The sequence below is a fragment of the Saccoglossus kowalevskii genome, chromosome 3 (genome assembly GCF_978046115.1).
Source record: "Saccoglossus kowalevskii chromosome 3, keSacKowa6.1, whole genome shotgun sequence".
Lineage (NCBI taxonomy): Eukaryota > Metazoa > Hemichordata > Enteropneusta > Harrimaniidae > Saccoglossus > Saccoglossus kowalevskii.
This window is the reverse complement of record NC_140643.1, coordinates 29,180,670-29,235,455: the sequence shown is the minus strand read 5'-3', so window position 1 is coordinate 29,235,455 and position 54,786 is coordinate 29,180,670. Positions and strand designations below refer to the sequence as shown.

The following is a 54,786-nucleotide window of genomic DNA, read 5'->3' as shown; positions in this document are numbered from 1 at the left end:
CCCCCGTAGGAAGGTGAGCAGATCTTGCCCCTCCATGCACAATTTCGTGCCGCCATCTCTGAGTTGTCCAGTCAAAAGTACTGAAGTTCAGAAGTACCAGTCACTAAGTGGTATGCTGCCCCAAAACCAGTCAAACAATTGCCCATATCATATCACCAACAGCTTCATAACATTTGACCTCCCATATGTCAAGCGCATTGTGCTGTTATCAGCATCGCATTTAAACCCCAAGGCTGTTAGTGTATTGCCACGATTTTGTACCTTGTGTATGCGATGACATACTATATTTTAGCTGGCACGTTATTTTAGATATATTAGCTCATGTGTAATTTCGTTAATTCAAAATGTAGCTAATTCAAAAGAAAGTATATTCTTATAAGATTGTTAGCATTTTAGCTAAATTAAGATTCTGTTAATGTATGCATTGAGTCAAACTCGTTAAAATAGCATGTAGTTATTTAAAAGTAGAATACTTCTTATACTAGCGAGTGTACGATTGAATGGATTTTTTATTCTATTCACTGAACGAATTTTGCGGAACTAAATGGCTTAGCATAAATGTTCTTAACTCATAACTTAAATTACTGTAAAAAGGTTATTTATTCACTGGGCTTATTTAGCTGACTGGAAAATGCGCTAAAATTAGCATAGAACACATTATCTAAATGATGAAACCGTAAATTTAAAACCCACTGAATATACCTGAAACGGTAAATCAGCGAAATTCAAACCCAGTGAAAATTTGTCATTTTACAATATCTGTTTCGTACTTCATCAACATAGCTGCCACAAGGACATTTTGAATTAAACCACGCGACAAAATGGCATGCATTAGTAATCTACCATTAGTGATGTCAATGACAAGTTTGAATAAAACCAACCACTACCTTGGACAACCAGAATAAGATTTCACTTCCCAATCAAAAGCAATGCAATAAAACTTTTCCATACAATTGCCAGTATCGTTCTCACAAAAACAATAAAGTTTGTTGAAAAATTACTTTATTTTGTCCTTTTAAAATGTGAATTGCATCCACTACAATAACACATTTATAAATATACTGCAACCATCATCGCACCAAAACATTTTACATGGCAAATAATATTTCTTCATCAAAAGTTGTAAAGTCTTTATTTACAAATATACATGCTGAATAAATGAACTCTGCATGATTTCCTTTTGTAAAAGTAATTTAATGATTTTAATTTAGATTTCAAACTAAAAAAAGTGTACTTGTTTATATTTATACAAAACCAAAGAATCTGGATTTCTCGAAACTGTTAAAAAGACACACACTCTAATTCTTTGAGAAACATATTTTTTCACATCAACATTTTAGTGATCATTTTGCAAACTTGTGTATTTTTATATAATTTCTTTGTTACTTTTTGGCCCAATGAACATAAATTCTTCTTGACTTTCAAGCAAAAGGAAAAGATTATGCAGCTACGTTTTTATGCATTTAAAGAGTTAAGGCAACCACAAATTGGAAAGTCCTAATCACGTCATGTATAATTTAACAATAATTTTGACTTTATTTTATAAAAGATTATAAAACCAAAATACCCAAGATAAAATTTGTAATAAGACATCATACATAATTAAAATGAAAGACTACAAAATGTGTCAATATTGATGCCCTTACTGCATTCCCACTGCATACTTTTATTCAATATGCATGAATTAAAGATAAATAGTTTTAGGAGGTGACAGTCAACAAATAAAATTTGTTCAAGATTATTTACAAAAACGGGAAAATAATGGACATAAGACTTTTGAATATAAAAATTCAATAAATGTTTACATTCGCACAGAGAATCATTATAATTCCGGAATATAGTTTGAAAATATTCTTAACTGTTGCATAGAAGGTAAAATAGTACAAACGTTTATGTATATACATGTATTATACAAAAGTTAAAACCTGAGTGCAGTACAGTGAAGTGAAAATTGAAAAATAAACTGTGTAATAGGTCACATAATGGAGGCTCTGTTTATTTGCTGTGTGAATAAGTTTCAAAACATTTCTCAATTCGGGCGTCAAATCACTTTCCAAAACAATGGTTTGATGGAAAATATGTACATTGTATTCAATCAAATAATTTTGTAATTTAAAGTACATTATATTTAGCCTGGAATTTAGCCTTTCTGAGCACACTCAAGAATGGCCTGGTGAATTGCTTTGTAACTTTGTACTTCACACAGATTTATGTGTCGTCACTGATTAGCTGTTTCCATGACTACAGCACATTACTATTGGAACACGGATGCGCAGACTGGTATAATTTGTATAAAATCAGGTAAGTTAGTGTGGAATATCTAGTCTACTGGGAATAGGAAGACTTAGGTCTGTGAGATTTCTTTTGCAGAGATGGCCCATTTGACAGTTGCGGTTCAGACATTTTATCTTTGCTTCTTCTGTGTTTACCACGTCTGTTCCTAGGCAGCTGACAACTGGTATCTGGGTCGGTATCAACCCAATTATTGGCTTGCAGCGGTTCAATCTCTGATGTTGATGATGTTGACGGTTCTGATATAACTACCCTTACCGACTTGGGATTAGCTGAAATAATATGATCCAGGTTATATACGCAGAGCTAATTCACACAAACATGGTCACATGTGGCTGGCTCAAATGAACTTTAAATGAAGTTCAAATTCATTGAAACTTTCATTTATATGGAATTTTTATACAATCACAGTTTTACATTATTATGCCAAATATCAATCTAATTTTCAGTAAAAATCTGGTACATGAATCACCATGTCATAGTATTATAAGTGCTTTGATATATAAATTGGTTACGATTATACAAATTAGGTAATTAACCATAAACAAACTAGGTTATTAAATTAAAATCCAAAAAGCAGAGAAGAAATCAGAAAATTGGCTGAATATTATGCAACTAAGGTAATTAATATGCTCATTTCAAGCAACAAACTAATTAGATGTGCAGATTATCCCAAAGCACCCAGGTATTAAATTACATTAAATTCTGATGCACAGTTCATTGGAACACATGCTAGATAATAATTTTGATCATTAATATTACTACCGTAAATTTAAATTACAATTTAATTCCACTTCAATAAATTCCAAATCAAATTTTTCTAAGATTACATTTAATTAAATTTCATCTCAAATGGCAAAATAAAAATTTCTGAAAATGTAAAACAAAGAGAAGAAGTCACTTTATGATGTTGTCATCACTTGGCTGTGTGTTACATAAATTTAGTTTCCTAAATGTATGTACACACACACAGACAAGATGAACTCTGAGAAGACTCACTTTGTCAACAATAATAATAAGTGATAAGCTATTAAAGCCATTCATATAACAGAAATTTTAAATTGTGCCTAATTAATTAAATTGGTGATGAAGTTTTATACAATTGTGGGTGCTCATTACTGTGCCTATATCGGTGAAATTGAAATAAACAGCATGCACTCACTCGACCCCAGCTGCTGCATCAAACACAAACCAGATGAACTAAGACAGATAAACACGACATGGTACAATATCTGACAAAGTTACAAACATTATGAACATTAAAATAACGTAACAGTGATATTTGTCTTTGCTTAGAATTTGAACTCAAAACTTTAAACAGCACATCAAACTCTAAAATACATTTGCACATTGTTATGTTTTGCTTGCAGATGTTATGTTTCTTGTATGCCAGAAAATCATGTGACTTTATATGGCCTTGACAGAATCGATAATTTTTCTATTAGCAGTAATACCAAACTCTATTAGCAGTAAAGTTAGCTATATATTAACTGATGGAGAATGTGCATTACTGTGCCAGAAATAAATAGGTTCAAGTTCTAAGTTTCCACACATGCAGTAAATAATCATTTGTGTGAGTGAAATATTTCCAGTGTCTTCAAATGCTTGTGAAATCAGTGAGCATGACAAAACAGGTGATGATATACACTTAAATAACAACAAACATACCTGCAATGGGTTTTAGTTTGGGTTCTTCAGATATAGATTTCAGCTTACAGTGATCACATGTGACAGGGCACCTTGTCTCCATCACCTCACATAACATGTGATCAGTAAATGATTCAAAGTCGGGGTATTCATACGCTGCATATCGTCCTTGCCAAGCAATGTGACCTGAGCATGACAATAAATATATTGAGACCAGCAACAATGGAATCTTATCAGTTGACAATCAACAAAAGCGTACAATCATACAGTTTGGCTTTCACCCCACATTTTATGCATTCATTTTGTGTATTTATCACCTATGTCTCACACATTATGCTCTCACATAACATATTTGACTGCACTAAACTGGAAATTGCATAGACTGGTGCATCCATGGTATTTGTACTTTTTATTACTGGTAGACCAATTTTAATATATGTATATATTGGCCCATTCCTGGCTCCTCCAGTTCTGTGATATTTCCATTTCTCCCAACCTAATTTGGCAGTGTAGTTTGGAAATTAGTAAATGTGTTGTTACTAAGACCAAAAATATATTAACCCACAGATGCTTTATTTGAACCAATGATCTTCTATACATCTGAGAATATAAACTACCGTTCATGAGTCTTAGTCAGCAAACTTACCATCTGAATGAATAACTACCATTGTTGGAACACCTTGTATGCCGAACAACTCGGCAACACCTGTGACATTGAACGAATCACTGCTACTGTTACTGTCGTTACGTACAAGACCTGTAAAAAAAAAAAACAAGAAAGATAATTATAACTCAAGGGTAAACATTGAAGATGTTATTATTTATTAATGTCATAGCTACATGGTATATTTTTATTGTGAGCGAAGGGCTTGTAAATTCACAAAAGTAACTATATATGGAAACTAGCAGAATTTGACTAAAATTAAATAATTATATATTATAAAAAGGCATTTTTTGTGATGTGATGGAAGTCGCATGAAGGTTTTTATTTCTTCAATAATACACGTATACGAATTTTATCAATACATGTATCAGGGTATGCAAGAGTGTGAAATGCGATGAAGATCCCACATTGACGAATTCATACGATATGCATGATCACAAAATCTAGAAATCTTAATTAAAATTAGTGAGTCTGCAAAAGTACTAGTTCATGTTCATCTCAGATAATTTACTATAATAGGGCATGTCTACATCACGCGCTAAAATTTGCATATGACATTAACGAGTAACAAAGTTGTGATAAAGGAAAGCGTGGTATAAACAAGGATCAGTGATTACTTGAAATCGATACCAGGAAGGGGGGGGGGTAAAAGAAAAGTTATATAACATTTTATTATTTAATAATTTATTAAAATACATAAGTTTGTCCAACTCCCTGTGGGTATACAGTAACTATAAGGAGGTCTTCATTGCATATCATATATATATATTATGAAAGTTGCATATCCTTATCTTATGAATCCTTAATTGTAAAGCACCTCTGTCAAAGAAAGTATACATGATTGATCGTTTTTCAGTAATACAAATCAAAACTAATAATGTTACAATGTCATTTTGAAACAAGCATACACAATTCTTACCTTTTCCTGATTTATGCTTATTACTAGCAGTGCTTTTCTTGGCTGGGTTGAATCCAGGAGAAGTAGAATGACATTAACAGCAATGACGGATACACTTATCATCTCTCCAAGCATTCTCTACAATAACCTCTGCTAAAGAATGTCTATGGTTTGTGGTAGATTCATAACTGGCACAACAACACGTAATAAAGGAAATCTAAAGAATAAGACAGATGTACATAAGGAAATGGATGAAATTGATACAGACAAGGTTAACGCAACAATTTAGGTGTAACATTTTAGTTAGAAAATGAAAGACACACTTATAATTCAAAAAGTTTGAATCAGTAGCTCAAATGAGGAGTTAATTTACATAATTTATTTTACATTTACTGAGTTGCTTTAGTGAATAATTTGGTATTAACAGTCAATGTGTAATAGGTTCAAAGATGGAGCTTTCAGAAACATATTATATAAATACTATAATGATAAGATCATGAAGACAGTACAGCAGGACTATCGACCGGCTCGCAGTGGAGGACGATGTGGCGGCATACAGTGCATACTTTGAGGTATTCTCTTAATAAACTTATTACTATACATCTTTTCCTTCCAAGGATACATCATGGGAATGCGGAAATCCAAAAAGTTTAGAACAGAATCAGCGACCTTGGCAGCAAGGTTTGTTTTTATTATTAGAGAATGTTTACGCACGTGATCATTCTGTATTTGGAATTCGCATTTCCTTATATGGTAGGATGAAAAAAACCCATAGAATAACGCAAACTTACGGCATGCTGTAACATATGGCGTTACAGTGACAGATTTATAATAATCAGTCTTAGAATCTCTTTTGCATTCAATACTACAATGACACCATTCTAATTCTCATTTTGACAAATAAATAATTTTGAGCAACTTACTCTTTTTCCATGGCCTCTGGAATAACGTACAAATGACTTCATTGCTATTTTTGATGCAAGACACCTACAAAAAAAATTTAAGAGAAAAGTCAGATTTTTTAAAGTATCTAGTGGACTTGTTGATTTTATAGCTGTATCTAATAGACTCCATGTTCAATGATGTATACTCACCATTTTGTCCAAAACAAGATGATAGTTGGTTTTCTTAGTTTTGTTGGTATCAATAAGTGCCAAGCTCCTTCAAAGACATCTAATACTGTAACTGCAGCAGGTGGAACTCTGCGACGTAAAGTTCCTAAATTAACTGCAGCTATGTTGTCAGTACCAAGACTGTCTGAATTCAGTTCCTTTGACAAGCTATCAGAATACGCACAGCAGCCTTCCTCTGGGAATCTGAATTGAAAATATTTATAAACCTCATTATTTGGTATTACTGGTAGTATAGGGCAGAAATGTGCTTCCGCCATATTGGATTTCGCAAAGGATTGTGGGATGGAAACCATACAGGGTATTTGGAGCGGAAACTTGAATCTTTTCCATACAGCCCTGTGCTAACATCAACTGTAAACTTCTCATGTTTTCAAGCAACGTGTTGTATGTTTATATTGCTGGAATTTCAATTAATTTCATTTGAAAAATGTTTTTAGCAGCAGCCTGTAGAAAAACTTAGTGATAGGAAAGTGTATCCAAATTCACTCATTCATTCTTCTAAGTTATGTTTTTAGTATTTTGACATATTACATTGAAAAAAAAAGCATGCATCTATCTTGTCTACTGAAAAGTTTTGTTGTTGCGTATTAGTTGTATAGCTGCTGAAATCATAAGTGGACATAATTATGAGAAAGAATAGAACACTATTTGAGAGACAAAAACAAGTCTGCTGACCTGACATCTTTACTGTGTATGTTATGGAAACAGAACGTGGCAAATGGTAGGAATGGTTCTGTGAAGACAGCAATCTCATCTGATGGTTCATTGTTACCCACTGGATGGTTGGTAACAGTTACAATACTGATTCTGTGCACCAGATCATAGGCATTTAACTGAAAACACATACAGTGATAAATTTATAGTTAATTGTACAAAACAATAATACACTCTGGAATAGGGGATCCATTGGTTCTCGTGAATTGTATGAGATGAATTGATAATTTATACCATAGATTCAAATATTCACTGATGAGGGCAGTTCTATTAATGTCATTTTTTGAGACAGCTCCCTCAAATGATGCAAAAACACTATCAAAAACAATAAATGTAAAATATATTGTTCTTATTCAATCAGATGATAATATTTGATGAGATGTAAAAAGTGCTGAAGTCCACACAAATACTGTGAAATAACTTACTTTAAGTCTTGTATGATTTACATATGTATTAAGCAGAGATCCATATTGTTTGCCATTGACAAGGACTTGGTAACCATTGACAAGTGCATCTCCATCATCCTCAGCTGGCGTCCACTCAACATCTACATACATTGTACCTGTAACATAAGTGAGCAGTTAGTTTGCTTTCAAACATAATTTAGTTAATATTTTACCAACAGGAAGATTTAAATCATGCAAAAATATAGAGAAATTACGAAAATTGGGATCTCATACCTGACAGTTTCTCTAATTTCAACAAACAATGTTTTAAACTATTCTCTACATCAACCAGTGTGGAAGACAATCTAGCAGCCTGAGAATAAAATAGAACAGAACATGTATACTGCATTAAGCTGATAATTCAACATCAGCTGAGTGTCTTAAATAGAAATAATTGTTAGATATGATAGAAAGTAGCAACCAGAGCATGGGGTGAGAGTTTGTATACACAGTAGCAGTGAAGAGCCCAATAGATTGGTCTTTGCATGACATTCATCATTTTTTTTTTTATTGGATTTGATTTTGCGTCACCTACCTGAGCATCGGGAGGCTTGACTCCAGGTGAATCAACACTTGTGTACTGATATAGACTGAGATGTTGCAGTAATCTAAATAGAATAAGGTTAACATTAATGTGGAATGTGTAGAGCAAATTTAAAGTAGTGTTCTAATATTCCATGTCAACATGGCACTGTTTTTAAATTCTGAGACAAACAACATGGCTTTCACAGAATTTGTGAACATCCAGAATGGTATTAAAGTGTACACACCCAAGAAGTGAATCATACTGGAGTCCCTGATCTCCTTATAGGATTTAATCATAATGTGTCTTTCACTATTTACAATGCATTTTTTAATATTAGATTTGCTCAAGTTTAAATTAAATTTGGTATTAACACACTGCAGCTGGTGGTGCGTTAAACCATCTTCTGCAGGTTACTTTTATTAAGGTCTAATTTACCTGTCTCTTTCATTAATATATCTGCATGTTTCTATGTTTAAGTCACATCTTTCATCAACATGGGCTGCAGACACATTTATATCTGGTGGTCCAGGTATGCTGGCAACTTGGCCATATATCGGATCAGACTTGATGGCTGTGTCTAAACCGTGGATAAATAAATATAAATATAAGTATATTTCATTTTCAACATGTGGCATCAATTTAACAAACTCTGTGGTCCTTGCATCTGGATGTAAAGGTCCTGCTTCTTTTCTGACGACTTCATTCTTAGACCCTCTACGTTTATGATTCTCACTTGTCACTTCTACACATACACCCTGGGAAAAAAGATAATAAGAATTTAACATGATGTTGCAATTCTAAAATAAACTCAAATATCATGTGACATTTAAAGCGAAAAAAATGATATCAGGTAACAACCACATATGGTATTCTACAAAGTGAATTCCATCACATTTTGCTAGGGATTGTAAAAAAGCAGAGAAAATAATAATCATTCTTAATAGAAGTGGACTTTTGTTTGTGAATTGCATTTAAATCAGAGGAAATTAGCACAGATTGCATTTTAGAAGTGTGCTGTTTTTGTTTTATTTCTCTGTCTAACATTCCACAGTCACATGCCATCGTATTTAAGATTCAGGATGTATTTATCACAAATCCTAATCATTGTACGTACTATCCCATGACACACTCATACAAATGCTGACCTTAAAGCTAGCAATCTTTACACCACCAGTACTATACAAGTCATTCCAAGCTACTTTGAGTGAGTTGCGTTTGTTGGTTGGAACTCTTCTCAGTGTGGGTGGCAAAACACCAGGCCAAGTAACTCGCAATATTTCTGATAGACTGCTGTTTAGGTGAGCTTTACTACATAATGCCTGTAACATTTAAATACATGTATGTTAGAAAAGACTGAATCAATAACTATAAAAGTAAAAACACTATGTCACAGGTCTCACTGGCGGTGGGGGCCGGAACAGTGAATTGCGTATTTTGAGTGCAGTGTATACGCAATTTACGGAAAAACACACACACAAGAGTTCGAGTAATTGTGGTTGCTGATAATAATCCCGGATCTTTATTTTCATTTAGCCTAAGTAACAACAGATCATAGAGAGGTGAAAGGTCACACCTTTCAATAGGGATGCATAACTTTGTCATACATGAAAATTTCTAACAAAAGTTAGCAAAAATGACTCTATGCGCGTTTACCTATAACTCATATCAAATTTAAAATCTTGAGTAAATAATATTAAGAAACAATCAATCCTAACAAAACTATACAGGCATAATGCCAAGGTGCTCATGTTTCAAACAAGATATTAATTAAATAAGGATGGCAATATTAAATGATAGGATTACGATGGATATTTTGAGTCAATACAAAAATCTTACCTAAGTAACAACAGATCATAGAGAGGTGAAAGGTCACACAAGCAAGACAGTGCAATTGACCTGTGAGGGCGCTAATCCGAAATAGTTAGGCAAATGCCCTGTTAATGAATACACAAGGTTTCTGGATATAAACAAACTCAATTAGTGTTAACAAAGGGGGATATATTTGAGGTTCAAAGAACCTGGGTCACAACTATATAGCAATTTTGATTTCGACAGACCATATACAGAGCATAGAATTTAATCTGTTGGTGTGGTATAATTATTTTTCTATCATATATGGCACTCCATGCAAATGATTTTAATAAATAAGTGTGTAACTGACATGAAGAATTGCCACCTGAATTTTCAATTGCAAGATGCAGTCCTATAAACACATGATAAAGGCCATTAAAGGTGGTGGTCATCATGGCCATATAATTTAAATTTGTGTAAACACATTTAACCCACATGCATATCAATTATTATTATAGGTCTCATATTGAATGCACACAGTCGTGAATGCCCACCAAATTTTAACAGGCACCTGAGGATGTTAACTGTTGATATTGGTCAAAGTCTCATACATGTATCAACAATAATGCAGTTTGATTAAACTGAAATTTAAAATCAAAGAAAGCTTAGAAAGAACTCCTGTGTGCTAAGAGTATTGGAGACACATTAAAAATTAATTCAAAATTACTTGAACTTGAGATATTGATGGAAACGCAGAAAACTAATTATGCAAATAAGGTAAGTAATATGAACAGATTTATGTGTAAAACTAATAAGGTCTGCACAATGTACCAAGTTTCATTGAAATGTGATTAGAACCAAAAAATTATTAATTATGCTAATTAGAGAATTAATATGAACAGATTTAAACTCAAAATTTATCGGCCGTCTATTGTCCTAGAGCATTTATGTACCAAGTTTTATTCAAATGTGATGATCAATACTTGAGATATCAGTATTAATTAATTATGTTAATTAGGTGATTAAGAAGCATAAATATTTATCAAAAACTAATATCGAGCATAGTCTAGGTTCATTGAAATATGATGGGTACTCTTTAAAAGTATCATTAAAATCCAATGAGTGGTTTTTAGACATCAGTGCGTACAGCCATAGAACAGCAAAAAATTAACTAATTATGCAAATTAGGTAATTAATATGCACAATTATTTATCACAAAATTAATCAGGTCTCTGCATAGTCCTAGAAGATCTATGTAGCAAGTCTCATTGAAATGTGATGATTGTACTTGAGATATCAGGTAAAAAAGCTGAAAATTAACTAATTATGCTAATAAGGTGATTAATTTGCACAAATATTAACCCCAAAACTAATTAGGTCTCTGCACAGTCCTCAAGTAACTATGTACCAAGTTTAATTGAAACGTGATCATTACTACTCGAAATGTAAAAAGCTGAAAATTAATTACGCAAATTAGGTCATTGATATGTACCCTAAAAACTATCAGGTCTGTGCAGTGTCATATGACATCTATGTGCCAAGTTTTATTGAAATGTTATGATTAGTACTTGAGATATCAGTGGAAAAGCCGAAAATTGATTAATCACCTAATCCCAGAGCATCTATGTACCAAGTTTCACAAAAATTTGATCAGTGGTTCTTGAGATAAAGGTGGAACAAAAAAAGTGACATGCATACATAAATACATACATACATACATACAGACAGACAGGGCAGCTGCAAATAAAATAAAATGACCAATTCTTAGGTTTATCAACTTTGTTGTAATTATGAAGTCATTTAATACAGAAAGAACACAATACAATTTAATTTTTCTTACTTGAATGGTGAATCGATATTCCTTGCACATTTCACCCTTGGTGAATGTATAATTTGTGACATCAGATGGGAGCTGTGCTTCCTCTTTCTCATTTATCATTAACTTGTACCCAGTGAGTTCTGTATCACCGTAGGTACCAGGCTCTAGCCAGTCTATTATGGTATGTGTAAACGTACATGACCTAACAGAGTACAAACAATGTATATGTTATCAAGTAGTTCGGATTGATGACAATCAGAAAAAAAAAATAACTTTCTTCAGTTATCGGTTATCATCATCAGTTATCAGTTACAATTCTGCTTAATCTAATTTTTTATTACAACTATATTTTTTTTATTAGTAGAGCATGTGATTACAAATTACAGACTGAGGTGTTTCTATGGTCAAAATAAATATTATTTTAATGATTCATCAGTATACATTAAATGTTATTGTTGGTTTATATATATTTCTAATGGAGATGTGCTACTAATAGAGTAGTTTAATATATACAAAATCAAACCCCAGTTTTCAAATCAGGAAGTAAAACACAATCCTTAGTCATGATAGAGTAATTATTTTCTTCTGTACAGATATTTGCAATAACATGTGACTTTAGTCCAAATTTGTATTCGGCATATTTCACTTGTATTCTCCATCCTGCCAGCATATTGATGGAATATTACTTTTGGAAGTTCAAGTAACAACATAAATAGCATAGTTGTAATAGCATGCAATGTCTGGACAGCATAATGTTTGAATGTGTCGCTTACCTGAGTGAGAGTACTGGTGTGGCAATAGCATCAGATGTCTGGACGGTGTATTGTTTAGATTTATAACCATGTGTCCCTTACCTAAGTAAGAGTACTGGTGTGGCAATAGCATCAGATGTCTGAACGGTGTATTGTTTGGATTTACAAATGATTCTATCATTCTTTCCTATGACATATATTTTGATAAAGTGATTCGTTCCTGGTGTACATCGATAAATGGTATATTCAGTCTCATCAGCAGCCAGTTTTGTCTCAAGGGTCTATAGACAGATTATTATTATATTACTACATCTTAGATTGTTTTTAATGATGGAAAATGTGCTACATGGTACATATTTGTAAGCATAAATCTGAATCAAATCCCAGAGCAGCATTGTCAAGGCAATTGCATACTAAAACTAAATATGAGAGACATATATTACCTACCTTAGGGTTGGCTACACTGCTCCACTGTAACTTTATGTACTTCATGTCTTCATCTGGGAAAGATGAATACAGTTTAGACATCACATTACATACTGTAATGCTTTTATTGTGTGGGGAAAAATTACATATATATGCTACATTCTGTATTTCCTTAAATAAATGTCTTGATTTAATATCTGGGTCTCTTTATGAGAATGCTGAAATTGAAGAACTCGTATGCGATTCACAGGATGCTGTGTTTTTGAAGAGAGAATGCAATGTGGAGGCTAAATCACCATTATACCGGGTAGCAACTTGTAGAGGTTAATGTGATTACTGTGGATGAACAAGCAACCCAAAAAACAGTAATGCTATATAAGCTCACAACAAAGAAAATAGCAATATATTAATAGTTTAATAGTAACAGTTTGTGATGGTAAGGTATTATAAATATTGCTAATTTGTAGCAAACCAGTAAGCTACATGTGTATAATTTACTACTGCTGGTGGGGATGTATTTTCATCCATAGTAAGGATGGACATGGCTACCTGGTACAAAATGTGCAAATTTACACATTCAGTATTTTGCTGTGTGAAAGGTCACATTGAACAAGCAGCCTGTCGGCTGAGATAGCTCCACTGTCAGCAATGCACATTTCAATTAAAGAATTGAAGATATCATTAGAAAATGAACAATATATATATAGTATCAAAGCAATCAGAATTGCTGTTTTCAACAAAAATTCAAAAATATCACTTTTTACCAAAAATGACAAAAATATTCATTAAAATTAGAGAATTGAAGATATCTTCACAAAATGAACAAATCTGAGAGAGGTCTACCTGAGATACCTATATCTACAGTATCAAAGCAATCAGACTCGTGGTTTTTAAAAAGAAGTTGAAAATATCACTTTTTACCAAAAAAGACAAAAATAATCATTAAAATTAGAGAATTGAAGATATCATTATCAATTGAACAAATTTGATAGAGGTCTACATGTAGTACCTATATAAATAATAGCAAAGCAATCAGACATACAGTTATTAACAACAAGTCAAAAATATCACTTTTTACCAAAAATTACAAAAATATTCACCAAAATTAGAGAATTGAAGATATCATCATGAAATGAACAAATCTAAGAGAGGTCTACCCAAGGTACATATGCGCCAAGTATCAAAGCATTCAGGCTTGTAGTTTTCAAGAAGAAGTCGAAAAAGTAAAACATTGACACAAAGGATGACGAAGAACAATCACTCATATGATAAGCTCCGCTCGACAAAGTCGACAGCAGAGCTAATAAAAGACAAAGAACAAATCAAAATTGTGGCAAAAACAAATGAATTGAAAAATGCATACAATTGAGGTTCATAATGCAAAAAATTCTGCAGATTTTGAAACAGAATATTACAAAGAATAATTTAGCAAAATTTCCGAAAATTCCTGTCCCTATTGGTAGTGGCAACCATCTTTAATATACAATAAATACTCCATATAAAGTTACATCACAAATCTGCATCATAACAACTTGACTACGACTGACCTACACAAATGTACTCACCATCGACAGCCTGCACTGACCACTTGATTGTAATCATGGTATCTGTGACATCTCTAATACTGACATCAACATCCTGAATAAGACTATATGCAGTATCTACACTACATGTACTGGTAGTAATTCTCCAGCTATCACTGCCTGGGTAACAACTAGGTGTCACTACTACTACATCTTCTGATGGTAACGAGTCATCAAAATTTGTATCAGAACTCAGTGCAACCAAACTAATAATGTATTGTCTGTGAAATTATAATTCAGAGAAAATTATAGATGAATGAGTGAATAGCTAGTACAGTAAACAATTGTATTATTGTAGTTTATTCACCAGTGGTATGAGAGATTACTAGATGAAACCAGAGATTACTAGATGCAAGTATAATGCATGCATGGAGATACAGAGAAACTGTAATCCCAATGATTCAGTGGCAGCTTCTGGCCCTTTCCAATTCAGTAGTAGCCTCTGCCCCATTCTGATTCAGGGTCAGCCTCTGCCCCATTCCGATACATATGTTATACAAAATTGTGATGTTATACAAATTTATAACCTACTTATTAGGCCTACAAGGAACAATAGCTTTCCGATGTAATGGATTCAACACATTGCCAATCTTTTTGTCATTCATGTATGTCTGAAATATAAAAATACAGACAGTTAGCATTGGGTTATGTTTGCATCTTATTAGTTTAATTGTACTTTATTATAAAAAGCTTTAATACAGCATTTACCAAAACTGAAATGTCAGATTTCATTAAGGATGTAATAAAGAATTATTCTATTCTATTCTATTCTATTCTATTCTATTCTATTCTATTCTATTCTATTCTATTCTATTCTATTCTATTCTATTCTATTCTATTCTATTCTATTCTATTCTATTCTATTCTATTCTATTCTATTCATGTATGCCACACATAGACTGGTGAATATGAATGCTAGGTATAATGTATAACTGCCATAGAAAACATATTCCGTGTTCATGTCACTCTGTTGTAATGATATCTGACACCAAACATAATAAAAACAAGCAGACTGTCCGGCTGAGATAGCTCCACTGTTAGCAATGCACATTGCAATTAAAGAACAGGAGATATCATTAGAAAATGAACAATATGTATAGTATCAAAGCAATCAAAAATATCACTTTTCACCAAAAATATTCATCAAAATACAATAATTAAAGATATCATCATGAAATGAACAAATTTGAGAGAGGTCCACTTGTAGTACCTATATGTATAATATCAAAGCAATTGGACTTGTGGTTTTTAACAAGAAGTCGAAAATATCACTTTTTACCAAAAATTACAAAAATATTCATCAAAATGAGAAAATTAAAGATATCATCATGAAATGAACAAATCTGAGAGAGGTCCACATGTAGTACCTATATGTATAATATCAAAGCAATTGGACTTGTGGTTTTTAACAAGAAGTCGAAAAAATGATAAAAATATTCACCAAAATTGAAGATATCAACATGAAATGAACAAATCTAAGAGAGGTCTACCTAAGGTACATATACACCAAGTATCAAAACATTCAGGCTTGTAGTTTTCAAGAAGAAGTCGAAAGACTAAAACATTGACACGGAATCCAACTTGCCGATAAATAAAGTGCAGTGTGCAACGTCAGTTAAAACAATCCCCTTGTTGTGGTGATAGTATTCAAAGGAATATAACTTAAACAAAATAATTTTCTGAACGAGATATATTTTGAAATTTATAAATATTTATAAAGATGAAGAGAATGGGTTTCTGCTGATGAGAGTATCATACTAGTAAACCATGAAGAGATTACAATATACCTGATAACCTTCGATTTCCACACCACCATACAAAGTAGGTTCACCCCACTCTATGGTAAAATGATCACTGTGTATAGAAGTACAGCATAGCATTGGAGGATCTGGAGATCCAGGACATTGGTATGTCAGGTTTTGTGATGGCGAGAAATAGTAGTCGTCATCATCATAGATCGGCTGTACACTGATATCATATATCAACCTAGAATGGCAAAAACAATCTTATAATCACCAGAACACTTTAAACAGTGTATATACACTTGTGATGCAGTCCTATAAGCATTTAGTATTCCTTACACATATTTGTTGAAATGGTTAAATTGCCCGGACTCGTAATGGGAAGTGCGCCCTCACATCAGAGCAATAATTCCTGTATCTAGCCCGGCATTCATCAAACAAAATGCGTCATTCTAAATTACGTCGTGTGTTTGTGGTCATGCCGTGGTAAAATTGTAATTAAATCTATATGATAAAACCTTTATGGATTGAATATGGCTTTTGCTACCCTCGGTCGTACGGCTTAGACGTCCTTTCAAGCTCAGGTGTTCAGCCATATCCAGTCCATAAAGATTAATGTCAACTTGTCATTGATATCATCACAAGCATGCATACCCCAGACCATTCGTCCCGGTGTTATCGCTATCGCCACACGAGACTCCAGCTTGTCTCCTATACAATTTGACTGCGCACATCCAGAAAGTAGATGTAGCTGTGATTGGTGGAATACTAATGAGTTGAGTGTCAATAAAACGCCCACGCTATCTTTAGTAAACAAAGTCACGTGACACGCGCCATTTTAGTTTTGGCAGGCGATTTCAAGGCAGCACGCTTAACCCTTTCGTTCACAGGTTGGGAGATATTAGAATGACTGACAATTTCACGCCACTGTTTTACATTATTGGCGGATTTTTCTGCGCTATCAATCTTTCTCTTACAAACTAGACATAGATGAGACGACAGAGTCGCTCCTTTCACAACGTCGCACTGGATCAAATTGGAAAGACGATTTCCATAAGTTATCCCTCCTGCTTTTCCTGGCTTGAATAAATTCACACACGACTTTAACTGTCCACAAACTCGAAGACTACACGAACACAGTCTACAATAGTCGTCCGCAACAATATGTATGTATTTCTTCGGTGTACTGATGCACGAATGCACCGTGACACGGTGTTTCTCGGGTGTCGCCATCGCTGAGAATGCCGCCGGCGCAATTTTTCACCCAACTCGCGATTCTGTTTTGCAACATTTTATCAATATTCCCTTTGACAAAATCGCCGACAAAAGCACCGCTTTGCTGATCTTTTGTTCTATAATTCTTAATGCAAACACCGACCTTAGTAGTAATTAGTAACGTCGCCTAGTACATATGAACGGTCGTCATTGCAAATCGAACATCCTTTTGAAATTTGGACGTCGGGAAGGCGATTTCAAGGCACCGCACTTAAATATTAGCAACATATTTTTCTGAGCGGTTGTTTATTCTCTTTCAAACGAGACATAAATGTGACGACATAGTCGATTCCTTATCCACCGCTAAGAATGCCGCAATGTTTCGTTCGTTTTGCAACATGCCACAAATCGTCGAAAAAAACACCACTTCGACGGAAGCTTGCGTAATAAGGGGGTTAAAACAAGAAAACAAATGCCATGTTTAATACATATCGACCTGTTTTACTTGCGGAAGATAACGGAACATGAACTCGTTTCGTGCGACTTCGGAACCCGAAGGAACACACCAACAACGTTGAATTTACTCGCTATCTTCCAAATATGGTATATTAATTTATTCAGTTGTTTATTTAGAGTGACGTCCGCGGTCGAATGCGATTGGCTATTGATGTCAGTGAAAAGGTCATATGAATATTAAAATTAAGTGGGCGGAAGGAAAATTGTATAGGAGACAAGCTGGAGTCTCGTGTGGCGATAGCGATAACACCGGGACGAATGGTCTGGGGTAAAGCATGCAAGTCACAGATACTGAAAGTGTCCATTTTCATAAATCCTGATATTGGCACTATTATGGTTTGTGACATTATCTGAAGTGTACATTTAGCATCCATACATACTAGGCACATACTGTAAAATGACTAATTTTCACTGGGTTTAAATTTCACTGATTTACCATTTCAGGCATATTCAGTGGGTTTTAAATTCACGGTTTCGTCATTTAGATAATGTGTCCTATGCTAAATTTTACATATTCACTGTGTTTTAATTTAGCGCATTTTTCCAGTCAGCGAAATAAGCTAAATTAAAACCCAGTGAATAATTACCCCCTTTACAGTACATAGTTCTTACCTTTCTGTTTTGATTGGTAATTCATAACTAGTAACATCGGGAAGTAGTGATTTAGTATGCTCTTTGTCATTATGACTTAATACATAACTCACATCAAAGCCTTGAATACCACTAGTACTACTGGGTGTGTGGGAATCACTGGATTTCCGTATACACCACTCTGTTTATGAAACCATACCTGGAGAGAAATACATAATATGATTTATGACAAGATGCAATTGGTAGATAGACAAATGGTGTAATTATTTTAATCAATAGAAAACATTATCTCAAACAATATTTTTTATTTTAAATAATCTTGCAGTTGGATGGAAAATCATCAAATAAACTGCAGGTAAAAATAAATTGTACTCTTTGTGCTTGTCATATTAAAGCGGAGGGGTCGTGGCATATATAACAGATTGTTTATTTACATCAAAACATGTTTTCCTTGTAGTAGTAATAAGGCCAAAAATAAAAACAGCCGTTATTCGGCCATCTTTGACCTGATTATGAAACACACTGATATGTATGATGTATGTGCCAAATATGAATGAAAATGGTACATAAATTGTGGAAATATAGCAGTAAGGCCAAAAAGTCAGATGGCTGTCAATCGGCCATCCTTGACCAGATTTTGAAACAAAATGTCATGAACATGCATTCTAACATATATAAAGTACATGTATGTGCCAAATTCGAATGAAAACTGACAAAGCATGTCAAAAATACAACATTTTCAAAAAACAAGATGGCTGCCAGTCGGCCATTGTGAATTGAATCGCTAAACCACTGCATGTGCATATGCCCACATAAAGTACTAGGCACATGCAAAGAATGAACGGAATCGGCCCAAGGGATTCTGAGATATGACTCCGGACGGACGCACAGATGCACGGACGGACGGAGACCGAATTATAAGTCCCCGTTTTCGGACTTCGTGGAGACCTGAGCATGCGCAGTTCCAAACATGTATGCGCACACTTCATCGTCTCAAAATTTTAATATTGTATTGTTGTATGTTGTATCATTATATGCTGTATTTTTAAATTGAATTTTCCTGTAAAATAAAAATTTAGCTAATAGTTCGCAATATAAAAAAACATCTGCATCGTTTTTTGATGACGCAGTAGTGCGCAAGCTTGGGTCACTGCTTCAAATACCTGCGTAGATTGATTTGTCCTTTTTGCTCTGATGTTTCGATTTTCACAGGATTTAACCCGTTTTAGTTTGAATAAAGGTAATATAAGTCAATTGATAGTTTCCATCGATATCATTTCGAAAATTATGTTATTTTGGGGAAATTTCGAAGTCATGGTGTCAACGCTTTCCTACCTTGTGTTATTATATGAGTAATAGGGAAATGTACCAGCGACTGACTAACTATGCCGATCCCACTTTAGGTCATTTGTTTATTATCCAAGAAACGTTTCGAGTGCCTGTGATTTAACACACATATTTACACTCGACCAAAACCATTTTCTAGTCTTGGATGTTTTTTAGGGGCCCAAGCCTGTAGGGCGTGGCCCCTATTCTTATTGTTCGGTTTTTTAGGGGCCCAAGCCTGTAGGGCGTGGCCCCTATTCTTATTGTTCGGTTTTTAGGGGCCCAAGCCTGAAGGGCGAGGCCCCTATTCTTATTGTCCGGTTTTTTCTTTCTTCTTTCTTTCTTCCGTAACTTTTTTCGTCAAGCCGTTTGAGAAAACTGCTGAACTTAATAGTCTGAAAATGCTCTATACTTATAGTCCCTAATGTGAACTGGTGCAACATGCTTTCAGAATTTCGATTGGTCAATTAGTTTGGCAGCCATATTGGATTGAAATAAAACCGGAAGTGGCTGTTTGACCACTTTCTGAGGGTCTAGGCGTCTAGATTTTTTTATGGTATATAGTACAACTCATGTGTAATAAATATCAGCAATAAAAACTTTAGCGGTCATGTGACTTTTCCCGCCATTTTGTTTTTCCTAAAAACGGCAAAAAACACTTAAAAATCTTCTTCTTCAGAACTACCAAGCAGAATGCACTCATATGTAGTATTTAGCTTCTTTATATGAATCCCATTTATGTTTGAAAAAATGTTTACGATTGGTCACGTGGTTTGGCCACCATTTTGGATTTCTTCTAAACAGGAAGTAGTTTTTTACTCTGGCAACACTTGAGGGAGTATTTTCAATTTTGCTTCATGGCATCTGTGTATCAAGCCCTTTCAGAAACCTAAAAAAAATTTCAGATCAGTCACATGGTTTGGCCGCCATTTTGGATTTTAAGCAAAATTGACCAAAAGTTTGGGTATTTGTTTCTCAGAGACGATTCAACCAATCTACTAGACGTTTCTATATTTACCATGCCTGGCCTTAGCTGCATACGAGAAAAATAATATTACTTTGATCAGTCACGTGGTTTGGCCGCCATCTTGGATTTTGTGAAAATAGAAATTATGCAACTACATGTTTTGTATTAGTCTGATTTCTTTCAAATTTTGTATGTGCATTTGTGTCATCAGATGCATAATTTTGACCCAATAGCACACTGTTAGGCCTCGTGGCTGGGCACCCATGGGGTGGGGGCTTCTAACCTCATTAATATGCATAACTGTTATAACTCAAGCACTGTTGTAGTTAGGATGATGAATCCTGTGTTATTATGACAACCTTGAACAAGAGATTCGATTAAAATAACAAATGACCATATATGGTCATGTGAGCTCATTAATATGCATAACTGTCATATCTCAAACACTGTTGCAGTTAGGAAGTGGAATCCTGTGTTATTATGACAACATTGAACAAAAGATTTGATTAAAATAACAGATGACCATATATAGTCACGTGAGCTCATTAATATGCGTAATCGTTATATCTCAAACACTGTTGCAGTTAGGAAGATGAATCCTGTGTCATTATGACAACAGTGAACAAGAGATTTGATTAAAATAACAGATAACCATATATGGTCATGTGAACTCATTAATATGCATAACCATTATATCTAAAACACTGTTGCAGTTAGGAAGATAAATCCTGTGTCATTATGACAACAATGAACAAGAGATTTGATTAAATTAACAGATAACCATATATGGTCATGTGAACTCATTAATATGCATAGCAGTCATATCTAAAACACTGTCGCAGTTAGGAAGATGAATCCTGTGTTATTATGACAACAGTGAACAAGAGATTTGATTAAAATAACAGATGACCATATATGGTCATGTGAACTCATTAATATGCATAACCATTATATCTTAAACACTGTTGCAGTTAGGAAGATGAATCCTGTGTTATTATGACAACAGTGAACAAGAAATTTGATTAAAATAACAGATGACCATATATGGTCATGTGAACTCATTAATATGCAAAGCAGTCATATCTAAAACACAGTTGCAGAGCAGGACATGTAACTCGTGTCACTATGAAGACATTGAATGAAAGATGTAACTGACATTAGAAATGGCTATATATGATTATGTAATCTCATTATTGTGCATAAGAACATGGCTCATTATATATCCTGAAAACCATATTTCAATAACCAAACGAGGTAAATACATGGTACCAACTTCATTTCGACCTCATGTTACTGATAATACAATCTACCTGCAGCTGATTGTCTGACATGTGACCTCATTAATCATGAAACAGAATCTTATCAGCTTGGGCCCCGGTGACGCCGCTTGCGGCTTTAATTTCTTCTTCTTCTTTCTTCTTTCTTTCTTCCGTAACTTTTTTCGTCAAGCCGTTTGAGAAAACCGCTGAACGGAATGGTCTGATAATGCTCTATACTGATAGTCCCTAATGTGAACTGGTGCAACATGCTTTCAGAATTTTGATTGGCCAATTAGTTTGGCAGCCATATTGGATTGAAATAAAACCGGAAGTGGCTGTTTGACCACTTTCTGAGGGTCTAGGCGTCTAGATTTTTTTATGGTATATAGTACAACTCATGTGTAATAAATATCAGAAATAAAAACTTTAGCGGTCATGTGACTTTTCCCGCCATTTTGTTTTTCCTAAAAACGGCAAAAAACACTTTAAAATCTTCTTCTTCAGAACTGCCAAGTAAAATGTTCTCATATTCAGTACTTAGCTTCTACATATGGAGCAGATTTAGATTTGAGAAATTCATTATGATTGGTCACGTGGTTTGGCTGCCATTTTGGATTTGTTCTCAACAGGAAGTAGTTTTTTACTCATGCCACACTTGAGCGTTAATCTCAAATATTGCGTCATGGCATGTCCCTATCTAACCCTTTCAGAAACCTAAAAAAAATTTCAGATCAGTCACATGGTTTCGCCGCCATCTTGGATTTTAAACAAAATTGATCAAAAGTTTGGGCATTTGTTTCTCAGAGGTGATTCAACGAATCTACTAGATGTTTTTATATTTACCATGCCTGGCCTCAACTGCATATGAAAAAAATAATATATTTTCGATAAGTCACGTGGTTTGGCCGCCATCTTGCATTTTGTGAAAATTGAAATTATGCAACTACATGTTTTGTATTAGTCCGATTGGAATAAAATTTTGTATGTGTATTCTACTCTTTAGATACATTCTTTCCCCTGAATGGCATATGGCTAGGTCATGTGGCTACACGCCCATGGGGTGGGGGCTTCTAACCTCATTAATATGCATAGCTGCTATATCTCAAGCACTGTTGCAGTTAGGAAGATGATTCCTGTGTTATCATGACAACAGTGAACAAGCAATTTCATTAAAATAACAGATTACCATATATGGTCATGTGAACTCATTAATATGCATAACTGTTATATCTCAAGCACTGTTGCAGGTAGGAAGATGATTCCTGTGTTATCATGACAACAGTGAACCTTAGATTTGATTAAAATAACATATGACCATATATGGTCATGTGAACTCATTAATATGCATAACTGTTATATCTCAAGCACTGTTGCAGGTAGGAAGATGAAACCTGTGTTATTATGATGATGTTAAACAAGAGATTTGAATAAAATAACAGATGACCATATATGGTCATGTGAGCTCATTAATATGCATAATCGTTGTATCTCAAACACTGTTGCAGTTAGGAAGATGAATCCTGTGTTATCATGACTATGTTGAACAAGAGATTTGATTAAAATAACAGATGATGACCATATATTAATAACCTTTATATCTCAAATAAATATATGGAACCAACTGCATTTCGACCTCATGGTACTAATCATTCAAACTTATTGTGTATCATGTGTATCATTTGACATTATTTATGGCATGTATACTTGGGCCCCTGTGATGCTGCTTGCAGCTTTAATTCTTCTTTCTTTCTTTAGGGGCCCAAGCCCGAAGGGCGAGGCCCCTATTCTTATTGTCCGGTTTTTTCTTTCTTTCTTCTTTCCGCCGTAACTTTTTTCGTCAAGCCGTTTGAGAAAACCGCTGAACGGAATGGTCTGATAATGCTCTATTCTGATAGTCCCTAATGTGAACTGGTGCAACATGCTTTCAGAATTTAGATTGGTCAATTAGTTTGGCAGCCATATTGGATTGAAATAAAACCGGAAGTGGCTGTTTGACCACTTTCTGAGGGTCTAGGCGTCTAGATTTTTTTTATGGTATATAGTGCAACTCATGTGTAATAGATATCAGCAATAAAAACTTTAGCGGTCACGTGACTTTTCCCGCCATTTTGTTTTTCCTAAAAACGGCAAAAAACACTTGAAAATCTTCTTCTTCAGAACCACCTAGCAGAATGCTCTCATATGTTGTATTTAGCTTCTATATATGAATCCCATTTACGTTTGAAAAAATTATTACGATTGGTCACGTGGTTTGGCCACCATTTTGGATTTCTTCTAAACAGGAAGTAGTTTTTTACTCTGGCAACACTTGAGGGATTATTTTCAATTTTGCTTCATGGCATCTGTATATCAAACCCTTTCAGAAACCTAAAAAAGATTTCAGATCAGTCACATGGTTTGGCCGCCATCTTGGATTTTAAGCAAAATTGACCAAAAGTTTGGGCATTTGTTTCTCAGAGGTGATTCAACCAATGTAATAGATGTTTTCATATTTACCATGCCTGGCCTTAGCTCCATATGAGAAAAATAATATTATTTTGATCAGTCACATGGTTTGGCCGCCATCTTGGATTTTATGAAAACAAACCTTGTGCATTTACATGTGTTGTATTTGTCCGATTTGGCTAAAATTGTACATGTGCATTCTACTCATGAGATGCATTCTTTCAACCGAATGGCACGTGGCTGGGTTTTGTCGCCAAGCGCCTAAGGGGTGGGGGCTTCTAACCTCATTAATATGCATAACTGATATATCTCAAGCACTGTTGGAGTTAGGAAGATGAAACCTGTGTTATTGTGACAACATTAAACAATTGATTTCATTAAAATAACAGATTACCATATATGGTCATGTGAACTCATTAATATGCATAACCATTATATCTCAAACACTGTTGTAGTAAGGAAGATGATTCCTGTGTTATCATGACAACAGTGAACAAGAGATTTGATTAAAATAACAGATGACCATATATGGTCATGTGAACTCATTAATATGCATAACCATTATATCTTAAACACTGTTGCAGTTAGGAAGATGAATTCTGTGTTATTATGACAACAGTGAACAAGAGATTTGATTAAAATAACCGATGACCATATATGGTCATGTGAACTCATTAATATGCAAAGCAGTCATATCTAAAACACTGTCGCAGAGCAGGATGTGTAACAAGTGTCATTATGAAGACATTGAATGAAAGATGTAACTGACATTAGAAATGGCTATATATGATTATGTAATCTCATTATTAAGAACATGGCTCATTATATATCCTGAAAACCATATTTCGATAACCAAACCAGGTAAATACATGGTACCAACTTCATTTCGACCTCATGTTACTGATAATACAATCTACCTGCAGCTGATTGTCTAACATGTGACCTCATTAATTATGAAACAGAATCTTATCAGCTTGGGCCCCGGTGACGCCGCTTGCGGCTTTAATTAGGGGCCCAAGCCCAAAGGGCGAGGCCCCTATTCTTATTGTTCGGTTTTTTCTTCTTTCTTCTTCTTTCTTCCACAACTTCTTTCGTCAAGCCGTTTGAGAAAACTGCTGAACTGAATAGTCTGAAAATGCTCTCTACTGATAGTCCCTAATGTGAACTGGTGCAACATGCTTTCAGAATTTCGATTGGTCAATTAGTTTGGCAGCCATGTTGTAATGAAATAAAACCGGAAGTGGCTGTTTGACCACTTTCTGAGGGTCTAGGCGTCTAGATTTTTTTATGGTATATAGTACAACTCATGTGTAATAGATATCAGCAATAAAAACTTTAGCGGTCATGTGACTTTTCCCGCCATTTTGTTTTTCCTAAAAACGGCAAAAAACACTAAAAAATCTTCTTCTTCAGAACCACCAAGCAGAATGCTATCATATGTAGTATTAAGCTTCTATATATGAAGCCCATTTACGTTTGAAAAAATTGTTATGATTGGTCACATGGTTTGGCCGCCATTTTGGGTTTCTTCTAAACAGGAAGTAGTTTTTTACTCATGCCACACTTGAGGGATTACGTTCAATATTGCTGCATGGCATCAGTATATCAAACTCTTTCAGAAATCTAAAAAAGATTTCAGATCAGTCACATGGTTTGCCCGCCATCTTGGATTTTTGGCAAAATTGACCAAAAGTTTGGGCATTTGTTTCTCAGATGTGATTAAACCAATTAACTGCTGGTTTTGAATATAACATGCCTGAACATTGCTACATGTGAGAAAAATAATATATTTTCGATAAGTCACGTGGTTTGGCCGCCATCTTGGATTTTGTGAAAATGAAACTTGTGCAATTACATGTGTTGTATTGGTCAGATTTGGCTAAAATTGTGTATGTCAATTCTACTCAAAAGTCGCATTCTTTTCCCTGAATGTCACATGGCTAGGTCGTGTGGCTACGCGCCCATGGGGTGGGGGCTTCTAACCTCATTAATATGCATAACCATTATATCTTAAACACTGTTGCAGTTAGGAAGATGAATCCTGTGTTATTATGACAACAGTGAACAAGAGATTTGATTAAAATAACAGATGACCATATATGGTCATGTGAACTCATTAATATGCATAACCATTATATCTTAAACACTGTTGCAGTTAGGAAGATGAATCCTGTGTTATTATGACAACACTGAACAAGAGATTTGATTAAAATAACAGATGACCATATATGGTCATGTGAACTCATTAATATGAATAGCAGTCATATCTGAAACACTGTCGCAGAGCTGGACATGTAACTAGTGTCATTATGAAGACATTGAATGAAAGATGTAACTGACATTAGAAATGGCTATATATGATTATGTAATCTCATTATTGTGCATAAGAACATGGCTCATTATATATCCTGAAAACCCTATTTCGATAACCAAACCACGTAAATACATGGTACCAATTTCATTTCGACCTCTTGTTACTGATAATACAAGCTACCTGATTGTCTAACATGTGACCACATTAATTATGAAACAGAATCTTGTCAGCTTGGGCCCCGGTGACGCCGCTTGCGGCTTTAATTCTTTCTTTCTTCTTTCTTCTTTCTTCCGTAACTTTTTTCGTCAAGCCGTTTGAGAAAACCGCTGAACGGAATAGTCTGATAATGCTCTATACTGATAGTCCCTAATGTGAACTGGTGCAACATGCTTTCAGAATTTTGATTGGCCAATTAGTTTGGCAGCCATATTGGATTGAAATAAAACCGGAAGTGGCTGTTTGACCACTTTCTGAGGGTCTAGGCGTCTAGATTTTTTTATGGTATATAGTACAACTCATGTGTAATAAATATCAGAAATAAAAACTTTAGCGGTCATGTGACTTTTCCCGCCATTTTGTTTTTCCTAAAAACGGCAAAAAACACTTTAAAATCTTCTTCTTCAGAACCACCAAGTAAAATGTTCTCATATTCAGTACTTAGCTTCTACACATGGAGCAGATTTAGATTTGAGAAATTCATTATGATTGGTCACGTGGTTTGGCCGCCATTTTGGGTTTGTTCTCAACAGGAAGTAGTTTTTTACTCATGCCGCACTTGAGCGATTATCTCAAATATTGCGTCATGGCATGTCTCTAACTAACCCTTTCAGAAACCTAAAAAAAATTTCAGATCAGTCACATGGTTTGGCCGCCATCTTGGATTTTAAGCAAAATTGATTAAAAGTTTGGGCATTTGTTTCTCAGAGGTGAGTCAACGAATCTACTAGATGTTTTTATATTTGCCATGCCTGGCCTCAACTGCATATGAAAAAAATAATATATTTTCGATAAGTCACGGTGTTTGGCCGCCATCTTGCATTTTGTGAAAATTGAAATTATGCAACTACATGTTTTGTATTAGTCCGATTGGAATAAAATTTTGTATGTGTATTCTACTCTTTAGATACATTCTTTCCCCTGAATGGCATATGGCTAGGTCATGTGGCTACACGCCCATGGGGTGGGGGCTTCTAACCTCATTAATATGCATAGCTGCTATATCTCAAGCACTGTTGCAGTTAGGAAGATGATTCCTGTGTTATCATGACAACAGTGAACAAGCAATTTCATTAAAATAACAGATTACCATATATGGTCATGTGAACTCATTAATATGCATAACTGTTATATCTCAAGCACTGTTGCAGGTAGGAAGATGATTCCTGTGTTATCATGACAACAGTGAACCTTAGATTTGATTAAAATAACATATGACCATATATGGTCATGTGAACTCATTAATATGCATAACTGTTATATCTCAAGCACTGTTGCAGGTAGGAAGATGAAACCTGTGTTATTATGATGATGTTAAACAAGAGATTTGAATAAAATAACAGATGACCATATATGGTCATGTGAGCTCATTAATATGCATAATCGTTGTATCTCAAACACTGTTGCAGTTAGGAAGATGAATCCTGTGTTATCATGACTATGTTGAACAAGAGATTTGATTAAAATAACAGATGATGACCATATATTAATAACCTTTATATCTCAAATAAATATATGGAACCAACTGCATTTCGACCTCATGGTACTAATCATTCAAACTTATTGTGTATCATGTGTATCATTTGACATTATTTATGGCATGTATACTTGGGCCCCTGTGATGCTGCTTGCAGCTTTAATTCTTCTTTCTTTCTTTAGGGGCCCAAGCCCGAAGGGCGAGGCCCCTATTCTTATTGTCCGGTTTTTTTAGGGGCCCAAGCCTGAAGGGCGAGGCCCCTATTCTTATTGTCCGGTTTTTTCTTCTTTCTTCTTTCTTTCTTTCTTCCGTAACTTTTTTCGTCAAGCCGTTTGAGAAAACCGCTGAACAGAATGGTCTGGTAATGTTCTATACTGATAGTCCCTAATGTGAACTGGTGCAACATGCTTTCAGAATTTTGATTGGTCAATTAGTTTGGCAGCCATATTGGATTGAAATAAAACCGGAAGTGGCTGTTTGACCACTTTCTGAGGGTCTCGGCGTCTAGATTTTTTTATGGTATATAGTACAACTCATGTGTAATAAATATCAGCAATAAAAACTTTAGCGGTCATGTGACTTTTCCCGCCATTTTGTTTTTCCTAAAAACAGCAAAAAACACTTAAAAATCTTCTTCTTCAGAACCACCAAGTAGAATGCTCTCATATGTAGTATTTAGCTTCTATATATGAATCCCATTTAGGTTTGAACATTTTTTTACGATTGGTCACGTGGTTTGGCCACCATTTTGGATTTCTTCTAAACAGGAAGTAGTTTTTTACTCTGGCAACACTTGAGGGATTATTTTCAATTTTGCTTCATGGCATCAGTGTATCAAACCCTTTCAAAAATCTAAAAAAAAATTCAGATCAGTCACATGGTTTGGCCGCCATTTTGGATTTTGAGGAAAATTGACCAAAAGTTTGGGTATTTGTTTCTCAGAGACGATTCAACCAATCTACTAGATGTTTTTATATTTACCATACCTGCCGTTAGCTCCATATGAGAAAAATAATATTATTTTGATCAGTCACGTGGTTTGGCCGCCATCTTGGATTTTGTGAAAATAGACATTATGCAACTACATGTTTTGTATTAGTCTGATTTCTTTCAAATTTTGTATATGCATTTGTGTCATCAGATGCATCATTTTGCCCCAATAGCACACTGCTAGGCCACGTGGCTGGGCACCCATGGGGTGGGGGCTTCTAACCTCATTAATATGCATAACTGTTATAACTCAAGCACTGTCGCAGTTAGGGTGATGAATCCTGTGTTATTATGACAACGTTGAACAAGAGATTTGATTAAAATAACAGATGACCATATATGGTCATGTGAACTCATTAATATGCATAACCATTATATCTTAAACACTGTTGCAGTTAGGAAGATGAATCCTGTGTTATTATGACAACAGTGAACAAGAGATTTGATTAAAATAACAGATGACCATATATGGTCATGTGAACTCATTAATATGCATAACCATTATATCTCAAACACTGTTGCAGTTAGGAAGATGAATCCTGTGTTATTATGACAACAGTGAACAAGAGATTTGATTAAAATAACAGATGACCATATATGGTCATGTAAACTCATTAATATGCATAGCAGTCATATCTGAAACACTGTCGCAGAGCAGGACATGTAACTAGTGTCATTATGAAGACATTGAATGAAAGATGTAACTGACATTAGAAATGGCTATATATGATTATGTAATCTCATTATTGTGCATAAGAACATGGCTCATTATATATCCTGAAAACCATATTTCGATAACCAAACCAGGTAAATACATGGTACCAACTTCATTTCGACCTCATGTTACTGATAATTCAAGCTACCTGATTGTGTAACATGTGACCTCATTAATTATGAAACAGAATCTTATCAGCTTGGGCCCCGGTGACGCCGCTTGCGGCTTTAATCTTTCTTTCTTCTTTCCGCCGTAACTTTTTTCGTCAAGCCGTTTGAGAAAACCGCTGAACGGAATGGTCTGATAATGCTCTATTCTGATAGTCCCTAATGTGAACTGGTGCAACATGCTTTCAGAATTTAGATTGGTCAATTAGTTTGGCAGCCATATTGGATTGAAATAAAACCGGAAGTGGCTGTTTGACCACTTTCTGAGGGTCTAGGCGTCTAGATTTTTTTTATGGTATATAGTGCAACTCATGTGTAATAGATATCAGCAATAAAAACTTTAGCGGTCACGTGACTTTTCCCGCCATTTTGTTTTTCCTAAAAACGGCAAAAAACACTTGAAAATCTTCTTCTTCAGAACCACCTAGCAGAATGCTCTCATATGTTGTATTTAGCTTCTATATATGAATCCCATTTACGTTTGAAAAAATTATTACGATTGGTCACGTGGTTTGGCCACCATTTTGGATTTCTTCTAAACAGGAAGTAGTTTTTTACTCTGGCAACACTTGAGGGATTATTTTCAATTTTGCTTCATGGCATCTGTATATCAAACCCTTTCAGAAACCTAAAAAAGATTTCAGATCAGTCACATGGTTTGGCCGCCATCTTGGATTTTAAGCAAAATTGACCAAAAGTTTGGGCATTTGTTTCTCAGAGGTGATTCAACCAATGTAATAGATGTTTTCATATTTACCATGCCTGGCCTTAGCTCCATATGAGAAAAATAATATTATTTTGATCAGTCACATGGTTTGGCCGCCATCTTGGATTTTATGAAAACAAACCTTGTGCATTTACATGTGTTGTATTTGTCCGATTTGGCTAAAATTGTACATGTGCATTCTACTCATGAGATGCATTCTTTCAACCGAATGGCACGTGGCTGGGTTTTGTCGCCAAGCGCCTAAGGGGTGGGGGCTTCTAACCTCATTAATATGCATAACTGATATATCTCAAGCACTGTTGGAGTTAGGAAGATGAAACCTGTGTTATTGTGACAACATTAAACAATTGATTTCATTAAAATAACAGATTACCATATATGGTCATGTGAACTCATTAATATGCATAACCATTATATCTCAAACACTGTTGTAGTAAGGAAGATGATTCCTGTGTTATCATGACAACAGTGAACAAGAGATTTGATTAAAATAACAGATGACCATATATGGTCATGTGAACTCATTAATATGCATAACCATTATATCTTAAACACTGTTGCAGTTAGGAAGATGAATTCTGTGTTATTATGACAACAGTGAACAAGAGATTTGATTAAAATAACCGATGACCATATATGGTCATGTGAACTCATTAATATGCAAAGCAGTCATATCTAAAACACTGTCGCAGAGCAGGATGTGTAACAAGTGTCATTATGAAGACATTGAATGAAAGATGTAACTGACATTAGAAATGGCTATATATGATTATGTAATCTCATTATTAAGAACATGGCTCATTATATATCCTGAAAACCATATTTCGATAACCAAACCAGGTAAATACATGGTACCAACTTCATTTCGACCTCATGTTACTGATAATACAATCTACCTGCAGCTGATTGTCTAACATGTGACCTCATTAATTATGAAACAGAATCTTATCAGCTTGGGCCCCGGTGACGCCGCTTGCGGCTTTAATTAGGGGCCCAAGCCCAAAGGGCGAGGCCCCTATTCTTATTGTCCGGTTTTTTCTTCTTCTTTCTTCTTCTTCTTCTTCTTCTTTCTTCCACAACTTCTTTCGTCAAGCCGTTTGAGAAAACTGCTAAACTGAATAGTCTGAAAAAGCTCTATACTTATAGTCCCTAATGTGACCTAGTGCAACATGCTTTCAGAATTTTGATTGCCCAATTAGTTTGGCAGCCATATTGGATTGAAATAAAACCGGAAGTGGCTGTTTGACCACTTTCTGAGGGTCTAGGCTTCTAGATTTTTTTATGGTATATAGTACAACTCATGTGTAATAAATATCAGCAATAAAAACTTTAGCGGTCATGTGACTTTTCCCGCCATTTTGTTTTTCCTAAAAACGGCAAAAAACACTTTAAAATCTTCTTCTTCAGAACCACCAAGCAGAATGCTCTCATATGTAGTATTTAGCTTCTATATATGAATACCATTTATGTTTGAAAAAATGTTTACGATTGGTCACGTGGTTTGGCCACCATTTTGGATTTCTTCTAAACAGGAAGTAGTTTTTTACTCTGGCAACACTTGGGGGAATATTTTCAGTTTTGCTTCATGGCATCTATGTATCAAGCCCTTTCAGAAACCTAAAAAAAAATTCAGATCAGTCACATGGTTTGGCCGCCATTTTGGATTTTAAGCAAAATTGACCAAAAGTTTGGGTATTTGTTTCTCAGAGACGATTCAACCAATCTACTAGATGTTTTTATATTTACCATGTCTGGCCTTAGCTGCATACGAGAAAAATAATATTATTTTGATCAGTCACGTGGTTTGGCCGCCATCTTGGATTTTGTGAAAATAGAAATTATGCAACTACATGTTTTGTATTAGTCTGATTTCTTTCAAATTTTGTATGTGCATTTGTGTCATCAGATGGATCATTTTACCCCAATAGCACACTGTTAGGCCACGTGGCTGGGCACCCATGGGGTGGGGGCTTCTAACCTTATTAATATGCATAACTGTTATAACTCAAGCACTGTTGTAGTTAGGATGATGAATCCTGTGTTATTATGACAACGTTGAACAAGAGATTCGATTAAAATAACAAATGACCATATATGGTCATGTGAGCTCATTAATATGCATAACTGTCATATCTCAAACACTGTTGCAGTTTGGAAGTGGAATCCTGTGTTATTATGACAACATTGAACAAAAGATTTAATTAAAATAACAGATGACCATATATAGTCATGTGAGCTCATTAATATGCGTAATCGTTATATCTCAAACACTGTTGCAGTTAGGAAGATGAATCCTGTGTCATTATGACAACAAGTGAACAAGAGATCTGATTAAAATAACAGATAACCATATATGGTCATGTGAACTCATTAATATGCATAGCAGTCATATCTAAAACACTGTCGCAGTTAGGAAGATGAATCCTGTGTTATTATTACAACAGTGAACAAGAGATTTGTTTAAAAATAACAGATGACCATATATGGTCATGTGAACTCATTAATATACATAGCAGTCATATCTGAAACACTATCGCAGAGCAGGACATGTAAGTAGTGTCATTATGAAGACATTGAATGAAAGATGTAACTGACATTAGAAATGGCTATATATGATTATGTAATCTCATTATTGTGCATAAGAACATGGCTCATTATATATCCTGAAAACCATATTTCGATAACCAAACCAGGTAAATACATGGTACCAACTTCATTTCGACCTCATGTTACTGATAATACAATCTCCCTGCAGCTGATTGTCTAACATGTGACCTCATTAATTATGAAACAGAATCTTATCAGCTTGGGCCCCGGTGACGCCGCTTGCGGCTTTATTAGGGGCCCAAGCCCAAAGGGCGAGGCCCCTATTCTTATTGTTCGGTTTTTTAGGGGCCCAAGCCCAAAGGGCGAGGCCCCTATTCTTATTGTCCGGTTTTTTCTTCTTCTTTCTTCTTTAGGGGCCCAAGCCCAAAGGGCGAGGCCCCTATTCTTATTGTCCGGTTTTTTAGGGGCCCAAGCCTGAAGGGCGAGGCCCCTATTCTTATTGTCCGGTTTTTTCTTCTTTCTTCTTTCTTTCTTTCTTCCGTAACTTTTTTCGTCAAGTTGTTTGAGAAAACCGCTGAACAGAATGGTCTGATAATGCTCTATGCTGATAGTCCATAATGTGAACTGGTGCAACATGCTTTCAGAATTTCGATTGGACAATTAGTTTGGCAGCCATATTGGATTGAAATAAAACCGGAAGTGGCTGTTTGACCACTTTCTGAGGGTCTAGGCGTCTAGATTTTTTTATGGTATATAGTACAACTCATGTGTAATAAATATCAGCAATAAAAACTTTAGCGGTCATGTGACTTTTCCCGCCATTTTGTTTTTCCTAAAAATGACAAAAAACACTTGAAAATCTTCTTCTTCAGAACCACCAAGCAGAATGCTCTCATATGTAGTATTTAGCTTCTATATATGAATCCCATTTACGTTTGAAAAAATGTTTACGATTGGTCACGTGGTTTGGCCACCATTTTGGATTTCTTCTAAACAGGAAGTAGTTTTTTACTCTGGCAACACTTGAGGGAATATTTTCAATTTTGCTTCATGGCATCTGTTTATCAAGCCCTTTCAGAAACCTAAAAAAAATTTCAGATCAGTCACATGGTTTGGCCGCCATTTTGGATTTTAAGCAAAATTGACCAAAAGTTTGGGTATTTGTTTCTCAGAGACGATTCAACCAATCTACTAGATGTTTTTATATTTACCATGCCTGGCCTTAGCTGCATACGAGAAAAATAATATTATTTTGATCAGTCACGTGGTTTGGCCGCCATCTTGGATTTTGTGAAAATAGAAATTATGCAACTACATGTTTTGTATTAGTCTGATTTCTTTCAAATTTTGTATGTGCATTTGTGTCATCAGATGCATCATTTTGCCCCAATAGCACACTGTTAGGCCACGTGGCTGGGCACCCATGGGGTGGGGGCTTCTAACCTCATTAATATGCATAACTGTTATAACTCAAGCTCTTCTGTAGTTAGGATGATGAATCCTGTGTTATTATGACAACCTTGAACAAGAGATTCGATTAAAATAACAAATGACCATATATGGTCATGTGAACTCATTAATATGCATAGCAGTCATATATAAAACACTGTCGCAGTTAGGAAGATGAATCCTGTGTTATTATGACAATAGTGAACAAGAGATTTGATTAAAATAACAGATGACCATATATGGTCATGTGAACTCATTAATATGCATAACCATTATATCTTAAACACTGTTGCAGTTAGGAAGATGAATCCTGTGTTATTATGACAACAGTGAACAAGACATTTGATTAAAAATAACAGATGACCATATATGGTCATGTGAACTCATTAATATGCAAAGCAGTCATATCTAAAACACTGTCGCAGAGCAGGACATGTAACAAGTGTCATTATGAAAACATTGAATGAAAGATGTAACTGACATTAGAAATGGCTATATATGATTATGTAATCTCATTATTAAGAACATGGCTCATTATATATCCTGAAAACCATATTTCGATAACCAAACCAGGTAAATACATGGTACCAACTTCATTTTGAGCTCATGTTACTGATAATTCAAGCTACCTGATTGTCTAACATGTGACCATGTTAATTATGAAACAGAATCTTGTCAGCTTGGGCCCCGGTGACGCCGCTTGCGGCTTTAATTCTTTCTTTCTTCTTTCTTCTTTCTTCCGTAACTTTTTTCGTCAAGCCGTTTGAGAAAACCGCTGAACGGAATAGTCTGATAATGCTCTATACTGATAGTCCCTAATGTGAACTGGTGCAACATGCTTTCAGAATTTTGATTGGCCAATTAGTTTGGCAGCCATATTGGATTGAAATAAAACCGGAAGTGGCTGTTTGACCACTTTCTGAGGGTCTAGGCGTCTAGATTTTTTTATGGTATATAGTACAACTCATGTGTAATAAATATCAGAAATAAAAACTTTAGCGGTCATGTGACTTTTCCCGCCATTTTGTTTTTCCTAAAAACGGCAAAAAACACTTTAAAATCTTCTTCTTCAGAACCACCAAGTAAAATGTTCTCATATTCAGTACTTAGCTTCTACATATGGAGCAGATTTAGATTTGAGAAATTCATTATGATTGGTCACGTGGTTTGGCCGCCATTTTGGGTTTGTTCTCAACAGGAAGTAGTTTTTTACTCATGCCGCACTTGAGCGATTATCTCAAATATTGCGTCATGGCATGTCTCTAACTAACCCTTTCAGAAACCTAAAAAAAATTTCAGATCAGTCACATGGTTTGGCCGCCATCTTGGATTTTAAGCAAAATTGATTAAAAGTTTGGGCATTTGTTTCTCAGAGGTGAGTCAACGAATCTACTAGATGTTTTTATATTTGCCATGCCTGGCCTCAACTGCATATGAAAAAAATAATATATTTTCGATAAGTCACGGTGTTTGGCCGCCATCTTGCATTTTGTGAAAATTGAAATTATGCAACTACATGTTTTGTATTAGTCCGATTGGAATAAAATTTTGTATGTGTATTCTACTCTTTAGATACATTCTTTCCCCTGAATGGCATATGGCTAGGTCATGTGGCTACACGCCCATGGGGTGGGGGCTTCTAACCTCATTAATATGCATAGCTGCTATATCTCAAGCACTGTTGCAGTTAGGAAGATGATTCCTGTGTTATCATGACAACAGTGAACAAGCAATTTCATTAAAATAACAGATTACCATATATGGTCATGTGAACTCATTAATATGCATAACTGTTATATCTCAAGCACTGTTGCAGGTAGGAAGATGATTCCTGTGTTATCATGACAACAGTGAACCTTAGATTTGATTAAAATAACATATGACCATATATGGTCATGTGAACTCATTAATATGCATAACTGTTATATCTCAAGCACTGTTGCAGGTAGGAAGATGAAACCTGTGTTATTATGATGATGTTAAACAAGAGGTTTGAATAAAATAACAGATGACCATATATGGTCATGTGAGCTCATTAATATGCATAATCGTTGTATCTCAAACACTGTTGCAGTTAGGAAGATGAATCCTGTGTTATCATGACTATGTTGAACAAGAGATTTGATTAAAATAACAGATGATGACCATATATTAATAACCTTTATATCTCAAATAAATATATGGAACCAACTGCATTTCGACCTCATGGTACTAATCATTCAAACTAATTGTGTATCATGTGTATCATTTGACATTATTTATGGCATGTATACTTGGGCCCCTGTGATGCTGCTTGCAGCTTTAATTTTATTTTCTGTTATTTTTGTCCATGATTGGATAGAAAAAAACCAAACTACAAAACTCCAAGATTTTTTTTAAATTCATTAAAAAATGAAATCGTTTTTGTAGGATGGAAACTTTTTGAAGTCAAAACCCCACCCCCAAACTAAAGCAAATAAGTTTTTTTTATCCGACATCGATCTTTTGACGTCGTCCGTTATTCTAAAATACCGAAATTCTGGTTCAATGCTTCCTAACCACTCCTCCCAAGCTTTGCCAGTTGTGATCATCAGCATGTGTGAACGGTTGGCATTCGAGGTTTTTGTTTTCTGTGACAACTGTTTACTGCCATTGGTGCGTCGGCCATGCTGTTTCGTCGCTGTTTTCTCAGTCAGTTTCTGGACATTTTTTTTGCTTAAATTTATCAGACAGTCACTTTAGGTACTAACCAGGTATTTTCTTTCAGGTCGTTCATCCTCGTCGTCAATGTAATGTCTGTCTCTATCAATGAATCGTCGACACATTGCTTTCGGTCACGCTACTCAGCCATGTTGGATTCTATATTTTTAGTACAATGCAATGCGCGTCTCAATGACGTCATGCATAGCAAAAGTATAACAAGCGCCAAACGGCAACAATCCTAAAACTATCGTTTAACGTCTGGATATTACATTCAGAACAGCGTGTGACATTTCGTTGTCATGGGGGAATCCATGGAAAATCCTACCCGGGTGATTTTCCAAATTTTTCACGAAAATGAATGCTTCTAAAATAACTGTTCTACGTTTTTGTGCATAATGTCATTTAACTTTTTAACAATCTGAACCCTTCGAATTTTATTGGGCTAGAAAGGGGCGCCAGGGGTCTTGCAAAACCGTTTAACAACCAGACTTCCCCACGATCATCTGTGATCAACTTGTTTAAGGCTGTTAGGTAATAGGTCAAGAATATTAAGTAAAGACTGGTAGAGCAGTTAGATGTTAGGTAAGAATATTAAGTTAAGACTGGTAAGGCAGTTAGGTATTAGGTTAAGAATATTAAGTTAAGACTGGTAAGGCAGTTAGATGTTAGGTAAGATTAAGTAAAGACTGGTAAGGCAGTTAGATATTAGGTAAGAATATTAAGTTAAGACTGGTAAGGCAGTTAGATGTTAGGTTAAGAATATTAAGTTAAGACTGGTAAGGCAGTTATATGTTAGGTTAAGAATATTAAGTTAAGACTGGTAAGACAGTTAGATATTAGGTAAGAATATTAAGTTAAGACTGGTAAGGCAGTTAGATATTAGGTTAAGAATATTAAGTTACGACTGGTAAGGCAGTTAGATATTAGGTAAGAATATTAAGTTAAGACTAGTAAGGCAGTTAGATATTAGGTCAGAATATTAAGTAAAGACTGGTAAGGCAGTTAGATATTAGGTAAGAATATTAAGTTAAGACTGGTAAGACAGTTAGATATTAGGTAAGAATAATAAGTTAAGACTGGTAAGGCAGTTAGATGTTAGGTAAGAATATTAAGTTAAGACTGGTAAGGCAGTTAGATATTAGGTTAAGAATATTAAGTTAAGACTGGTAAGGCAGTTAGATATTAGGTTAGGATTATTAAGTTAAGACTGGTAAGGCAATTAGATGTTAGGTTAAGAATATTAAGTAAAGACTGGTAAGGCAGTTATATGTTAGGTTAAGAATATTAAGTTGAGACTGGTAAGGCAGTTAGATGTTAGGTAAGAATATTAAGTTAAGACTGGTAAGGCAGTTAGATATTAGGTTAAGAATATTAAGTTAAGACTGGTAAGGCAGTTAGATATTAGGTTAGGATTATTAAGTTAAGACTGGTAAGGCAGTTAGATGTTAGGTTAAGAATATTAAGTAAAAACTGGTAAGGCAGTTAGATATTAGGTTAAGAATATTAAGTTAAGACTGGTAAGGCAGTTAGATATTAGGTTAAGAATATTAAGTTAAGACTGGTAAGGCAGTTAGATATTAGGTAAGAATATTAAGTTAAGACTGGTAAGGCAGTTAGATATTAGGTAAGAATATTAAGTTAAGACTGGTAAGGCAGTTAGATATTAGGTAAGCATATTAAGTTAAGACTGGTAAGGCAGTTAGATATTAGGTAAGAATATTAAGTTAAGACTGGTAAGGCAGTTAGATATTAGGTAAGAATATTAAGTTAAGACTGGTAAGGCAGTTAGATATTAGGTAAGAATATTAAGTTAAGACTGGTAAGGCAGTTAGATATTAGGTAAGAATATTAAGTTAAGACTGGTAAGGCTGTTAGATATTAGGTTAAGATTATTAAGTTAAGACTGGTAAGGCAGTTAGATGTTAGGTTAAGATTATTAAGTTAAGACTGGTAAGGCAGTTAGATATTAGGTAAGAATATTAAGTTAAGACTGGTAAGGCAGTTAGATATTAGGTAAGAATATTAAGTTAAGACTGGTAAGGCAGTTAGATATTAGGTAAGAATATTAAGTTAAGACTGGTAAGGCAGTTAGATATTAGGTAAGAATATTAAGTTAAGACTGGTAAGGCTGTTAGATATTAGGTTAAGAATATTAAGTTAAGACTGGTAAGGCAGTTAGATGTTAGGTAAGAATATTAAGTTAAGACTGGTAAGGCAGTTAGATATTAGGTTAAGAATATTAAGTTAAGACTGGTAAGGCAGTTAGATATTAGGTAAGAATATTAAGTTAAGACTGGTAAGGCAGTTAGATATTAGGTCAGAATATTAAGTAAAGACTGGTAAGGCAGTTAGATATTAGGTAAGAATATTAAGTTAAGACTGGTAAGACAGTTAGATATTAGGTACGAATAATAAGTTAAGACTGGTAAGGCAGTTAGATATTAGGTTAAGAATATTAAGTTAAGACTGGTAAGGCAGTTAGATATTAGGTTAAGAATATTAAGTTAAGACTGGTAAGGCAGTTAGATATTAGGTTAAGATTATTAAGTTAAGACTGGTAAGGCTGTTAGCTGTTACGTTAAGATTATTAAGTTAAGACTGGTAAGGCAGTTAGATATTAGGTTAAGAATATTAAGTTAAGACTGGTAAGACAGTTAGATATTAGGTAAGAATATTAAGTTAAGACTGGTAAGGCAGTTAGATATTAGGTTAAGAATATTAAGTTACGACTGGTAAGGCAGTTAGATATTAGGTAAGAATATTAAGTTAAGACTGGTAAGGCAGTTAGATATTAGGTCAGAATATTAAGTAAAGACTGATAAGGCAGTTAGATATTAGGTAAGAATATTAAGTTAAGACTGGTAAGACAGTTAGATATTAGGTAAGAATAATAAGTTAAGACTGGTAAGGCAGTTAGATATTAGGTTAAGAATATTAAGTTAAGACTGGTAAGGCAGTTAGATGTTAGGTTAATAATATTAAGTAAAGACTGGTAAGGCAGTTAGATATTAGGTTAAGAATATTAAGTTAAGACTGGTAAGGCAGTTATATGTTAGTTAAGAATATTAAGTAAAGACTGGTAAGGCAGTTAGATATTAGGTTAAGAATATTAAGTTAAGACTGGTAAGGCAGTTAGATATTAGGTAAGAATATTAAGTTAAGACTGGTAAGGCAGTTAGATGTTAGGTTAAGAATATTAAGTTAAGACTGGTAAGGCAGTTATATGTTAGGTTAAGAATATTAAGTTAAGACTGGTAAGACAGTTAGATATTAGGTAAGAATATTAAGTTAAGACTGGTAAGGCAGTTAGATATTAGGTTAAGAATATTAAGTTACGACTGGTAAGGCAGTTAGATATTAGGTAAGAATATTAAGTTAAGACTAGTAAGGCAGTTAGATATTAGGTCAGAATATTAAGTAAAGACTGGTAAGGCAGTTAGATATTAGGTAAGAATATTAAGTTAAGACTGGTAAGACAGTTAGATATTAGGTAAGAATAATAAGTTAAGACTGGTAAGGCAGTTAGATGTTAGGTAAGAATATTAAGTTAAGACTGGTAAGGTAGTTAGATATTAGGTTAAGAATATTAAGTTAAGACTGGTAAGGCAGTTATATATTAGGTTAGGATTATTAAGTTAAGACTGGTAAGGCAATTAGATGTTAGGTTAAGAATATTAAGTAAAGACTGGTAAGGCAGTTATATGTTAGGTTAAGAATATTAAGTTGAGACTGGTAAGGCAGTTAGATGTTAGGTAAGAATATTAAGTTAAGACTGGTAAGGCAGTTAGATATTAGGTTAAGAATATTAAGTTAAGACTGGTAAGGCAGTTAGATATTAGGTTAGGATTATTAAGTTAAGACTGGTAAGGCAGTTAGATGTTAGGTTAAGAATATTAAGTAAAAACTGGTAAGGCAGTTAGATATTAGGTTAAGAATATTAAGTTAAGACTGGTAAGGCAGTTAGATATTAGGTTAAGAATATTAAGTTAAGACTGGTAAGGCAGTTAGATATTAGGTAAGAATATTAAGTTAAGACTGGTAAGGCAGTTAGATATTAGGTAAGAATATTAAGTTAAGACTGGTAAGGCAGTTAGATATTAGGTAAGAATATTAAGTTAAGACTGGTAAGGCAGTTAGATATTAGGTAAGAATATTAAGTTAAGACTGGTAAGGCAGTTAGATATTAGGTAAGAATATTAAGTTAAGACTGGTAAGGCAGTTAGATATTAGGTAAGAATATTAAGTTAAGACTGGTAAGGCAGTTAGATATTAGGTAAGAATATTAAGTTAAGACTGGTAAGGCTGTTAGATATTAGGTTAAGATTATTAAGTTAAGACTGGTAAGGCAGTTAGATGTTAGGTTAAGATTATTAAGTTAAGACTGGTAAGGCAGTTAGATATTAGGTAAGAATATTAAGTTAAGACTGGTAAGGCAGTTAGATATTAGGTAAGAATATTAAGTTAAGACTGGTAAGGCAGTTAGATATTAGGTAAGAATATTAAGTTAAGACTGGTAAGGCAGTTAGATATTAGGTAAGAATATTAAGTTAAGACTGGTAAGGCTGTTAGATATTAGGTTAAGAATATTAAGTTAAGACTGGTAAGGCAGTTAGATGTTAGGTAAGAATATTAAGTTAAGACTGGTAAGGCAGTTAGATATTAGGTTAAGAATATTAAGTTAAGACTGGTAAGGCAGTTAGATATTAGGTAAGAATATTAAGTTAAGACTGGTAAGGCAGTTAGATATTAGGTCAGAATATTAAGTAAAGACTGGTAAGGCAGTTAGATATTAGGTAAGAATATTAAGTTAAGACTGGTAAGACAGTTAGATATTAGGTAAGAATAATAAGTTAAGACTGGTAAGGCAGTTAGATATTAGGTTAAGAATATTAAGTTAAGACTGGTAAGGCAGTTAGATATTAGGTTAAGAATATTAAGTTAAGACTGGTAAGGCAGTTAGATATTAGGTTAAGATTATTAAGTTAAGACTGGTAAGGCAGTTAGCTGTTAGGTTAAGATTATTAAGTTAAGACTGGTAAGGCAGTTAGATATTAGGTTAAGAATATTAAGTTAAGACTGGTAAGACAGTTAGATATTAGGTAAGAATATTAAGTTAAGACTGGTAAGGCAGTTAGATATTAGGTTAAGAATATTAAGTTACGACTGGTAAGGCAGTTAGATATTAGGTAAGAATATTAAGTTAAGACTGGTAAGGCAGTTAGATATTAGGTCAGAATATTAAGTAAAGACTGATAAGGCAGTTAGATATTAGGTAAGAATATTAAGTTAAGACTGGTAAGACAGTTAGATATTAGGTAAGAATAATAAGTTAAGACTGGTAAGGCAGTTAGATATTAGGTTAAGAATATTAACTTAAGACTGGTAAGGCAGTTAGATGTTAGGTTAATAATATTAAGTAAAGACTGGTAAGGCAGTTAGATATTAGGTTAAGAATATTAAGTTAAGACTGGTAAGGCAGTTATATGTTAGGTTAAGAATATTAAGTAAAGACTGGTAAGGCAGTTAGATATTAGGTTAAGAATATTAAGTTAAGACTGGTAAGGCAGTTAGATATTAGGTAAGAATATTAAGTCAAGACTGGTAAGGCAGTTACATATTAGGTTAAGAATATTAAGTTAAGACTGGTAAGGCAGTTAGATATTAGGTAAGAATATTAAGTTAAGGCTGGTAAGGCAGTTAGATATTAGGTTATGAATATTAAGTTACGACTGGTAAGGCAGTTAGGTATTAGGTTAAGAATATTAAGTTAAGACTGGTAAGGTAGTTAGATGTTAGATTAAGAATATTAAGTTCAGACTGTTAAGGCAGTCACGTATTAGGTTAAGAATATTAAGTTAAGAATGGTAAGACGGTTAGATGTTAGGTTAAGAATATTAAGTTAAGACTGGTAAGGCAGTTAGATATTAGGTTAAGAATATTATGTTAAGACTGGTAAGGTAGTTAGAGATTAGGTTAAGAATATGAAGTTAAGACTGGTAAGGTAGTTAGATATTAGGTTAAGAATATTAAGTAAAGACTGGTAAGGCAGTTAGATATTAGGTTAAGAATATTAAGTTAAGACTGGTAAGGCAGTTAGATGTTAGGTTAAGAATATTAAGTAAAGGCTGGTAAGGCAGTTAGATATTAGGTTAAGAATATTAAGTTAAGACTGGTAAGGCAGTTAGATATTAGGTAAGAATATTAAGTTAAGACTGGTAAGGCAGTTACATATTAGGTTAAGAATATTAAGTTAAGACTGGTAAGGCAGTTAGATATTAGGTAAGAATATTAAGTTAAGGCTGGTAATGCAGTTAGATATTAGGTTATGAATATTAAGTTACGACTGGTAAGGCAGTTAGGTATTAGGTTAAGAATATTAAGTTAAGACTGGTAAGGTAGTTAGATGTTAGATTAAGAATATTAAGTTCAGACTGTTAAGGCAGTCACGTATTAGGTTAAGAATATTAAGTTAAGAATGGTAAGACAGTTAGATGTTAGGTTAAGAATATTAAGTTAAGACTGGTAAGGCAGTTAGATATTAGGTTAAGAATATTATGTTAAGACTGGTAAGGTAGTTAGAGATTAGGTTAAGAATATGTAGTTAAGACTGGTAAGGTAGTTAGATATTAGGTTAAGAATATTAAGTTAAGACTGGTAAGGCAGTTAGATGTTAGGTTAAGAATATTAAGTTCAGACTGGTAAGGCAGATAGATGTTAGGTTAATAATATTAAGTTAAGACTGGAAAGGCAGTTAGATGTTAGATTAAGAATATTAAGTTAAGTCTGGTAAGGCAGTTAGATGTTAGGATAATAATATTAAGTTAAGTCTGGTAAGGCAGTTAGATATTAGGTTAAGAATATTAAGTTAAGACTGGTAAGGCAGTTAGATATTAGGTTAAGAATATTAAGTTAAGACTGGTAAGGCAGTTAGATACTCGGTTAAGATTATTAAGTTAAGACTGGTAAGGCAGTTATATATTAGGTTAAGATTATTAAGGTAAGACTGGTAAGGCTGTTAGATGTTAGGTTAAGATTATTAAGTTAAGACTGGTAAGGCAGTTAGATATTAGGTAAGAATATTAAGTTAAGACTGGTAAGGCAGTTAGATATTAGGTTAAGAATATTAAGTTAAGACTGGTAAGACAGTTAGATGTTAGGTTAAGAATATTAAGTTAAGACTGGTAAGGCAGTTAGATGTTAGGTTAAGAATATTAAGTTAAGACTGGTAAGGCAGTTATATGTTAGGTTAAGAATATTAAGTTAAGACTGGTAAGGCAGTTAGATATTAAGTTAAGATTATTAAGTTAAGACTGGTAAGGCAGTTAGATATTAGGTAAGAATATTAAGTTAAGACTGGTAAGACAGTTAGATGTTAGGTTAAGATTATTAAGTTAAGACTGGTAAGGCTGTTAGATGTTAGGTTAAGAATATTAAGTTAAGACTGGTAAGGCAGTTAGATATTAGGTTAAGAATATTAAGTTAAGACTGGTAAGACAGTTAGATGTTAGGTTAAGAATATTAAGTTAAGACTGGTAAGGCTGTTAGATGTTAGGTAAGAATATTAAGTTAAGACTGGTAAGGCAGTTAGATATTAGATAAGAATATTAAGTTAAGACTGGTAAGGCAGTTAGATATTAGGTTAAGAATATTAAGTTAAGACTGGTAAGGCAGTTAGATGTTAGGTTAAGAATATTAAGTTAAGACTGGTAAGGCTGTAAAGTAAGAATTCAGACTGTTATTACTGTTAGGTGTTTGGTTAAGAATATTAAGACCATCATTAGGTGTTAGGTTAAGAATTAAGTCAAGACTATTGGGTTAGAACATGATTATATGCTTTATATCAAAGACTAATTAAAATCTGGAGGCCATTTCATAAAAGAAAAAGCAATGAAGGCAATGTTCGTACTAAAACAAACACTAAATTCAAAGTGAGCACACCTTTAAATCTATTTGATAGCTTCCATCATTAACTATGGGTGTGTGGAAGTATAGGGAGAGGAGGTCACTAAAATAGCAATGATATTGAAAATGTTAAGTATTCTTTTTGCAGATTACTCTTGGGGATAAAAAGAATGCTACTAAGCATGTAATATTAGGGGAATTGAGAATATACCCGCTTACCATAAAATTAATACACAAATAATTAAATTCTGGTTCAGATAAAAACTCTCAAGTTAATAAAAAGCATCTTTGATGAGGTCAATATAATAAAGACTTGGTAGACAAAAATGGTGACAAAAATTATCAGTAATAACAATCTTGATAAAGCAACCAAACAACAAATAAAAAAGAAGAAACAGCTCCAAACCACGACTATATCTGCTTTGCTGAAAAATAATTCCGTAATAAAATGAAAAGCAGCTATATTTGACGACAACGGAGCAAATGGTGGAACAAACAAATTGGCAAATTATAGAACATTTAAAACATAGTTTAAAATGGAAAAAAATGTAATAACAATGAGTAATGTTAAAGTGAGACAAGCCTTATGCCAGTTCAGAATCTGTGATCATAAACTCCATGTTGAAACTGGCAGGCATTAAATATGTAAATACTGCGATAAAAAGCAGATTGAAGGTGAGATACATTTGCTTATGGACAGCAGTCTGTACAATACACACAGAATTGAGTTATTCAAGTACTGTAAGGAAATTATACAAATTTAAATGAACTAGAAAAATGCAACGAAATTATGAAAAAAATTTCAGAAGCTGCACAATATATATAACAAAATATGCGAATGAAGTATGGGAGGCTTCACTAAATTTAAAACTATTTTTTATGATTTTATTGTGACATTTCACTTCTCAGCAGTAGTAGTTAATGTATTGTCTTGTATTGTACTGTACCGTACAAGTATATTGTGATTCCTTATGTGTTAGTTTGTAATATTATTTAGCATTCTGTTTAGTTTTGTTAACTTTACAGTATTATAGTTTTGTTTAGTTTAGTTAGTAGTTTACGTTACACTATAGGGACGACCATGAGGGCGCTGTTCACATTGCGATGCGATGACGTCATAATGAACAGCGCCCACATGGTCGTCCCCATAGTGTATCCGAGGTGGAAGCATGGATTAGCATAAATGATGACGTCACAATAGGATTTCGTGCATAAATTAGCATAAATGGATGTAAAGGGTTCATTTGAATGAGGATGACGTCACAATGGGATATTGTGAATACATATGCATACATAAAATTGATGTGAATACGAGGTCGTGTCGAGGTCATCGTGAATACATTTGCATAAATTACCATCAATTTTTTTTTTTATTTAATTATTATTTTTTAATTGAATTTTTTTTTAATTTGTAATTGGACGGGCGTGGACGAAAGATTTTCAGAATGTATCGTAGAGGGCGCTCACACACACACACACACACACACTAATAAATACACGTCATTTTGAAAACTAACGGAGTTTATTACACAAAGAAGGGGAAATCTACTAATGAGTAAATAATCAAAAAATGGATTAAAAACTGAGTAATTGAATTGAGTATATAGAAAGTATACATTTTTGTTTTTGTTTTGTTTTTGTTGTTTTGTTTTTTTTTGTTTGAGTAAATAATCAAAAAAGAATGGATTAAAAACTGAGTAATATAAGAAATATTCGATTATAATAAAAACAAGAGAAAAACGAAAAACATCGAAAAGTCAATACACACTTTTTTTCTAATCAGAATCGCTCATCTGTGATAAAAAGAAAAAAAGAGAAATAATATGAAATCGACATATATATATACATGTGAAATTTCAAAAGCATAAATCACACTTTTTTTTCTAATCAGAATCGCTCATCTGTGATAAAAAGAAAAAAAGAGAAATAATATGAAATCGATATATATACATGTGAAATTTCAAAAGCATAAGTCATCTAGTAAAACTGCGTGGGAAAAAATATTTGTCATAAATAGGGAGGTTGAGTAAGGTCACGTTTTCGATATATCTGTTCACATAAAGGTCATTCAAATGTCTATCACGCGTAAAAGAGTCGGCTACGGACTTCATAGGTTCCCCTCGACATCTGCGCAGAAAGTAATTCAGGACGTATTGACCATAAACTGTAGAGAACGGAGCTTGTAGTATTTGATGATTGTAGACCCATGTACAAACGTTTTTATCGAGAAATCTCTTAAATTCCATGTAGTAGGGTTGACTACCATATGAGTCAAAATATTCTCCATGGTAGGGATCCTTCAGATAAAAAGCCACCCAATGTGTCCCACCTCCGCTACTGTCATCGGTGTTTGATACGTACGCTGCGGGATACTCCAACACTTTAGCCTTAGGCAGTTGATCTCTAGCATAAACGCCGTAGAACACGTTTCTAGTGTACGGATTAGTCGACAGAATACGATTCAGTTGATTTATGTCCATCGCAGCTAGAAATCAGTCAATACGTTTCTGTCTCTGTCAATCTCGATAACGTTATCGTATTCAGCATAAATCAAAACGGACACAGTCTCAGTCAATGCTTGTCTGAACTGAAGCTCAAGACCAATCTTTCCTTCTTGTGTCAAATTGAGGTGATAATCGCTGGCCGATTCGTCGGGAGTGAGGTCAAATGGGAAGATTGTGTACCCATCGGGATATTCATCTCGAGTGATGCCGTTGCCTTGGTCTTGACCCATTTTATTTGTACCGGTAAATAGAGTGTAATAAGCCATGATGCAACTTCTGCCACCAGCTGCCGTGAAGTCTGTCTTCAATGGCTTTGCGGGAACTTGCTCGCCTCTAACGTTGAGAACGAGTGAAGTGATACCGTAATTCTGGAAGTTGAATGGATTGGTTTCGTAGGATCCATTGAAAGACTTATTAGAAACCAGACACAGGATGATTCTTTTGGGCAATTGACCAAGGAATATCAAATCTTTGTTTAATGACATAGTACCAGTCGGGATGGAAGCGATTTTCATAACGCATCGATCAATGGAGTATTTTGCAGTACCTTGTTTCAACGCTTCGACGTGTCCCAGTTGTACGCTGGGGCTCAACTTGACTTTTCTCACCAGGAGAGTAGCGTCGGTGATGACTACTTTGAATGCTGGATTTTCGGTTGAACTGATCAAGCAGAACTGATTTTTACTTCAATGTAATTTCAGTCTAACTTCCACCTCATTGAGTAAATACTTTGGTTGAAAAAATATGTCCCCGTGTATTCGTCCGATCATGTCGACCGTCTTACTGAGTGATGTATATGCGTATCGACGTTTGAGTCCCATGTTAGCGTCATCATCATCAGCCCTTGGATTTGCAACATTCATTTTTCCAGCGGTGTCCTTCTCAAATATCGCAGCACCAATCTGTGTTGATTTGGCGTCGCCTCCATAATTCAATAGCGTTTCGATCATGGCTCTGTAAGAATAGGTGGGAGATGCATCCGAAATCTGCTTTCCATTTAGGTACACGTCGATTTGATTGAAGAGGGAATGCAACCACAAGTTTGCAGGCCCTACAGTGGCGTCCGCAGCCAAATTACTTCCGTTTGCATTTGTGATTTTAGCCTTGATGTGCAAAAGCGTAGAACCAATATCGATGTAGTCACTTCCGGCCGAAGGTATTACAAATTCGATCGGACCATCGGCTATATTCGTGAGTGGATTTATCTCTTTGTAACTTCCTTTTTCGATACTTGTCTGTGTCGAAGGAATAGTAAAGAGATCGAGTTCCGTCTTTGCGCATTCACAGGAGTGTTCGTGTACAAAAGCCATGATGTTCAGTCGAATATATCTGGAGATCTTCTCCTCTTCTTAGCCTTGGAAGAAATGACACGTCTCGTTGTTGTCTTCTTTCTTTTGATGGTGCGTCCTCGCCCCGTTTGAGAGGGTCTTCCAAATAAATTGCTCAACACCGAAGAAGTAATTTGACGACCCGCAGTCTTTGCTCTACTCGAAGCTGCTTTTTTAAAGTTTTTCGCTTGTACAACATCACCTAGAATACCCAAACCGGCATCGAGCGCTGGTTTTGCCACTGCTTTCAGACCTTGTGTTAACAGAGGTGCGGCCGATCTCGCCAGTCCAGAAAACATACTTCCGATTCCATATCCGCGTTGCAGTCTCGCGCCAGAAAATACAGATCCTCGTCCAATCTGATTCATGTAGTAATTTCTATAAACCCCCACGTGAGGAGTGTAAGGTCGATGTCTGTTCATTTTTCCTTCACACTAGCGAAGGACGAGCTTTGCGAAAACTCAGCGTCACGATCACTCGTCCGCGTTGAAATGGCACCTTCTCCCCCGTATCAGACCTTATATCAATCTCCACAGTCTCAAGTGTTGACGTTCAAATCGGCAGGAAGTAAGGTTTGTTGTAAGTGTGATTGACGCTATCTCCGTGGGTTCCTTCAACATTGACTATTCTCAAGAGAGGTACGGAAACGTCACCGACCATTTGGTGTTCGACTATATTGCAATACACGTATAGGGAATACAAACTTCTAATGTCGGCAAGGTAGGGACTAGTGCGCCTTTCGTTTGTAATTGATGTATTTGAGGGAAATCCTAACAGTTCGGCCAATCCACCTATCAAGATTACACGAGCTCCTTCTTCAGCCGCCATGGTCACTCTCCTTGACCTCGAATTATATGTCATCAGTATTTCATCTGGTAGACCTTTTTCTTGAATCGCATCTAAAATCATTTCGAGCGAGTTGTAGTAACCCAGATTCAATTTCAGTTCTCCGTGATCTCTCATATTGGGTGAGGCATCGTAAAAGATTCTATTTTCGTCATGTACGACGTTGTACCATGAATTTGGGTAGTGGATGTCGGCCAATGCTACTTCCCAATCGCCATCTAGCGAAAGCGTTCTCGGTAGTTTGACAGTGTATTTTGTCAATGTGTTGTTCGGGAACACATCGAGCAAGGCATTACTAGGGAGCGTCAAAAAGAAATCCTTTCCAGACATGATGATCTTTTGAAATGAATCGGGTCATCATGTGTGTTAACAGTATTTATAAACGTTGCAAGTCCCTGATCCAAGAATTAAACGAATCATCATACCCACGCCACTTAACGAAATATTCCACATGACCTTTACGTTTTCTCTTGCGCAGCACTTTCTCCACAATGTACAATGCATCGTCGTCTTTTACTATTTTCTGAAGTTCTTCTTCGTAGAATGTACCTTCCAACATTTCGCCGTTGTAATCTGAAATTTTGTAAACAGGTGGTTGTGTGTTGAGATGTCCAACAATCGTGAATACCTCTTCGGTCCAATTGGGTAGGTAACCTTTCTTGAAAACGTGTTTGGTTTTACTGATTCTGACTCTGTCACCGAGTTTATAAATCTTCCTCTTCTTCAACCCCTTTTTCTCTGTGCTTAGATCATCGTACAATATGTCTCTGACCTTTTTCTGGTTCGCGTAGGTAACGAGTGAGGGTTTGGTATTTATACTTCTGTGATGGGTATTGTTGTAAGAACGTACCATGTCGTCTAATACAGGTAGATAAGTCAACGTGTTGTTCTTCTTGAAATATCTGAACATTTTTTCCTTGATGGTTCTGTTGTATCTCTCCACAATGCTGGCTTTAGTATCATTGCCTGTAGTAAAGAACTTAATGTCTTCGCTCTTGGGGTAGTTCTGAAAAAGTCTGTTGGTGAATTCAGTTCTTCTGTCTGTGTGCAAAACGTAAGGGCGACGCCCCTTCCCGAGTATTTTCCGAAATGCCTCGACCAAACTCGCCCCTCTCTTGTCTTTCAGAGGTACAACGAAAGCATATTTTGAAAAAACATCGATACATGTCAATAAGAACTTGTATCCACTGTTGTATCTGGATATTGAGGAGAGATTGCATAGATCAGCCTCCCACTGCTCGTCCACTTGGAAAACCACCACCCTCCTTCTTTTAAAGGACCGTCTAGAAGGTTTGTGCAGAGTATATGTATACTGTTTACTCAACCACTTCTTCACGTCCGACTTGGTTATCTTTTTTCCTCTCTTTGTTTTTTTTACGGCAACATAAAGGGAATTCAAACCCCCGTAACTTCCAGGACTTTGGACATCGTAAAACAGTTCGTCTAGGATGGTGTCCATCTTCTTTGTCATTGTTTACGGGTGTGGTTATTTCACACGCGCAGAGGCAGTGGATACGTTCGATAAACGAAAGCAAAGCAGGACAGCATGAATCCATCACGACCGACTGAACCAAAGTGAGATCTAGCGGTTGCGACCAGGTTCTATTTAATACGTCACCCACGTGTGTCAAGGATGAATGGGAGTGGAAACCACATGGGGTCCACGTCTCTTCGGAACTCTCCCCTTGAGTGTGTTGGTATGCATGTAAGACCACCGATCTGTATTGCCAACAAGGTCTTGAGGTACATTTGACATTTTCATAACTTCGGCAAATTCTCTCCAACCTGTGGGGGTGAAATTCTTCCTTTTACGCAAGAAATCTTTGACTAAATCGATGATGTGCGTGCCTGGCACGGATTGTCCATCAATGATTAATTCACCATTTTCACCCCAGTCGACCCGACTTTTCTCTGCATGCTCTTGGGAACACTTTGTAAGACTTTGGATGTAATTTGATCTGGCACACCGTCTTTGTCAGGTTGAGATTCCCGATCGGCTACAGCAACAGTGCTGGGTAATTGCTGCGTAACGGAGATTGGAATCGGTTCGTTTTTCTTCTCCCGCAACAACAAGTACTTGCGTAGAACCTGTTGGTACAGTTTGACTTTTTCATCTTCAGGCAACTCTTCCATTTGCATTATGTCGTTCATGTCTCTATCCAGCGAAGTCAATGATTTCACCACAGGTCTCGTCATTTGAGCATTCTGGCTTTGGATGGTAGATAATAGCTCAGCAGGGAATAAAGCCATCTTCTTCACGGATTCCATCTATTTAAGACCTAGTAGGGGAGGGAGTATGCTCGAAATTAAGGGAGCAATCAAGACGGCCAGGAAACCTCCTTTCTGAACCAGATTTTTTTACTTTTTCTTGACTGGAGTTTTCTTATTGGACAGTGCTCAGAGATGTTTCACGTACAACGCCAATTTTCTTTTCTGACTAGGTGATAGCTGGACGTTCCCTTTCAACACATTGAGCGAGCATTCACACAGACACTGTATCAAGTCACTAGAGGCTCCATCAATTATCCCCTTTTGTTGTTTCGAGTTGGCCTTGTGCAATACAGAGAGAAAATCAGCGTTCTTTCGCATGCGGGATGACATGGTGAAATGACTGACGATGAAAGACTGTCTTTTTTTTATACCTTTCTCACGTACACTATCGGTACTTGAGATGAAAGTATGTTCGTTCGAATGCGTATTTCCTCAGGGGTGTCTGGCATCAGATCCACAAGGAGGTAACCGTGAGGTTCTTGGGTGGCATCGGTGAATGCCTCCTGAAGAAACTTAATGTTTCCGGGGTACATTTGCTTTGCCAGAACGTTGACTTGTGATGCGTCCCTCGGATTTTTAAACAGGAAAATGTAGTGCGTGTTGAGACTGATGGTTCTCGATTGTCTGCCCTGATGAAAGAGATTTTGCAAAATCAGTATCACGGATAAATTTCGATGGTGAGATCCCTTCGTGAAGGACTGGGCGATTTGTTTATCGTTACCCGTTTCTGTCATCAGATCATCTATCACCAACAAGTTTCTTTTAGTTGGGTCGATTATTCTACCAATATCTGGAGGTATCCCTTCGATAAAGCGAATTTGAGGCACTGTCTTCATCATTTCCAAATAGGCTGGCTGAAACTCGCCGTAGCACCAATAGATAACGTCTGGTGGTGGAGATATGACGCTGTCACATTGTTCTAATATCTGTTTGACACTAAAAACGTCTTCCCAGACTGTGTGGGACCGCACACGAGAGAGGTAAATGGGTGTTTCAATCTTGCATCCATGACGATATCATAGGACCTCGCTGGTTATCGCGTCTCCTTTTACGTTCTTCAATGTACTTTTTCAACATCCAGTTTAAAACAAAATAAGGCAGTGTACATAAACCAGAATAGACGAGTGATAGAACCAAGTCCGATTTGGTAGAGCCCATGCCAATGTGATTGTTCAAGGTTCAAATGGATGAATGATGGGTAACCGACGATCTAGCTTCTATTTATATATTTTTTTGTTTTTAGAAGCCGTATGGGAGGGTACAGTAATCATCTTGTATCACCCGTTTGTCATACACTAAACTGTATGTTTTAACTTCTTCTCTATTGAATATTCTATCTCCCTTGCGCGTTATTTTTCGAGGGTCTTTGATGTGTAGAGGACCGCTTGTTCTCCGAACGAGTCGATTCATGGAGTCAAAATTAATTTCCAGTTGATTTCTGTAATTGAGGGTGAACCCTCTCACTTTACACACCGTTTGGTTCCCACTTTTGTCCGGTTTGTGTAGTCGGTACGCGTAATTCTTCGGTCCTCCCGATACGAAATGTGTGATGTAATTATCCGTCGGAGTTATTTCTCTCGTCAAATCTCCGAGATAATCACCCGTCGGTGGATCCCATTCTCCAGCTCGTTGGATGTAAATGATGGAATCTGTGTCAAAGTACAAGACTCTACTACCTAATTTCTCCAGAACACTGTAGAGTTTAAGTCGGGCATAGCTTGTCGTCATGGCAGCCAGTACAACGTTCATATTGGGTGCTTCGGTAATGTAGTCTTCTTTATCGCAGTGCTGGACAAGAACCATTTCGTCAGAGACAAAAGAAAGATCTGTGACGTCCTTTGTACTATCCATCAACAGTTTGGCGGGTGTTTCTACATACGTGCTCTGTCCAAAGTTTGA

General features: G+C 35.2%; 3 protein-coding genes and 2 long non-coding RNA genes across 5 annotated transcripts; all 5 read right to left on the bottom strand.

Annotated features, from left to right (window-relative positions):
- Positions 1-985: 985 nt before the first annotated feature.
- On the bottom strand, positions 986-4,100 carry LOC146747718 (uncharacterized). The gene is made up of 3 exons (XR_014928976.1): positions 3,961-4,100; positions 3,455-3,524; positions 986-2,564 (listed from the first exon to the last, which is right to left on the bottom strand). It is a non-coding gene; the product is annotated as an uncharacterized LOC146747718 (long non-coding RNA).
- A 485-nt stretch (positions 4,101-4,585) lies between these two features.
- LOC146747717 (uncharacterized) lies at positions 4,586-12,829 on the bottom strand. The gene is made up of 12 exons (XM_085497007.1): positions 12,704-12,829; positions 11,952-12,132; positions 9,466-9,639; positions 8,756-9,075; positions 8,330-8,402; positions 8,029-8,107; positions 7,774-7,910; positions 7,310-7,467; positions 6,596-6,817; positions 6,425-6,488; positions 5,523-5,718; positions 4,586-4,696 (listed from the first exon to the last, which is right to left on the bottom strand). Exons 2-11 carry the CDS (start codon positions 12,048-12,050, stop codon positions 5,596-5,598), a joined length of 1,449 nt encoding a protein of 482 aa, XP_085353133.1. The 5' UTR covers positions 12,051-12,132; positions 12,704-12,829; the 3' UTR covers positions 4,586-4,696; positions 5,523-5,595.
- A 5,953-nt stretch (positions 12,830-18,782) lies between these two features.
- LOC146747716 (uncharacterized) lies at positions 18,783-38,202 on the bottom strand. The gene is made up of 2 exons (XR_014928977.1): positions 38,084-38,202; positions 18,783-18,954 (listed from the first exon to the last, which is right to left on the bottom strand). It is a non-coding gene; the product is annotated as an uncharacterized LOC146747716 (long non-coding RNA).
- A 10,221-nt stretch (positions 38,203-48,423) lies between these two features.
- On the bottom strand, positions 48,424-48,957 carry LOC146747715 (uncharacterized protein F54H12.2-like). The gene has a single exon (XM_085497434.1). It carries the CDS (start codon positions 48,955-48,957, stop codon positions 48,424-48,426), a length of 534 nt encoding a protein of 177 aa, XP_085353560.1.
- A 171-nt stretch (positions 48,958-49,128) lies between these two features.
- Positions 49,129-49,752, bottom strand: LOC146747714 (uncharacterized protein F54H12.2-like). Its single transcript, XM_085497433.1, has one exon. It carries the CDS (start codon positions 49,750-49,752, stop codon positions 49,129-49,131), a length of 624 nt encoding a protein of 207 aa, XP_085353559.1.
- Between the last annotated feature and the right edge of the window lie 5,034 nt (positions 49,753-54,786).

Excerpts from the sequence above, each read along its gene's own strand:
- LOC146747717 (XM_085497007.1), bottom strand. The coding sequence starts at position 12,050 with ATGATAAATGAGAAAGAGGAAGCACAGCTCCCATCTGATGTCACAAAT. Across the intron at positions 7,911-8,028 it reads GAAATTAGAGAAACTGTCAG|GTACAATGTATGTAGATGTT; the intron begins GTATGAGATCCC and ends CTTATGTTACAG. Across the intron at positions 6,489-6,595 it reads ATCTTGTTTTGGACAAAATG|GTGTCTTGCATCAAAAATAG; the intron begins GTGAGTATACAT and ends TTTTTTTTGTAG.
- LOC146747715 (XM_085497434.1), bottom strand. The coding sequence starts at position 48,957 with ATGAAAATCGCTTCCATCCCGACTGGTACTATGTCATTAAACAAAGAT.
- LOC146747714 (XM_085497433.1), bottom strand. The coding sequence starts at position 49,752 with ATGGCTTTTGTACACGAACACTCCTGTGAATGCGCAAAGACGGAACTC.